Source organism: Juglans microcarpa x Juglans regia, chromosome 5D (genome assembly GCF_004785595.1).
Source record: "Juglans microcarpa x Juglans regia isolate MS1-56 chromosome 5D, Jm3101_v1.0, whole genome shotgun sequence".
Classification (NCBI taxonomy): Eukaryota; Viridiplantae; Streptophyta; class Magnoliopsida; order Fagales; family Juglandaceae; genus Juglans; species Juglans microcarpa x Juglans regia.
Window position 1 is genome coordinate 19,786,343 of NC_054602.1, and position 72,089 is coordinate 19,858,431.

The window sequence follows — 72,089 nt, forward strand, 5'->3', positions numbered from 1 at the left end:
AACTTTGGGTCGTATACCATGTTTAACTCTCGTGGTAGGTTTATAAACCACCATTATACCCGTGGTAGGAGCCGTATGCAATTATTATACCCATAGTGGGGTCATATACTATATTTAATCTCTGTGGTAGGATTATAAACCACCATTATACCTGTGGTGGGGTTGTATACCATTTTTAACCCCCGTAGTAGGGTTATAAACCACCATTACACCTGTGGCAAAGCCGTATGTCACTATTATACCCATGGTGGGGCCATATATCATGTTTAACCCCTGTAGTAGGTTTACAAACCATCATTATACCCGTGGCAAGGCCGTATGCCACTATACCCATGGTTGGGTTTTAACTGAGACAGAACAGAGGCAACATTGGAACAATATCATAATCAGATACAAAATCAGAAATCCATGCCAAGGTTTTCAAATGCTACATCATATCAAAACATAGTACTGAACATAATCAGATCATTTCACATATTCAAAAATAGCTTCGAAACATTTTCGCATCACATGCACAAATTTTTAGAAATTTCATATTCACTCTTTTTGCATATTTCATGAAATAAAATGTCAAAAAATTTGCTCATGTCTACCCCAATCATGAATACAATACTTTTCTCTTTCATATAGATTTCATGAGTAATGAAGAACAAATAACTAAGGTTGTTTCAAATTTCTTTTCATAATAAAACATGCAAAATTTCTAAAATCAATCTCAATTCATTTTCTTTTATGCAAAGTCTAGTATAAGAACCCCGCTTACCTATAAGATTGCCATGTAACTTCCATAAATATCCAAAAGTAACACATTTTTCAATACTTAAACCTGAAACGCTAAGTAACCTAGTTTTTAAAAAATCTAAATTTCTTAAAATTCTAAAATGTCGTCACCTCCCAAATTCATCGACATCCACTTGATAAGACAAACTCAGCTTATTGTAATACAATTTATTACAGTAAACATCAAAGCTTTATTTGATAAAAAATAAATAAAAAAAATCATATCTCAAGCATTAAAAGAAAATAAAATTAAACACTTACTACTGAAATTCATTTATAAAAATTATGATACCAAATAATATAATAATAAGTAATATACTTTAAAACCCTAACTATCTTCTTTAATAATAATTATACTTAAAACAAAGTCTTCACAGAGTAAATTAAAAATGGGGCCCGTGTAACCCATGGTATTTTTTAGAATTGACCATAAATATGAATGGGTTCTTTGGTACGGCTGGAACCTAAAAGGCAATTCATAGACACCCAAACTACACCGTGTAATAGATAGGAGTCCATATTCACCAAGAGGGAAGGAGAGACACGACAGGGCAGTGCTAGGTGGAGCTCGCAGGCGGTCAGTGCGGCGGCACAGTGTCGAGAGAAAGAGAGAAAGTGATGAGAGAGAGAGTGTGTGTGGCGTGAAGGGAAAGGAATCTCACCGTGAGACAGGGGGAGGCGTGCAACGGTCTGAGGTGACAAAAAGTTTTTGGCGGCAATTTTTGTTGGGTTTCCGACATGGTTGGGCTTTCGGTGGTGGTGGTGGTAGTTTGCAATGGCTCACGGTGAAGAGTGGATGCTCTGTGTTTTGGTACAGGAATCAGAGGCTTTCGATGGTGGTTCTTGGTTTCTGGACTAGGTCCTTACTCTATGGGTTTACAACAGTGCAATTGGCTACAGTGGTGCTCCGGTGAGGGGCAGCGACTGGGGTGAATTATGAGAGAGCCATGCTCTGTTTTGAATGAGTAAAAACATAGGCTTTTTGGTTGTTTCCGATGTGTCGTGTGCTGTGAAGGAGCAAAGGTGGTGGTGGTGATGTGGGTGCGTGGGTTGTTACGATTTATGGGGGGGGGGGGGAGTTAAAGTGGTTGCCGGCATGGAATTTTTGCAGTGGCTAACACACGGTGACTGTGCAAGGGGCACTATGGTGGGGGTGAGTTTCTGTTTGGGTTGCTGCTACGAGATGGTGGTTGGACAGTGGGCTAGTGTCTTCCGTTGTGCAGGGAGACTTGTCGTGTGGGGTTGCGAAGTGAAAGAGTTTGGCAATGGGACTGCCCTTCAGTGGTTGTTGTGCAGGGACGACTGGTGGTGGCAGTGTATGAAAAAATAACTAGTTGTTGTTATGATTGTTGTGTTTCCTGGATGTGGAGGAGTGGAGATGTTGGTAGCGGTTTAGGGCTATTTCTATGGTGGAAAGAAGCGTGGAGTAGGAATAGGAGGGACAATTTCTATATTCAGTAGAGGCATACATGTATATATATATAGAGGTGATGGTAAAACCCTAGAGAAAAATGAAAGGAATAAACGTGCATGGGAGACGTGCACGGGCGTGGGACTGATCCCTGTGTTCTCAGGGGCTTGGGTTTCTTGGGCCCATTTCAAAATTTTTGGCCCATGTTTTGTAGTGAACAAAAATTTTAATAAATGAGCTCTTCTCTAAGTTTTGGGTCTCGATTCATCCTTAAAAAAATGATACTTGCTCTATAAATTTCTCGACCCATAAAAAGATTTTCCATCTGACCCATACACATTTAAGGAAAATACTAAAATAGCAAGCCCATTAATAAAAATTCGATATCCGGCAAAGTACAATTTGGACCCACAATCAATATAAAAATATAATACTCGAAAATTAACTGAGCTCTTCATATGTAAAAATTCAAAAAAAATAATAATTTGAAAGCGGCATGGTGGGTGTTGAACCTGGGTGTTATAGAACCCAGTCTGATTCAACCTGTTTTTTGATTTTTTTTTTACACCTATTGGTGTAGCATTAACCTTTATATCATTTAGAAAAATTCTATTCATCTTTCTTATACTACACACCACACATAATTTTTTTTTTATATTTATTATTTTTTCTCTTATCAAATGTGTGGTATATGGACGATGAATAGAAGAATTTTATTTGTTTAGGAAGAATAAAACTAAAAACAATTAAAATAAGTTAAAATAAACTTGATTTGTAGTATGTAAGAATGATGAATAACAAAATTCTATAATTAGAAATTTTTAAAAAAGAAAAAAAGAAAAAGAGAAGATGGATCCATTTATTTAAAAAGAAAAAAAAAAAGAAAAAGAAAAAGTTAAAAGTGTGGGTACCGGATGAGTCCACATCCAGGCTCCGTCAGTACATTTGAAAGTTTTTTTTTAAAATTTTTTTACATAATTATTTTTTACACTTTTAAATATTTTAATAAAAAGAAAAAATTAGTAATACTATTAAAAAATATTTTCGTAATTACTTAATAAAACAATATTAAAAAAAAAAAAAAAATTAGAGAGGGAGATCCAGCGGGATGCTAGCTTCTTCCGTACCTTAAAACTCTTTGCGGGCCCATTTATTTAAACCGCCTGCTCTTTATTGAACTTTTTTCATTTTAATATTGTTCTCTCGGACATATTTATATTGAACTTTGGAGCGACACCGCTCGTTAATACCGCTGCTTACATTTTATTTTTTTATTTTTTATTTTCCTTTTCATATTTTTTTAATATATTTAAATAATTTTAAAAAATAAGAAAAATATATCAATGCATTTAAAATCGTTTCCTTAATCACTAAATAAAAATATATATAAATTTTTTTTTTCCACATCAATACACTGTAACGGTATATTTTGGACGGCATACAAGCTTTTTTCTTAAATTTTATTTAAACTGCCTGCAGTTTATTCCAGATTTAAATAGTGAATTTTTTTTTTATTTCATCTCATTTTATTTCATAATTATAATTTTTTTAAAATTTTTATATAAAATATAATAAATAATTTAACTTTTTTAAATTTTAAAACAATAATAATATTAAGAAATAATATTCTAATAATATTTTGTTTAATTTTTAATTTTCATTTCAAATTATCTCATCTTATTTTACTATTTAAACCGTATTTTACGAATGTTTTAAACAAGAGTAATGTCTATGTATATCTCTTATATCTTAAAAGCGTCTATCCTGATATGAACAGTAAGATGAACAGTAATAAATAATGTTTTCTTTGGACACTTTTTATTCTGCATATACCCCTATATAACTGACTATTATTACAATTGTGTCCTTTTAGGTCTACAAAAAAGTACATAAATAGCTTACTATAATTACAAAAATTGTCATTAAAAATCCTTAGTCGTGTAGTATCTTCGAAGAGTAATTCTACATACAACCGTAAAGTGTGTAAACGTCGCGTAATCGTTTTGAAAAAGAGTGGGGTTCACTATTAAAAAATTATTTTTTTTTCATGTAGGTCCTATGTTTTATTCACTTTTTTCAAAATGATTACGCGACGGTTGCATAATTTACAGTTGCAAATATATTTTCTCATCTTCTAAAGGTTTTGAACTCTTTTAGTGTATTGACAAAAAATGACCCTGACTTTTTTAGATGGGTTGGCATGCGTGCAATATGACATAGTCACATAAGCTCATACGTATATATATACTAAGTAGGCACAATTATTTTTGAAAAATGTTAGTCTTCCTGTTACCTCCCTCTAGAATTTTTTTTATATTTATTTTTATTTGGTAATTAAAGAAATATTTTTTAATAATATTGTCTATTTAAAAAAAAATATTTAAAAATGTTAAAAAAATACATGTGAAAAAAAGCAAAAAAATACATGAAATACACTAACGGGAGCCCTCAACAAAGCAGCGGTGGCTGTAGAGCCATTTTTTTTTTTTGAAAATTGCTACAAGTGAAAAAGTAAAAAAACAAAAAACTCATGAAATACACTAGCGGGAGCCCTCAACAAAGCAGCGGTGGCTGTGGAGCAATTTTTTTTTTTTTTTTGAAAATTGTAGCCAGTAAATAGTATGTCTTGTTAAGAATAATGCTAGCCATGTTATCATATATATGTTTATGGAGAAAAGTCTAAATTAAATTAGAAAAAGCTAGTTAGTTAGCATATAATTATGTATATCATGTGGTAACGATCAAATCATGTAGCTAACTAGCTCGCATGCACGTAATTGGTGAGTGAAACCAAATCATTTATTTTATATTACATTATTACTTGATCTTTATCTTATTTACGTTTTTATCCTTTCTCCATGTCCTGTAGATCGCCATTTACAGGGTCGATCGGTTTATTAATCTAACCTATACTATACGACTCACTAATATTATTTCTATCCGACTCTTTTATTGAACAAACAAATTTAGATTCGTCGACTTTTAATTACTACATACCGTACGACATTATACGCATGCTGCCATGCATATATTGGACAATTATATTTGATTGTAACTTCAACATGCATTATTATTATTATTATTATTATGATTATTATGTTGCTTATAAACTTGATAATATTTATTTAAAAAATTGTATTTATAAACTTGGTGATTTTAAATATGCAACTCTCATGAACTTGTCAATTAAATGTTGATTTTGTATGTTGGCCTATTTAAATAAATAATAGTATTTTTAATTCGGTGTTCAGAATCTACTTTTAAATAACTTTTATTTAATTAATAAATTGTTACTATTGTATGCTTTTGTAAAGAGAATTTTTTCTTTTTGTATAGATTTTTTTTTTCTATCCAACTGGATGCTACGTATAATTGGCATACATGCTCTGCAGGTAGCCTCCTTAATAGTATATAATATATATATATATATATATATATATAAGTTTTCCATATGTTTTTGTTAAATATGATAGTAAATTTTTTTAATGTAAATTCTAACTTTATCTAGTTTTTTTTTTTTTTTTTTTAAAAAACGCAAAACTTATTGACAGTTTACTGCGTATATCATTTTCCTTTCGACGAAAGAGAATATCATTTTTATTTGAGAAATTATATTTACAATCGTAAAGTATTTAAGTGTTACATAATTCTTTTAAAAAAAATAAATATAAAATTTACATAAAGAAATAATTGTTAATAATAAATCTAATTCTTTGTCAAAATAATTATATATCACTTGTGCATTTCACAAATATTCGTGGTATTACCATCTCCCCCAAGATGAAGATCTGCCGTTAGAATGACAGTATATTTTTTACATGTGCACTCATGATTGTTCTTGATGTCGCACGTGGCACGAGAACATTTCCATGTCGACTTTTGTTGTCGATAAATTAGTGAGATTGAACAAAAGGATCACTTTGAAATACGATTTATAACATAGGCTTTTGTTTTTTTCTAAATTAGACTATACATATAATAAATAATTTAATTTTTTTAAAATTTAAAATAATAATAATATTAAAAATAATATTCTAACAATATTTTATTTAATTAATTTAAAATTATCTTATATCATTTCATCTCAAGGAACCTATTTTATTTAGTAAAATAACTTACTTTTTAATATGAAACCAGCTTAAATATATTAATATTTTGGGCCAAAAACAGAAAATCAAAATTTTAAATAAAAGATGTCGCAGAGAGAAGAGAAAGAGAAAGAGAAAGAGAAAGAGGTTTATAATTATCCAATAACACAGCCGCCAACGAAGCGTGGACTCCACCTAATAGCCAGACCAAAACGGCAAAGCATACGAAAGTAACGAAACAACTGCCAACCTCGGCCTCGCCTGGCGTACAAGTACAACATCGAAGTAGTTCTTGTTCTTTCGGTTCAGGACCCGATCCTTTCACCTAACCAACAAAAACGACATATAAAGGATTGAAAAGAGAGCCCACGTTGAAAGTGGACGACTGAATCCAGAAAATGGACCAACCTGAGAGCCTGCCCATCCTCTCCGACCCGGTCCTCGTCAACGGTGGCGTTACGCCGTTGACCCTCACCGCGGATGGCAGGCTGAGGTGGACGGAGAGAAGTCAACGGTCTTTGAAGGTGGAGAAGGAGGTTCTCGGTTTCTCTGCTGAGGGCCCGAAGATCAGGATCAGAGCAATTGTGGAGGGTGGAGGCGGAATCTTCTGCATTGGGAGCGCCGGAAATCTGGTGAGGAAAGACTTCGTGTTTCAGCCGTTGTCTGAGGATTCGCTGGTGCTCTGGTGCCAGAGACTCCGTGAATACATTGACTCGCTCGGTAAATTTCGCTTCTTTTTTTTTTTTTTCCCATTTTGTTCCGGCTTGTGTTCTGTTTCAGTGATGGGAAAACGCAGGAAATGGAAGGATAAATCCGTGATGTGACGTCTTTTTCTAGTGTTTCAGGATTTAAATTTCCTTTACTTTCCCTCCAATTTTGGTAGGAACCTAATTGAGAATTGTTTAATTCCGGTAATTCAGCCTGTTTAATTCAGCTATGCTTAAGGTGGGGTGATCTTTGGTTTTCAGCTTAGATAGTTTTCTTAATTTCCTTTTCTTTTGGAGATTGATGGTTTTGTTGAGTTCTTATTTTATCCGTGGACTTCAAATGATGAAATAAAACTTGAATATCATCGGAAATGTATTGTTTAATACAATTGTTTTTAAACTTCATTTAAGTCAACTTGTGTTCATTTTGATTAGAAGCAGTGAGGATTATCGGTACGGTTGACCAGTTGGAAGAACTGAAACGAAATTAAAAAATATTCTGCGGAAACTATAACCCAAACCTGTTAGATTCCAAATTTCCTTCATTTTGTGCAGATAAACTGGAGCTTAATGTCACCTATTTTATTGTTGAACTTCTTGTAGGTTGTTTGGCCATATTCCAATTTCACAATTATCTTCTCAATAGCATAATCTGTTTCTTTTTAAAACAGGACGGCCTAAACATCTATTTGTTTTGTTGAACCCATTTGGTGGAAAAAAATCTGCATCCAAGATTTTTGTGGATCACGTGAAAACGCTTTTTGAAGATGCTGATATCCAAATTACGTTGCAAGGTTTGGATTGTTCTTATAACTATGCAAATTGATAGTTTTTATCTGTCTGTGCTTTAGGATTATTTATCATGCTTTTTTTGTTCTTTTCCTTTCTTCAATTCAATCTCTCAGAAACTCAATATCGGCTTCATGCAAAAGAAGTTGCTAATTCACTTGATCTTTCCAAGTATGATGGCATTGTTTGTGTTAGTGGGGATGGAATCTTGGTTGAGGTAGGTTAACTTTTCTTAGTTGCTAGAATATGCATTATGTGTTCTAGTAGTGAAAATGATCAATCTTTTACCTATAAAAAAAAAGTGGTGAAAATGATAAATACATTGAATGCCATTAAATGGAAACTACCCCAAAAGAATGAATTATGATGGTGCCCACATCACTTCCCAAAGGTAATTTTAAGATCCAAGTCTAGGTTAGAGCTACCAGTTGACAGCTAGTGTGTGACTTCATCAAAGCACTCGCAGTTTGAAGGGCGATGTGTCATATTTAATTTTGTCCTGCCTTATTTATCTGGAGCCCAATCTGTAATCTCAAAAAATCGATTGACGTGGTTCTTTTCCCTCCTTTTTGAGTATGGTTATATATTCATCTGCTATAATTACACGCATTCCAAAACTTTTTTAATTTAAGGACTTTCATTTTCCAAATTTCTGCTATTCCTGTCAGTGGAGTTCTGCTATTAAGGATTGTGCTCCTGGACTAGGGTGATGTTTCACTAAGCCACATTGAAATTTCTATATACTTGGCCAGCAGTTCTATACTTTTCCTACCTTAATTATATGCAGATATATTAATATAAGATTGTAGTTATTCATATTGGCCTAACTTTGTATTTTTGGTTACTGTTGGGGGTTTGACCTTTTAGGGCTCGTTTGTTTTCGCAGATGAGATGAGATTAAAGTTAAAAAGTTGAATAAAGTATTGTTAGAATATATTTTTTAATATTATTTTTATTTTGAGATTTGAAAAAGTTGAATTGTTTATTTTATTTTGTATTGGAAGTTGGAAAAGTTGTAATGATTAGATGAGATGAGATGAGGTGAGATGTTTTCTAAAAAAAAATGAGGCCTTAATGTTAGGTAATTCCCACAAAGCCTAAATGCATGTCTAAATGTAGTGCTAGAATTAAATCACAAAGTCTATATTTGAGTAATCATTTTTGCTTCAGTGAAAGCTATGACAATTGTGGTGTAAATGCACAATCAATAAAGGCCACAGTTATTTTACTGCAATCATGTTTACTTCCTAGCACTTCTAGCACAACTTAATTCTCTAATTCCCCAATGCTACCATCTTTTTACCTCTATTCCTTTTCTTGCTGTGACAAGCATTGGCCTATTTAGTAGGTAGTTAATGGGCTGCTCGGAAGAGAGGATTGGGATGCTGCGATAAAGATGCCTATTGGAGTAATTCCTGCAGGTTTGTTACTATGTGTTGTTATCATCACCTTCATTATTTCTGATACTTGAATTATGGTAGTTAAGTGTGACTAGATGAAGTTATCATTTGAGTAATGGAATAATATATACATGATAAGGCTCCTTTTTGGCCCCTCCTCTTCTTTAGGTTAAATTTTAATGGCACTCATGTATCACTAGACATTCCAATGATGTGCAATTACGATAACCTACTCGTGGAAAATTATGGAACTTGCTTATTGGTACGATATGATTAGAAATTTGCTCTACGTTAGAGATAGTTCACATAGTACAGAAGATATAGTCTATTTGATTGAATAGCTTCTAATGCCAATTAATTTTTATCATGTGCTGAGGCCTATTAAGTTATTAACACAATAAACTTTTATATTCCCTCCTTGTCATGGACTTTTTGGTGACACAAATCTACATTTGTCAAGATTCTCATGTGGGCTAATAATGATAATGGAACGTTTTAGTTTCAAATTTTCTTTTCCTATTACGAAGATGAGTATTTCTAACTTGTTCTGCGATCTGTACATTCATCATTTCCACAGTACGTTGAAGGGAAATTTTATTTTGCTATTAGCACAGTTATAAATAAGCAGTAGCCATGGAGAGTTGCATGTTTATACCAAATTATTCTCCCACTGCACTTTCATTATTATTCAAGGTGAAGGAGAGCCTTGTGGTTGTTTGTTTAATGAAGTGAAAATTATTAATGACTAGATTTTATTATTTTATCTGACATATTTCCCTTGCAGGTACAGGAAATGGCATGGCAAAATCCCTTCTGGATTCAGTTGGTGCTCCCTGTGCAGCACCTAATGCTGTTCTAGCCATTATTCGAGGTTATAAGTGTCTTTGCCCATATTTTGATTTGTGTTTGCTTTTATCATTATTCCAGTAGTGGCTTATTTCAATTCTCAAGTTTTCTGCTGTTTGCTTAAATTGTTAATAGGCCACAAGTGCTCAGTGGATGTAGCTACAATTGTCCAGGGAGAGGCGAAGTTTTTTAGTATTTTGATGCTTGCATGGGGTAGGCGGAAATATCAATACCTGATGCTTGTTATGTTTGGAGTTTTAATATGATCTTTCTAAATTTGCTCTCTTCTTCTTCTTCTTCTTTTTTTCTTTTTTTTTTCTTTTTTTTCTTTTTTTTTTTTAATTTTAAATTAATTAATTATATATATATTTTTTCTTTTATTGAAAATTGTCTGGTTTTGGCCAAGACTACTGCCACCTTTAATATTTCCAAAAGTTTCTCTAAGGAAATCTTATTTTATTCAGGTCTGGTGGCGGATATTGACATTGAATCTGAAAAGTTTAGGTGCTTGGGAAGTGCTCGTCTAGATTTCTATGTATGTTTTCAATTGTGTCTCATTTGTTGTTTTTATATAGTACTTCTGGTTATTTTGTGTGTCTGTGCATGTATATTTCTACATAACTTGTCATCAAACTATTTCCTCACTGTGCTTAATCTTATGTTGTAACCAAAACTTACAAGTAGATTGAACAAAATAAATCTTTTGAATAAATGTTTTATTTTGAATTAGTTGCATTACAGTTCTAGGAACCTGATAGTATCTGCAAGCATATTATAAAAACATTTCTACAGTTACTACGATCTTGATAGTTGTTATGACACAGCAGTATTATCAAAGTTTTGATAATAGATTGGCCTATGAAAAATTATTTTTTTATCATTAATTGATGATTATTATTATTTAAGTTGGGTAGATTGTAAAAATTGATCTTTCGCTTTAGAATGCTGATTCTATTTGATTTTTTGTCCCCTTTCTTGTAGTTGTAACTGATTTGAAAGATGTCTTGGTTGTATTTACACTATGTTGTTTTAATAGTGGTCAGCATCAAGGCAGTAATGCTAGTCGTTTCTTTTATATAGGCACTTCAACGAATTTTACATTTGAGGCAATACAATGGATGCATTTCTTTTGTGCCTGTACCTGGCTTCGAAGCTTATGGAGAGCCAACTAATTTCCATGGAAAATCTACCAGCGAACAAAATAGCCACATTCCAAGTGAAGAGGACCCTGCTAAGGCTCAACAGCATGGTTACCAGGGACCTTATATTGACTTGGAGGATTTAGATTGGAGAACTATTAATGGACCATTTGTCTCAGTGTGGCTTCATAACGTACCTTGGGGGGGTGAAGACACCATGGCAGCCCCTGATGCCAAGGTAAAATCATTAGATCACTGGCTCTATTATTTGTTCCTTTTGGCCTTTTTAGTTTTGCTGCGTTGCAAGCTTTTATCCCTACCAAACCAAATTAGCACATTGCATATGCTTCCCCTCCCGGTTTACTCTACATTGGATCAACTCTCAACAATTTACTCCTGGTTTGCCCTTGCAAGTTGATGCAAAAACATTTGAGAAAAGTTAATTTTTGTATTCACCTGTATGATTTTAATACCATTACCAAGTGAACATAAGCTTAGTAGAAAAAGAAAAAAGAAAACCAGCCATTGAATATTTGATCCATGTGTACAAAACCAAATCCAGGAATTGCTTGAGTGGCCATGTGGAGATCGGCATGCAATGCCCTTTGTTTTCTTGGAAGAATTCAGGTGAAGGGATATCTTAAGAGAAGATTAGTTAGAGGTCCATCTTACTGGTTTCAGGGGATGCATCTGTGGGAATATAAAGTATTGAGAACCATGTTCTCACTTGCATGACTTTCTAGCTAATTTGAGATCCTTATGAACATCGTGCTTATTTTATCTTCCCTTTCTGTTTTATTGCAACTATAAATGCATGAACTGTGTCAGGCCATAGCGCTTTATGCTCAAGATGAAGAATGAGAGTTATCATGTGGTCTCATGCACAAAAACTGGTTGTTTTCTAGCCTAACAATTGCATTTTTTTTCTCTGGATCAAAGTTTTTGTGTCATTATGAGCATAAATGACCATTTGAGTTCTCTTTTGTCCGTTGATGTGCAGTTCTCAGATGGCTATCTGGACTTGATCCTTATTAGGGATTGCCCACAGTTACCCTTGCTATCGTTGATGACAGAATTGAAGAGTGGAAATCATGTCAAATCACCATATGTCATGTACCTTAAGGTGAGTCATCAAAATAGAATAGAGAGATCTTGTTTTCATTATATTTTCTTCTTGACCCTTTGGCCGCTGCTATAATATGTCAAAGAATTCTCCATTATTGCTTATTTTGTGGAGACGGAATGTTTTCGACAAAATATATTCAAGTTTTTTTTGTTTTTTGGGTTTTTTTGTTGTTAATTGCACGTTCTATATCTTTCAATGAACTATAGGTGAAGGCATTCATCTTGGAACCTGGTCCCCAAACTCAGGACCCAACAAAGGAAGGAATCATAGACTCCGACGGCGAGGTACTGGCCAGAGGGAAAGGAACGTACAAATGTGACCAGAAGACACTGATGGCCTATGATAAACTTCAAATAACTGTGGATCAAGGTTTAGCAACCCTATTTTCTCCCATAGAGGACTGAATTTTGGATTTCCTTTTTTCATGAACTTCATTTGATTGAGAGGTTCATGGTAAATAACCGCTAAAGCATGTGCATTGATGTTTATGAGAAGAATTTCATACGTAGTTTTATTTTATTCTCCCTGTACAGGACCACACAGTGGAAATAATGCAAATGAAAAGCTGAAAACGTTTTTTTTTTTTTTTACAAGACATTTTGCTCTTTTGGATTGAAATTATCTCCAAACGGACTCTTCCAGCTTGCGGAAGGCGTTCATAAGGAGACCTCATTTCATCTTTTTTATTCGTATCGGATTCAAATATCATCTCACATGTTTTAGTAAAGGAATTAGAGCAAGCCTAAAATCTTAATAAATTAAGTCGAGTCTTTACATGGGGCCCATTAATATCACATTTACAAATTTGCATGTGACTTTATCATATCTGAGAAAAGCAACTAAATAGGAGTTTGAAGCAATCATGAGATGCATGAACCAACGCATGATGAAGCAGTCGGTACAAAGGATTAATCAATGAAAAACCACTCCATAGTTGAGTGGTAAAACAAACCAAATACAATTAAGCAAGTCCAAACATCCATTCAAAATCGAGTATTGTTACATCCACAAAAGAATTTCACAAAAATTGACGTGACTTTATTTGATCTATTAAATCTATTTTATAATATAAATAATTTTACAATCTGACGAATCATATTAAATCACATCAGTTTATAGAATTACTTTTGTATAATTTTTTTGTGGCTAAAATATTTATCTTCAAAATTTTAATGCATGACAACTTCAATTATAAAGCTTTAGTCGGATAATTTAGTTGGAACCTTTGCAAGCCTCAACCTAGGTTTTGTCATGATCACTTGCTCGATCGCCACTATATGCTTGTCCACTGTATCATTTTTCAGAGTACGCTAACAACCACTCGAGTCATGGCTTTGTATATGTACGTGTACTCAAGCCTAGAGACCTCCTTATTCCATTTCAAGGTACGGTCCCGTTTTGGTTTCATAAAATGTTTTATCTGGTATCATTTTATTATTATAATTTTTTAAAATTTCGGTATAAAATATAATAAATAATTTAATTTTTTTAAATTTTAAAATAATAATAATATTAAAAATAATATTCTAACAATATATTTTTTTTAATTTTAATTTAAAATCATTTCATCTTTAAATTCAAATCAACCTTAATATCGAGTTGTAATGATAAATTAGAAAACATCTGGAAACATCCTTGGGCACGTTAATCTAAGCCTAAAAACCACCCACACGAACTCTCAAACAATGTTTTCAAAAGTCTCATAACTCATTCTCTCGAACCCAAAACAATGGATTGAGCCTCGTATTCATTCGATCAACTTTTAGGTAGTCCTATTGTAATGGGCTTGCTTTTTTCATCTGTAAATAAAATTTTATACTCTATCATTGTCATCGTTATTATCACCATCATTATTCTAATTTATAATAAACTCTTGACTTGGGAACATTTTTTGTTTAGAAAAATTCAACACAACCCCTACTATTTATACAACCTTCACACACCACACTTTTTTTTTTTAATTTTTATTATTTTTTTCTTTTATCAAATATTTAATATATGAATAATGAATAGATGAATTGAATTAGTTTAAAAAGAATAAACTCAAAAAAATATATATTAAAAAAAATTAAAAAATATAATGTCTGGAGGTTGAGAAGGTTGTGTAGCATTACTCGTTTATTTAATTTTTCATATCGGGTTGTGAGCAGTAACATAGGTAGAAACTTAGCTATATCTCATTATGCATTGCATGCAATCAAAGGAGTCAACCAATCACCTAGTATGAACCACATGAATATGTCAGTCAATATTGTAGGGAAGCAATTCACCCCCTTAATCACGATTCTAAATGAGTGTAGGAGTATACTCATAGTGGTCAGCACTTATTTTGTGATGAACCTCACGAAAAAGTTTTTGTACATATGAAAACTACTGATTTCGATTCTCTTTTTCACTAGATTTCTCATTCCATAGGATGTCTTAAACGTGTGCCATGTGATTGGTGTGCGATGGTACATGTTGATGCCAAAAATTGGACCACGGGTTGGAACAGAAGAAAGAGTCATCCCAACCCATGATGATGATTCAGGCATCGATACGGATTAACGTGATTCGGCGTAAAAACCTACATGCATCCACTGATTGTTTAGAGCAAAATGCACTATAATGGACGATTTTACAATCTCTCATAGCTTCATGTATCTCTCAATACCATTGAAGGATTTAGGATTTTGGAAGGTTGAAGATGATGTCTCCCTTGAGAGAGATCATTTGGAGTCACTGTGCGTGGTGGAGTTTGTGCATGAGAAGTCGTTGAGAGGCGTCCAGATTTGTAGAGATCTCCTCCTTTTATAGAGATTTCTTTTCTTCATTGGAGTGATTTAGTCCTACTTGTCTTACGATGCTCTTTCTTTTTAGGAGTTTGAGTCAACTTGCATTATTACTTCTTGCCTTGTCTCTTACCTTATTATTAGTGATAGGTTCTCAATAGATTGGACCTAGTCGAATTTATCCCTAACAATACATATAATTTAGAGGAAACATAGCCTCCTCTAAAGGAAGGCGGAAGGGATTTTTATGCATTTTATTTTACTTTGTTGTGTGTGGGTGTGCTGTAATTTGAGAAGGAAAAAGGTACATGTTTCTTTTTTAAAAAATCACACAAACTACTAATCCAATTTCAAACATGAGCTAGGATATATACCATTTCTTATTTCATTTCTATTACGTTGGGTTGATATGACGTTTGTAAGATCCTGCTCCTCATGGTTAAAAATAAAGTCATTTTAATGAAATCTCGAGGAACCGGAGTGCTACTACTAGCCTTGACATAAAAACTTTCTTATTCAAAGTGCTAGATACAAAAAAGATTCCATGCAATAAATAAAATCATTATTTATTAGAAATACTGAAAATATAAAAGAGACTATGCTGAAACACTTCTTAAAATTTCTCAAACTTTGTACTTTCAAAACTATCTGTGCATGATCTAAGCCTTAGCTTTATCTCCCTGGGCCAAGTCTTGTCCTGCAGCTCTGTTTCATAAATATTCTAATCTAAGGTGGTTTAAAACATAAAACAAATTAAAATGAATCGATGACTTAGTAAAAAACCTATCATAACGTAAACATACTAGATATAAGGTTTTTCATAAAAATTTTCACACTGAGAATTTGAAATCATGACTAATCATACATATGCTTATGACATGCATGACTTGTCTTGAATTATCTGATTTATATGGTTGATCTGAATTTTCTATTTGATCTGACTGACCAATACACTTAACCCTATATGCAAGGTTATGCACCGGTCTCACATCATGTGGTCACAAGGGGAACAACTGATCTAATATGATAATAATACTATGGTGAGTCCTTGAGTTCGTGGTTTGCGCATCTACCTTGATTGTATTGGTACAATACATCTGGTGAGTCCTTGAGTACTATGGTGAGTCCTTAGTTCGTGAGTCCTTGAGTACTATTGATTGTATTGGTACTATGGTGAGTCCTTGAGTTCGTGGTTTGCGCATCTACCTTGATTGTATTGGTACAATACATCTGAATGGTCATCTGATTAATCTTAATCTATATCTTACACTTGGTCTTATAAAAACTTACTTGTCTTATGCAATGTGTAATGCATGACATGCATAATGCATACATAACTATAATATATGGAATGAAACATGATAATGAATTATGATGAATGACATGCTTGCAGATTTCATGATATGCATTGTACAAAATCATTGGCTTCAAAAGAACTGGCTTTAACAATAATATACATAACTAGCTAATGTATGCTAATCATAATTTATGATCAAGCTACTTACCTCATGGTGCTACTTCCGAATCTCACTTCGTAACTGGTTCCCTTTACGAAATACTATCTGTCACTAATTATGATTTACTACTGAAATTTGATTGTAAAAATTATAATTTAAAATCCTATAATATTTATAGTGAAGGTGTAAATTTTTGAACTAAATGTCATCCCCTTAGAAGAGACTCCAAAATAACACAAGTCGAATGTAAAAGCTTAAAGACACTAACTTTTTTTCAATTTAAGGGCATGAATGTAATAATATTTAAAAAGAACTTCATGACACCTTTTTAAAAAGCGCTACACGGCGGGATGAATGGCATTATAGTAATATATAACAGAAAATGAATTGTTTAAAGAGCTGCAGTACTTTTCTTCACAAAAAGTAGTGAATTAATCTTTTCTTGTCAAAACTAGGGTGACCTCGGTCCGGTCTGTCTGGTCTTAGGCCGTCTGATCTTAGGCCTTTTTATGGACCGGACAGGACCTATTCGATTAAGAGATTTTCCATCCTGGATCGGACCGAGTAATGTATAGGACGGGACTGGTCCAGTCCATTTCTGTCCGATCGGTCCATTCGGTTTGGACTATGCCCAAAATGGGCCATTCAGCCCATCTAAATCTAGTTTTTATTTTTGTCCAATTTCAATTATTTTCGGCCCACTTCAAATTTTGTACATTTTTTAGCTAAAAGTACTAAAGAAAAAACTTGATCTTGAAAAATACAATGATAAAAGAAAACTAATCTATGTAAAAAACTAGGAAAAAAACCAACTAATAATAATATAAAAGTTATTACAAATTATAAATTACAAATTACAATCCAAAACTTAACAACTTAACATATAATGGGTACATGGCATGAAGACCATATTTTCCAACAATATGAAGATGTTTCTGCATAGAAAGAGAGAGATTTAGCACGTCATAAGATCTGTTCTGCAGCTCGTGAATGCAAGTAGGAGCACCTAAAAAATTAGATTATGTTGCTACAAAATGTTTTAAAAATGTATCTCATGGATTTTAAATTTTAACTGTCGCTTCTAACTAAGTTTTGCCAATCCTGTTAGGGGTGCAAAGTACTAGCATCTCAGTACGAAACATGTAAAGATCGAGTTGCAAATTTTGACTTCTCATGTACATTATAGAAGCCCAAAACATCACTCACATGAGCATTTGAGTGAGTGCACAAAACCATTAAGCAAGTTTAAGTACTATGTCGAAAAGCAAGTATTTTGGCCAACTTCTTACTCAGATTGGGCAAGCCATCACTCACCATATTCGCTCCCCCACCCACCAAATAATTGCTACAAACAACGTTCATCCAAAGCATAACGATCAACATACGAAGCAACACAGAAAGAGAGAGAGAGAGTATAGAGGAATCAGTCGTAATGAAACTCCATGTTCATCCATTCATTTGTTTTCTTAAAAACCCAAGTCTTTTCATAATTATACTATCACATCATATTAAAATAAAATGAAAAAGAAGTAAACATCACGATTTGTTATGGTATATAAACTCATAGTACTCGCCACTTCTATTGTAAAGATTCAAAGAATTTATAATGAAGGTATATCAAACTATATGTGGTTTCATTACAATCAAAGGGAAAGTGTAAACAATAATTCATAATTGATCATAAAAATACTGAATTATTTATTCTTTACTTCATTTTTCGTGTGCAATCTAACCAACAATCTTCTCACATCTTTTGTCTTTAATCAACATTCGGTGCAGAGCCAGTAGGCATTGAATTTGACGCTTCCACAGACTCAGCAAAGTTCAGGCCTCCAACAAGGTTTATCCATAAAAATTTAAAACAAAACAAGTTAAAATGTTAAATAAAGTTACATAACATAAAAAATAAAACAAAATAAACCACAAAAAATATCAAAGGTAATTTTATTTCATACCCATATCTAGTTACTTCTCAAATTCCTCCACTTTATCCATTAAAGTCCTAAGGCTTATTGGAGTAGAAAAAGAACGAAACCAGTTTTGTGCACATATGAGACCCTCAACACTCATTGGATTTAAACTATGTAAATTTGTAATATGATTAATTTATAATATGAACGAAGCCAGTTTTGTATATGTAAATTTGTAATACGATTAATAAATCATTATATTAGGTATATCATTATATGATTAATAAATCATCTATAAGCCTATTAGGTATATATAGTTATAACTTCTAACTTATAGTGGATATTAATACTATACTATTATAAATATATTATGCTATAATATTATAACTTTTATAATATGCTATTAATACTATAACTCTTATATGAGTATAGTTATTATAACTTATAATAGTTATATAGTTAATATAATATAAGTAAACTATATACTATACCAATACTAATACTAATACTAATACTATATAATATACTAATAGTGATATTAATATTATATATAGTTATAGATTTTTTTTTTTTTGAAGATAAAGTCTCATGTATTCACTTAAAATAGTGATTGTATACAAGTTGGGATAGTACCAACAGACCAGATACTATCTCTAATACTAAGTGCATCTCGACTTAAAACATGAGCTACAACATTACCAGCTCTAAGAATATGCCTCACGTCTAAGATGTGAAAGAGTTCAAAACAGACTTAGTGTCCCTAATCATTGTGCTCACATAAGAATCATTGACTTCACTAGTCTTGAGATAGTTGACAACTTGTAAAGAGTCCCCTTCCAAGATAAGTCCCTTCCAGCCTAGTGATTTGCAGAAAATGGATGCTTGCAGGAGAGCATAGGCTTCTGCCAACAGGGGGTCAGGGTAGAGATCATGCTTCATTCTCATAGTGGCCTTAACTGTTCCTTCCCAATCTCGAATAACCGCTCCAACACCCACCTTGCAGTTGTTTTTGTCAAGGCAGCATCCCAATTCAACTTTAGCTGGCCACGTGGAGGAGTTTCCCATTGAGATGACCTCGCCAGATCAATTGTTGGAGTCTTGGCAGCATGTTGAAGTTGACTAAGCTCCTCAATGAAAACCTTGGCTTGTTGAATGAGGGAGTTAGGATGTGTGAAAGTTTTGTTAAACACTAGTTCATTCCTTCTTTTCCATATCATCCAAGTTGTGATAGCAAACTTAATCATCACCTCATCTTCTAGGAACTCAAACAAACTTTCTACCAGTTGTTTGAAGGCCTGTGATTGCAAGCTTGTTTTCTGAAGCTTCCTACTGCTTTGACCCTAGACATCTTGGGCAGATGAGCATTCCCACAATGTGCTCAATGGTTTTTGGATATAAGTGATAGATGGGGCAGGAAGCATCTTTAGTAACTTTTCTCTGGAATAGATTTGTTTTTTAGGGAAGAGCATTTAGGTAGGCCCTCCATAGAAAGGACTTTGTAGCATTTGGAATCTGCAGATGCCATACTTTAGTCTAGGGTTCAAACACCCTCTCGAGCTCATAGGCTTGACCTACCTCTCTTTTATCCAACTCATCCTTTAAGTAGTAAGCACTCTTGACTGAGAATGTGCCAGTAGGGGTGCATCTCCATATCATCTTGTCTGGCTTCTGGTATGGACTGAGGGGTATCCTCTTGATGATTCCAGCTTCTGTGCTGTTAAAAAGTGCTCCTAGCATGGGAAGATTCCATTGGTTTGTAGAATGGTCGATGAGCATAGCAATTTTAGTGTCTCCTGGCAGGAACCTGGTTGAACTTTGAGGTCTGAAAGTGGATTTTTGAAGGATCCACTTGTCATTCTAGATGGTCACAAAATTCCCATCCCCAATACGCCAAATTAAACCTTCCTTAAGGAGTGGTTTAGCACAGATAAAACTCTGTCATAGGAAGGATGAGTTGTAGCCCACTTTTGCTGTAAGGAAGTGCTTTCCTTCGAAATATTTCTCTTGAAGTACCCTGGCAGCAAGTGAGTGTGGAAAAGAAAGAATCCGCCAGCATTGCTTGGCTAGAAGGGCAGCATTAAAATTTTCAAAGTCTCTAAGGCCCAGCCCTCCTGACTTCTTAGACTTGCTCATCTGTTTTTATGCTACCCAATGTATCTTGTGGTCTTGGGACTGCTGCCCCGACCAGAAGGATCTGATCAATTTGTTGAGATCATGAAGTAATTGTTTTGGTAGCTTGAAAATTCCCATGCAATAGGTGGGAATTGACTGGATCACAGCCTTTACAAGGATCTCCTTCCCTGCTTGTGATAACAGTTTGGTTTTCCAGCTACTTAGTTTGGCCTGCACTTTAGCTAATACCCCTTTGAGAGAGTACGTTCTGGATCTGCTGATGAGGGCTGGTAAACCCAAGTATTTCTCACATGAATTTGTCCCTTTAATTCCAGCAATGCTTGTTACTATCTCTTTAGTTTCCTCTCTAGTATTCCTGCTAAAAAAGATTGAGGTTTTTTCCTTGTTTAGTCTTAGCCTAATGCTTTCTCATATGTGTCCAACAAGTGGTAAAGATGACTCCATTCAATCAAGTTGGCCTTACAGAAAAGTAGAGAGTCATCTGTAAAAAACAGATGATTAATGTGCAAATAGTTCTGTCTAATAGGTAAGCTTGTGATGAAACCATTACATTCTGCCCTATTAAGGAGGCAGCTGAGAGCTTCACCACACAAGATGAAAAGGTAAGGGGATAGAGGATCCCCTTGCCTAAGGCCTCGAGAGGGGCAGAAAAAAGGTTGGGACACCCTATTTACTAGGAGAGAATAAGTAACTGAGGTAACACATTTCATGATTAAACCAATCCAAGAGGCTGAAAAGCCCATCTTGTGCATAACAGAAGCCAAGAATTCCCACTCAATCCCGTCGTAAGCTTTACTCATGTTGAGTTTTAAGGCCATAAAACCATCCTTGCCCTTCAACTTGGCTTTCATGGTGTGCAGGGATTCAAAAGCCACAATGATGTTATCGGTTATAAGCCTCCCTAGTACAAAAGCTGTTTGTGTAGGGAAAATTATCTCAGTCAAGATAGTTTTGAGTCTATTTGCAATGGTCTTAGCAATGATTTTGTAGAATACATTACACAGACTTATTGGCCTGAAGTCTATGACTTGAGTTGGGTTAGTCTTCTTTGGGATAAGTGCTATGAAAGTCTCATTTAGTTTGCCTTCCCACTTGCCTCCATTTAGTGCTTCCAAAGCTGCCTCACATACTCGAGTGCCTATTGTATCCCAGTATTCCTGGAAAAACTTTGCTGGAAAACCATCAGGCCCAAGAGAGCCTAATGGATTCATACTGAATATGGTTGCTTTAATCTCTTCAGCTGTAAAAGGTTTGGATAGGGTCAAGTTCATGTCCTCTGTGACTACCTATTCCATTGCTGCAAGACAATCCCTTATACCCACTGGTTGAGAGGTTGAATATAAGTTAGAGAAAAACTGTTGGAAGACATTGCATATTTCCTGAGGATCACTTGTTTCTTGAATTGAGCTGGATTGAATCCTGCTTATGGTATTGGTTTGTTTCCTCTGACTTGCACACTTATGAAAGAACTTGGTGTTTCGATCCCCTTCCTTTAGTCAGGCCTGTTTAGCTCTTTGTTGCCACTTGAGAATTTCTGCATCCATAATACCATTCACCTCTTTCTGCACCAACTTTATTTCAGCACTTAAGTGACCTTGATTCATGTTCTTCAGGTGGTTTAACTCCTCAGTTTTAGCTCTGAGATACTGCCCTTTATCCTTATGATTGTTTCTGTTCCATAGTTTTCAATCCTCCTGACAGAACCTGAGCCCTTGAAGAGTTTTTTGAATGGCCCCTGGTTTATGAGCTGAGGATTCCCAGACCCTTTTGATAATGCTCTCACAGTCCTCCAAGCTACTCCATGCTACTTCATACCTGAAGATCTTGTTTCTTTTTTGAATAGTATCTTGTCCCTTTGATTGAATCAAGATTGGTTTGTGGTCTGATTGGGTACTTTCTAAATGGGATACTGCATGGGTGGCAAATTTTTCTATCCAAAAATTGTTGCCACAAGCCCTATCAAGTCTTTCCTTAGTGTATTGGTCCCCCTCCCTATTGTTTGCGCAAGTAAATCTGTCACCATGGAAACCCAAATCATACAGGCCACAAGAAGACAATGCTTCCCTAAAGTTAGCCATCTGTCTATGAGGTCTAAGGGAGGCCCTAGCTTTTTCTTTTTGATGGGTGATCTCGTTAAAATCTCCAAAATAAAGCTAAGGAGTATTATCACCAGGTTTTAGAGCCTTTAACAGGTTCCAACTCTCATGTCTTTTTGTAGTCATGGGATGGCCATAGAAGCCAGTAATTAGCCACTTAGAATTTTCTGAGATGGGCTTTAACATGGCAGAAATATGCCAGTTAGTGTATGTGAGGAGGTCAACTTCGATAGATGAGTTCCAAAGTAAGGCCAGACCACCACTCCTTCCTCTACTGTCCACACAAAAGCAGCTATCAAATCCTAGTCTAATTCGTAACTTTTCCATTCTATCACGGGTGACTTAGTTTCCAGAAGAAAAATCAAGTTGGAGTACTTTGTTTTCATCAAGAGGTGAAGTTCCAGAACTATTCGAGGGTTCTCAAGTCCTCGACAGTTCCAACTTAAGCAGTTCAATTGGATTGGTGGGGCTGCAAAGCAGCCTGTACCAAACTGTTCTGAGTTTTGCTCCTTGCAAACATGAGCCTTCGCTTAGGTTTCTTATTTACTTGCTTACTACATTCATGGGCCATTTCCTTAGCATTCCTCTTGGTGTGAGTTACACGAGCATAGGCAGTGGGTTTGTTTGTGACATCTATGAGGGCAATTAGTTGCCCTCTTGCCCTATTAGTTTATTATACATATATTATGCTATAATTCTTATAATATATTAATATATACTAATACTATATATTATACTATTATAGTGTTACTGTTACTACTACATATAGACTTATAGTGTGTGTGTGTGTGTATATATATATATATATATTATATTGATATAGTGATACTAATACTATATATTATATAATAATACATTAATACTATAGACTCATAGTGATTAGTTATTATGAATCATGATTAGTATAACTATATAATAGTATTAGACTATTAGTAATATAGTATAGCTATATATTAGTAATATACTAATATTAGTTATAGTGATTTAGTATAAGTTATAACTATACTAGTATAAGTATAACTATAGTCTATATTAGACTATTAGTATTTTTTTTATACCATATTAGAGTCTAGAGTCTAGACTATTAATATAATACTTGTATTAGTATAAAATTATAAATATTAGTATTAGTTAATAATTACTTAACGATGAATTAGTGATAGGATTAGGTTAATTGGTTAAATGAAAATTATATAATTAATATATATAAATTATAATTTTTTTTTTAATTTTCATTCGGTCCAGTCCGGTTTGGTCTGAAAAACCCCTAGATCGAGACCGACCGGGACCATTCCTGGTTCGGTCTGGTCCAGTCAATTTTTCCAGTTTGGACTGCCCCTAATCAAAACAAATGAAAAGCAAACCGTACCACATATTGTCGAGAGTAAGCAAATTTACATACCACCAAAAGCTACAATTCGAGGGACAAAAACGTAGTATACTCGAAAGAGCTTACCCCTCTGTCTGCATCGGGGCTTAGAACCACTTTCAGCATTGAAAAAAAAAAACAGGTAGAACAAGGGGCCGCGCGTCTTCTACCATTTGGGGGCAATAACAAAGAGTAGGGAAGAGATATTATATATAGGGAAAATGGGAGAGGGTGCTGTAGAGTTCAATTTGGACATGGGTAGTGCTCAACCAATAAGAGAGTTTGGAATAATGATACAATTTAATAGTTCATTTAACGTAAGGTTGAGAGTGATTGAGATTGTGTAGGAGACTTCAATAAAAATAATTTTAAATTGAGAAAAATTCTAGACTGAAGATGTAATTAACTTTATGTTTTAGTAAATATATTAATAATAATAATCCGAATTAAAATTTATATAATAATATTCAAATTAATTAAGAATAAATAGACTAAAATTACTTTTAAGTCCTAATTTTCTCGATAGAACTTATTCTTGAACTTGATCATCTTCTATATGAGTTATGACGATGAGTTTGAGGTTGTTTGTGCTTGGTTGTGATAGAAGAATAATTGATGTAAAAAAAAAAAAGAAAAGAAAGTGGAACTACATCACGTCGTGATTTTGGTTGACACCGTAATACCATCCGACATAATTCTTTGTAAGGCCAACAAAACCTTCTTTGCAACAATGTTGTTGAACTATGATATCTACCTACTATTTTTTAAGAAAGTTTTGTCTGGGTCATGGATTTTTTCTTCGCATTCATTTTGCAATATTAGCTCATGATCCATGTTTTTCTATAAGAGCATTCACATTCAATTTCCTATAAAATTTCCTATAATTTAGCTAAAAAGTATATTTTCTAATTTTTTTTTTTAAACTTTACTCATCTTTCAAAAATCTCATACATCTCATTCTCTATACTTTTTCTATTCTATTAAAATAATATTTCTCTATTCTTTTTTTATTACTTTTTTTTTCTCACTTCTATTTACGAACTTAACTAAATATTTTTTCTTATATTTTGAACTATTACTCTAGTGAATATTTTAAACAGAAATTTAAATGATTTTTTTGTGGATATGATAATATTTTTAAAATTAATTTTTTATATTTTGGTAATTAATTAAATTATTTTTAAAATTATTATTTAAAACTATAATAAATATGAGTATGAGAGAAAGTGTAGATGATTAGAAAAATAATTTATTTTAAAATTCTTCAAAACAAAGAAATTTCATCAAAGATTTCATCTTTCAAATCAATAATGGCACCACTATGAGGGTTTGGATAGGCCCCTGGGTCCCAACCAAAAACTCCTTAAAACCACAACCAAACCCGAATAATCCACCAGTTGATCTTGATATGAAGGTTTTGAGCTAACTCTTGAAAAACCTAGACGTTGGAACTCTCTTCTGCTTCAAGCCCTTTACACACCAGAATCAGTGACAGCCATCATGAAAATCCCACTTTCGATTATTAATTTCAGAACACACAGTGATAAAACTAAGTGGATCCATCACTCTTCTAGCAACTTTTCTGTTAAATCAGCATATGGAGCCCTTCAAAGACCAAATGAATCCACTCAAATTCAACAATCATGCACAATCTAGAAAAAACTTTGGCAAGTTAAACTTCAAGACAGACTGAAATTATTTCTTTGGAAGGTAATGCACAACATTCTTCCCACAAGATCCCTTCTTAAAAGCACTCTTCGCTTAGATGAAAGCCATACTAATTGTCCTCTTTGCACCATGGAGGAAGAAACCCTTCCTCATCTCTTTCTAAACTGTGCTTTCTCTAGGATTCTATGGAGACATTCTAAATGGCCAATCAACATTTCCCAATTTGCAAATCAGCCCATTTCCAACTGGATTTCAATCATTCTAAATCCGTGTAATGGTCTGAACATTCTTGAGAAAGAAGTATAATCTTTTCAACTGTTTGCTACAATAGCTATGGATAGCTTATGGTATGCAAGAAATCAGGTCATCTACAAAGAATTATCCCCATCTCCAGTTTGGTTTGTCTCTAAGGTCACAGAGTTATTCAATGAACATAACAAAGCCTGGATCACAAAAAAAATTCCTCAGGAGCAAAAATGGCAGCCACCACCCTAAGGAACATTCTCTCTCTCTTTTGATGTAGCTGTTAGACCAAATGAGAGTACAATTGCATCATTATGTAGAAACAGCCAGGGGGAATCTATCTTTATACAAACAGACTTCATCAATAGCACAAACCCAAATGTAGGGGAAGCAATGGCAGCTCTAATGGCAATACAATTGGCAATCAAAAGGAAGATTCCAAAAGTTATAAGCAAGTCATACAAGCAATATCCAACTCATCAAGGACAGCAGATTGGACCATGCAACCCACCATTAGAGATATCAAGTACTTACTCAGACACTTTGAAGAATGGAGGGTGCAAAAATACATCGTTCTCAGAATCGGTGCGCGCACAATCTTGCTCAATGGGCAGCTTCCAAACTAGCTTATGGAAGCATACCCCAGGACTGGATCCCACCTAGCCTTCTCAACTTTTACAGTGGAAAGGATCCCCCTTCTATTGTATAATATTGTATTGTATAATTAATAATTTGGTCATGTACTATTATTAAGTTTCATAATCAATATATTACTGCTTGCCGGGAAAAAAAAAAAGAAGAAGAATTTATTTCATGTATTAGAATAAAATATTGATAAAAAAATAGTTTAGGGGATGAATAGTGATTCCCTATATTTAGGGAATTACTGTTCATCCTCTAAACATTTTTTCTAAAATCGAGATTGTGATGTGAGGAATATTTTAATCAAAATCCTAAAATAAATCTCAAATTATAGGGAAAGTAGTGTTTTAGGGCATGGGATATGAATGCTCTAAGAAACATTTTGTAACATAAATTGCCAAACCAATTTCTTTTGTTTTTTAGTATAACATAATTCAGCATGGCATTTTAAATTTCTTTTCTCCATGAAATGCATTTTCTTCATTTTGCATAATGAGATTTCACATTTATAACACACATGTATACATGAATATATATTTAAAAAAAGAAAATAAAGTAGAGAAGAATATATAATCGCAGTCATAATTTAAACAAGTACATATCAATCTGTAAAACACAATGGTTTTCACTACAACAAATTTGCATTTTTTCCGCGATTGATGTTACCACAATTAGACAAAAACCTTGTTGAAAATGACATTTTTCTAGCACATTCGTTTGGATTCATATATGAGTTGAGCTAAGTTGAGATGGTTTTAGATGAGCTGAATAAAATATTGTTAAAATATTATTTTTAATATTATTATTGTTTTGAGATTTAAAAAAGTTGAATTGTTTATTATATTTTGTTTGAGAATTTAGAAAAGTTGTAATGAAGAGATAAGATAAATTGAGGTGAGTTTTGAATCTAAACAGGACTAGTCGTATGCCGCTCCCCGAAAATAAGTGGCAACAAAAATTACTATTACTTCTTATTTGCATCTTTGTTGGAAATACTACTAATTGCGATAGCAGTTGATCGTCGGAAATATACAAAATATATCGTGGAAAACAACTCCCACCATTGTAGTCTCTCGCTAGAAAAGTTTATTGCCGCTAATAATATAGCCGGAAAATCCCATTTGTGATAGTATATATATCTGGAAATTCTTTTTTCCTGCATAGATAAATCATTAGTGAAAGGTTTTTACTGCATACTTATCTCACCGGAAAAAGTTTTTGTGACTAGAGATGTGCCCGCAAGATCTTTTCTGGAATAATGGTTTGCTACCGAGAATACTCGTTACCTGTATCAATATATATATGCCATCAGAAATGATGTTTTGTGAAAAACAGTATTGCCACACATTAAGTTTTTCCACATTGCATTTTAATCGTTAAAATTCCTAAGCCGCATTTACTAAGCACCGATTATAAGTATTTATGACTAAAATGTTTCATCGCAATTTATTCTTTCTTGCTTGACGTTTTGACCTGGAAAAATGTATTTGTTGTAATTTGCAAGGTTCTGCCGCAAAAAATGTTATTTGAAGTTTATTCGCTCTTCATGTAAAATGTGTTATTAGCCACATTAATGTTAGCCACAAACTAATAATATTTAGGAGTGTAAAAAAACCAATTAGCCTGTTGAACCGACCAGACCGAACCGGTGTATTTAGTCTGGTTAGTAACCAATCCGGTCTGTAACTGTTTTTTAAAAATCAAAATTGATTCTAAATCGGTACGATATCAATTTGTATATTTTAGAAGCCAGTTTGAACTAAACTTTACCAGTATATATATTTTTAATTTATATATATATTATATATAAAATATTATTTATATTATAGTATATTATATATATGCTAAATTTTTAATTAATATAACATGAAACTTTAATATTATTATTCATGGCTAAAAAATTCAATGTTTGACATCCAACTTTTTTATTCTTACTTCTACAATCGGGTTCTATTTGGATATAGAAACGGTTTCATCTTATCTTATTTCTTCTAATCGTTCTAACTTTATCAAATTTTCACACAAAATATAATAAACAATTTAATTTTTTCAAATTCTAAAACAATAATAATATTAAAAAATAATATTCTAACAATATTTTATTCAACTTTTAACTTTTATCTAAAACTATCTCATCTCATCTCACTATCCAAATGGAGCAATATCCCAATAGCCCGATCAAAAGCACAAAAGCCCATACCAAATCTTCATAAAGCAACATACATAAATTGATATTAATAGTCATTAATATAGGTACGTACATGCATATACTTCCATTGAAACATAGTTCGACTATCTTGCATGTACTTGGAAAACAAGAGACATGTACTAATTAAGACGACTTTAGCAAGTTCATACATATAGTTTAGCAGTTCCTTGTTCTACTGGATGGAGAATTCTTCTTAAAGCTGCACGAGGGCTTGAAAAAATTCTATTCATCGTCCCCACACACTACACACCACGCACCACACTTATTTTTATTTTTTCTCTTATCAAATATAAAAGAATTCAATTAGTTTAAGAAAGAACTCATCAATTAAAAAATTAGAGTATACTACTAATTAAAATTACATGTATAGAAAAGAAACACAAGCATATAAATTAGTTGCAGAACACGTCCATTCAATGACTCACACTATAGTATTTATCTCTACATAATTGGCTTCAGTTTCCACGCACATTTTCCACTAGGAGCATGTTCAAATTTAGAGGGCCTACATGATAGATAGTGTATGACAATGAATCTCTTTTCCAGTAAAATGATGAGCAACGTTTCTTATTAATACAAGTCGAATATTAACTCAGATCGAATTTATCAAAATATTATATTTACAAAGTACTAATATCATCAGCAATTACACTATATAACCGGCCCTAAGATAATAGAAACATATTTTAGTATTATCCCAAGGTCAACAGGACATTTCAAAATGTCCTCAAAGGTCTATGCATTTCTATATTAAGATATAATATCAATTAGTAAAAAAGAGGAAAGATAGAAATTGTTGAGTTGTCAGGAACCAGCTAGTTTTACTCCCACCTCCATCATGTCTCATAAAAAAACACAGCGTCAGCTTACACAACTGTATAAACTACCTGAACCTAATTAATTTTATATTGTTTTGGTTATTTTCATTTCTAACCAAGTCCTCACAATAGACCCCAATCTACTCAACAAAAGGATACATACTTGCTTATACTTTTACTAGCTGATCAAAATGCATCATACGTTCAGAAAACTACTACCAGCATAGAAAAGGATGCCTAGGCATCTCCTAGAGTCTCTCTATGAGACTCCCTCTGGGAATCTAATTCTGTCACGCGAGTGTGGAGCTGCTTCACACATTCTTCAAAATGGACCCTCACAGTGAGGACATTAGTTCTTGAAGCACTTCACATTATTCTTGTTCTTCTCATTCATCTCACTAACACGTTAAAAGTTCCTATTGGACAACAATGATGGAGATGATTTAGATATAGCTAAGTAGTCTGACCTTTGGCATAGTCTGATCAATGTCCTAAAACCTCCTTGAATACAACATTCACTGTATCATTATTGTTAGCTTCTTGTTTTCTCTCATTCAATCTCTCAACCGTCATATTTTGCATTATATCAAGCATAACAAAATTAGCCATGCACCATGAAAAGAATATAATTTCAAAAGAGCAATGTTGTTTTTACTCACGTAATTGTGCTAAGCTATTTCAACAATAAATCTCCCATATAGACCAATGCAGCTCTTTATAAAAAGTAGTCAAATTTGAAGTTTTCTCCCGCTTCAATGAATTAGCAAACCTTGTTAGACATTCTATTCAATGACTAAAAAATTAAACCTAGTTTTTTGTTTAAATTGTAGTATTTACCTTTTCCTCCATAAGCCTAACTATGGGTGACAATATGTGATACGACCCGTTAACCCAACACGAACACGAACACGACACGACAAAAGCGAGTTTGAGTTTAACCTTAACAAGTTTGGATCAAAACAGGATAACTCGTTAAGACACGATTGCTTAACGGGTCACTAACGGGTCAACCAGTTATAACCCGATATGACCCGTTAAGAAAGTTAAATTTACATTTTACCCTTATACCTAAGATCTAAAAAACCATACTCCCGTTGCACTCTAACTCAAACTCCCTCACAATCTCACATTCATCTTCATATTTTTTGAGTCTCTCACTTAGTTCTCAGTTGAGTCAATTCTCAGGAGTCACGACAGCCTCCCACACTTTTTATGAATTGTAATTTTAGTGTTTTTAATGTTTGAATTGTAATTTTAGACTTATGTAGTTAGTTTTATATTTTTAGGAGATATTGTGATTTTAAATTTTATGTAAAATTATGTTGATAGGTCAAATGGATTATTTGGATCAATTTAACTCATTTATATAAACAGATTGAAACAGGTCAAAACAGGTTGTGCCGTGTCGATATTTTTTTAATTAATTCATAACGAGTCAAAACAGGTCGTGTCGTGTCAATCCGTTATTTAAATGTGTTATGTTAGAGTTTGGAAATCTAACCTATTAAGCTTAAAGGGTCATGTTCGGGTTGATCCATATCGTATAATAAATACGACTTGGCACGACACGAACATGACTCGTTAACACGATTTGTCACCCCTAAGCCTAACAAGTGACTTCTTGTCATCCGTGTGATTAATCTGCTGATTTCTCATAATATTTTTGTTCCCATTGACATAGTTCTAGAATTTAACGTGTCATAGTTAAATATTATTGTTGTAGGAAATGATAAATACTTAATTGATATGTATGATTACTAATGAAATCAAAAAATAAACTCCATTGAATGTGCCAATATTGTTACCTTGACAATCACCCATCTCTCACATAACCATTCTCAAATGAGTTTCTACAGTATCCCACCATAAACAAGTTTTTCATGTGTATCATATCTAAGTACTTGCAGTGTAGTAGGTAGTGAAAATTATTGTACTTTTGAGAAAATGTCATTGTCATTGTATCTTGATGGTTGCTTTTAGTTCAAGTCAAGACAAAATCAACCTAAGCACAAGTGGTTAGAGTTTACATAGTTTAAAAATGAATGTATAAATAATTGTATTCATGAAATTAACAAAATGTACCCAGACATGATCCGTTAGTTCATCCTTATCCTTTTTATCTACACGAGTCTAGCTTGCATGCCTCATGTCTCCGTATAGTCTGACAATTCATGTCACTTATATCGTAAAGACCGCACATTGTCACATGATCTCCTCTTTGTCAATCCATAATATCCAAAGGAATGTTGCCAAATTTTCGAAAGCAGTTAAATTGTGTGCACTTTGCTGATCTCCGACCACATTTTCGAGTAAGTAGAGCTATAGAACAAGATCACAATATTAATAAGTAGATTATTAACAAGAAGACATCTAGGCATTGCGTTTAAAATCACCAGCAGCAACATTAAACACATCATGATATATTTTACCTGCAATATCCATACTAATATGAGCCTCATTGACCAACAATGTCGACTCCTCTAGGCCAACACTCGGTGCTTGAGTGAAGTTATATCAAGATGTGCCAATTTTGTCTCATAGAGTACGTACTCAAGGTTGTGCTTCTTGGGCTTTACCCGAAGATGATGCTAGATGAGCAGTATGTCGGTCTTGTTCTTTCTTTCTTTCTCACATAGGCTGGAATATTATTCTCAATTCGTACGAAATGTAATATCTTCCTAGGAAGAAAAATGGTATAAGATTATGTATGTACATATACCATGAATAAAAACTCCATATAGTTTAAAAATGACCAAATTGTGCATTAATGAATCTAGTGATATCTGCATATACTATTATACATAAGCAATATAATTTTGTCCAATGTTTGCTCAAAAATTTCAACTGAAAATTTTAGACATATTACTAAAAGTGTGGCAGACTTGTTATAAAATTGTACATAACTTGAATAAAATGTGCATAGATATATATAAAAAAGTAGTGGAATCTAGGTCATTAAATGAACAGAACATCATGACTTTGCTTTAGATCACCCATAAAGTAGTGTCGAAAATATCAGACCTTACTTGCAATCCTCTATGTATCTCGCCAGGCAAATGATAGACCCAATTGCTCTCCACTATATATTAATGCAAAGCTTTTCTATACAGGATTAGGAATTCATGTTTTATAATTGTTTGCAAATGTAACTAAAATAACCTAAGAATGGTTAGCTATGTACGATAGAGTTGGATATGTTGTGAAATACTATGCAAAGCACACACACCAATGATGACAAATAAAGTAAAAACAACACAATCAAGAACACAACACACAATATACGTGGTTCGGCAAATTGCCTACGTCCACAGGAGCTGCAGAAATCTTATTAACCAGAGGAGATTACAATCACTTAATCTCAACTCACACTCTCTAGGGCTTTTTGCTCTCTCACACAATATGCACTCACTAGACGATTGTTCTTTCTCAAAATATGCTTGAGATCGTCCAACACAAGTCTAATCTGGCAAAATTTGCGTACTTCGCTCAAGCGGAGTGTCGAGCGCGACTCGAGCGAACAGCCAAATGAACATTGGCTCGAGTGGAGTGTCGAGCGACGGTCAAGCGAACACTAGGGTTTGCGTATCGCTCGAGCGGAGTGTCGAGCGCGAATCGAGCAAACTTCTCTGACTTGTCTTTGCTCGAGCGGTCTGTCGAGCGAACTTGGCTCGAGCCAACTGTCGAGCCAACTTTCAGCAAACACTTTTCCAGCTCCAAAACTAGTCTCCACATACACCCCAACAATCTCCCACTTGGAGACTGGGTCTCCACATGCCAGCCACTGTTTCCAGCCAAGCCCTATCATCTCTGCAGCTCACAGCTCCTGTCTTCAAGCTAGAAGACGCACTGAAGTCAAGCCCGACTTCAGTCTTCCACATACATTGCCCTTAGGGCTACTCACAACTCCCACTGCACTAGGAGCATCCGGTCTCGAACCGATCTTGGCAACCTTAGCCAACTTTCCCAGACTTTCATGAGGAACGACAAAGCTGATTCCCTTTGGCTTCCTCACATGTTTCGCGCGATCAAGCCTGCATTTTTACACTCTTGTATTTTCCTGCACATCACTGGACCCTGATGTTAAATACAAAGAGTTAGATCTCTTACCATGCGCTAGGACCAGCGCACCCTTAGTGATCTTCCAAGCTCCTCTAGAGAACGCTACTGCAAAATCGCTGTCATCAAGCTGTCCCACAGAGATCAGGTTTTTCTTCAGATTTGGAATATGTCTGACTTATTGTAAAGTCCACACGCTCCTGTTTGGAAGTGTGATATGCACAATACCCACTCCCACTACATCCAATGCCTCTCCATCAGCCGCATACATCTTGCTAAAATCACCAGCAACATAATTCTGCATGATTTCTCGATGTGAAGTGCTATGGAATGAAGACCCTGAATCTAACACCCAATCATCAATCGGACTGTGCACTGCAAGAAGTAAGGCATCATGAATTTCTTCTACCACTACATTCACAGCATCATCATCAAAACTTTCTTGATTCCTGCAGTTTCTCTTGATGTGGCCCGGCTTGCCACAACTTTAACACGTGATCTGCTGCCCAGATCTCATCTTGCTATTTCCCCTACTTTTGGAGCTTGACCTGCCATGTCCTCTGCCTCTATTGTCAACAATCAAGACAGATCCTGAACCCGAGGACTCACCAAAGTCTCTCCTACGTACTTCTTCAACAAGTACCATGTCACGTATGTCATCATAGTTCAGTTTTGACTTGCCGGCTGAACTACTCACAGCCATCCTCATGGCCTCCCAACTATTTGGCAACGATGCCAATAAAATCAATGCTCTGATCTCATTGTCAAACTCAATCTCTACAGAAGACAGTTGATTTGTGATCGTATTGAATTCATTCAAGTGTTGGGCTACAGACATACCTTCAGACATCTTCAGATTGAACAATTTCTTCATCAAGTGCACCTTATTGTTTGTAGACGGCTTTTCATACATACCAGACAAAGTCGCCATGAGATCCACCGTGGTTCTCTCCTTACTGACATTGTGTGCCACTGTTCTGGACAAGGTCAGCCGAACAAGACCTAGAACCTGTCGATCTAACAGGGTCCACTCACTATCAGTCATGCTCTCCGGCTTCTTTCCCAACAGTGGAAGGTGGAGCCTCTTCCCATAGAGATAATCCTCAATCTGCATCTTCCAGTATCCAAAATCAGTGCCGTCAAACTTCTCAATCTCGGGTGCATTCACTTTATCTCCAGCCATCATTCTCCTTCAGATCCGACCTTGGCTCTGATACCAGTTGTTGTGAAATACTATGCAAAGCACACACACCAACGATGACAAATAAAGTAAAAGCAACACAATCAAGAACACAACACACGATATACGTGGTTCGACAAATTGCCTACGTCCACAGGAGCTGCAGAAATCTTATTAACCAGAGGAGATTACAATCACTCAATCTCAACTCACACTCTCTAGGGCTTTTTGCTCTCTCACATAATATGCACTCACTAGACGATTGTTCTCTCTCAAAATATGCTTGAGGCCGTCCAACACAAGTCTAATATGATGAATATATAGTGAGTGGCGTTGGAAACCTAATCTGGCGAAATCTGCATACTTAGCTCGAGCAGAGTGTCGAGCGCGACTCGAGCGAACAACTAAATGAACATTGGCTCGAGTGGAGTGTCGAGCGACGGTCAAGCGAACACTAGGGTTTGCATATCGCTCGAGCGGAGTGTCGAGCACGACTCGAGCGAACTTCTCTGACTTGCCTTTGCTCGAGTGGTCTGTCGAGCGACGTCGAGCGAACTTGGCTCGAGCCAACTTTCAGCAAACACTTTTCCAGCTCCAAAATCAGTCTCCACATACACCCCAACAGGATAAGTATGAAAGATGCATACAACAATATTTTGGACCTACTAATCTTTGAGGATAGAACCAATTTTTGAGTTTCCCATGTCAAAACAAGTGTTTGCCACACACATGCTTTCAATTATATTTTGTAAAGATGTCTTGGGTTTTATCTAGAACTTTGGACTATCAATTTTTATTATTTCTTTCTTTTTCTTTATATTTCTCACATTTACATTTCTATTTATAAAACATGAATAAATTATACCGTTATTAGAATAATTTATTTTAATAAAAAAATACTCATGATAAAAAAATTTCAAAGCATTAAAAAAAAAGTTTACAAAAAATAGGATAATGAGGTTTTTCCATTTATATTATATTTTTTTTTATTTTTTATTTGGTTATTAATATCATTTTGGCAATAGAGAGATATTGCAATTACATTGATATACGATAAATATTGAAAGACTGAAGAATATTACAAAGTTTACTGTAGTTAGAGAAAACATTTAAAATGTATAATGAAATAAGAAAGAAAGAATATTTAAATCTTATAAATATTGTGCATTGTAAAAGACTTCGGTCAAAATAGAAAAAGTGGAATTAAAAAAAAAGGTAAAAAAATTTAGATATGTCATTACCTATAACGACCTGACCCAATAATTTTAAGGTCAAAATATTGATAATTTTTTATTGGACCTAGATTATATTTAATGGGCCAAAAAGCCCAAATTGTGAGATCTTGTATCAGACTCCACGTTCTACACGATTCACGTCCATTGTTTTTCACTATGTGCACAGCTTCATCGCTTCCGCTTCCTCCGTATGCACGTTTGTTCCTTCGCATGCATGTCTAGCCTTCTTACTCGATACACGTCTCGTTCCCTAGGGTTTATCTTTTTGGACGTTCTCTATCACCTATATATATTGTATATATATATATGTATACGGTTAGATCTCTTGCATGAAGAAACCTCATGCCGCACCACTTTAAGATAAATCCATTCTAAGCACAGACCGAGAACCATTTTGAGCCGCTGCCTAGCCCACACTCAGCCCTTTTGCCACAAGCACACAGCCTCCCTCCACCATAAACCACCAAAGATATCCTCGTTGCCAAGTTGGTTCACGTCGTTTACTTCGCACACAACACCATTTGCTTTTGATGTTTCTCAAACCACTTTCCTCAGCTGTCTAGCAAACCACCCACACAGCAACCACTAGGCATGTTCCGTAGCCTTGCCACCCTGAAGCCAAGCCAACCACGTCGCAGTTCCCTCTTTGACCACGTCGTTGCCCAGCTAGCGGAGACACTACGCGACTGCCCTTGGAGAGCCAACAAGCCGCTACCATCCTCCCCTATTTTTAGCCCCTCAAAACAGAGCATGTACATTCCCAATGTGAGCCATTGCACTCCACCCTCATCGAGAGTTCATGCAAGTAGAGACCTCACAGAAACCACTGCCAAGGGCTGTTCAGCACCCCCAGTACGTCACAAGCTTCTCACGGCCTCACGGTGGGTCCTATCTCTCCCTCATGCCCTGCGTTCTTCCCTCCCAAAATCTCTCTCTCTCATCAGATTGCCTCTCTCTCTCTCTCTCTCATCACTTTATTTCAGTTGTATAGTCGCCCAGCTCGCAGGAGTTGCCACCGCGCTTTCCCCCATCGAGTGCAATCCAGCCTCACGTTGCACTGCCTAGCTCACGGTAAGTCCACTGCCTCTTACGTAAGTCCAATCCTGAATGCATGCAACCTGTAACATAAATTTTAGGTTGATTAGTTAAATTACCAAAACGCCCTTTTCTTTTTAGGATTAACAACTGATAAGAATAATTTAGTATTAAGAAGATTTTAGGTTTAGGAAATATATGATATTTTAGTAGTTTAGATTTTAAATAAAATCACATGTTTAATTAGAAATTTATACAAATTATGTGTTTATTTTTATAGGTGACCAATTATGTGCCAGAAATATTGGATTAGGATCCTCACAATTCAGCTTATATAGATTATTATTAGCGCCAGTTCTTTGACAACCATTTTTATGTACCACTCATGCAAACATGCCATCCAACATAGCATACATTCATGTCATTCCGTATCATGTTCAGATTCAGAAATTATAATTATGTATGTATTATGTTATGCATCTCATGTGCATAAGACATGTAAGCTATCTTAAGTTCAAGTATCAGATCAATTAATCAGTTAGTCATTTAGATGCATGGTACCAATGCAGTTTAGATCAGGGTGGATGTGCAAGCCACGCACTAAAGCATGGTCCACCATAGTATGCCAAAATACTATCAGCAGCTCCCTTTGTAGCCGCGTGACGTGAGACGATACACAATTTCGCACACAGGTTTAAGTGTGTTGGCCAGTTAGATCAGTCAATTAATTCAGATAAATCAGTCATGCATAACATAAGCATCAGTATGGACAGTTATGAATTTATGCTTTCAAGATGAAAACTTTTATGAAAACCTTATGTTTATTATGTTTACGAATCTTGCTGAGTTTTCGACTCATTTTTGTATATATTTTTTTTTATGTTTTTTAACCACCCCAGGTGATGATCTTTATGAGGATGAAACTGCAAGACCAGACTTGACCCCATGAGGCGAGGCAGAGGCCTAGACAGATTATGCTATGATTAGTTTTATGATTTAATGTTTAAATAAATTATTTTGATAAGCACATGAGACTTATGACTCGTTTGTTTTCGAAGATGAGATGAGATGAGATTAAAATTAAAAAGTTGAATAAAATATTGTTAAAATATAATTTTTAATATTATTTTTGTTTTGAGATTTGAAAAAGTTGAATTGTTTATTTTATTTTGTATTGGAAGTTGGGAAAGTTGTAACGATTAGATGATATGATATGTGTATTTTCTTTTAAGTGCTTCCGTAGATTCTATTTTAGATTTTAAGTATTTAATAAAATTTATTTTATTTATGGAATCTTTCACATCTGGCACGTTGTTAAGAAGAAGAAGTTTTTAAGTTCAATTTTAGTAGCACACCGGTTTCCGAAAATTCTAAAAATGTCTTTACAGGGGAACAGGGTGTTACATTACCATTGCTATTAGGAATACTCTAAATAAATCAAGATGCTAAGCTTAAATTGTACCATGGTCATTGTCTTGAACACATAAGTTAAGTATTGAGAAACTAGTATCGGAGAAATATATCAATTAATCACGTATAATTAATAAGTGTTAAGTTCAATCCAAACCAATGTTTTAAAACAATAAAAAGTCTTGAAGGAATCAATAAATCAATCTGTGTCATTTTGGCTACAATATCACAACTTATGAATGTCCATATCCACATAAATATTTAATAGACCGACTTAATCTTTTGCCAACTTAACCACTTGAAAGTGGCATAATCCAAACCTCCGCTTTCGAGACAATGCTTCCATTATATGTACTAAACATATAAATCTATAATTAAATCTTTTGTTTTTTAATCTCTTCTCCAATGTTGTTGAACAAACGCGAGTATAGCGATTTTAATCCCTTTCAATATTACCAATTTATTGTCCAGCACAATTCATTAACATATACATGATTAGGTCAAGATATAAAAATTTGAAATGTATCAACATAGCCTATAAAATAGATAACAAAAGTCTTTCAGATGATTATAGAACCAATCACCATTCGAGGGATCTCGGGCTTATTGATAGAAAACATGCACCTTTTTCAAGCACTTGGAGTCATTTACAAGAAATACAGTATTTAATTAAATTGTACTCAAATTTGGGCTATAAATTTTAATGCCCATGTAAAAGTAATTAAGTCAACAAACCTATGTAGCTAATAAATGCAACATGTTAGCAAAGTATTCATAATTATTTACCATAAAAGTCATACTTTTAGGTAATGACACTCATATGCACTTAAATTTACATAGATATAAATAAAATGTAAGTACATATTGTAGATATATATTCACCATTGCACCTTCTATATATTTTCTACCCTTAAGACGCATTCGAACTTATGAGCCTAGTATTGGCTTATTCATGGAATTAATGTGTACTCAAAATTTTGGTCATGATAACATAAAAGTATGCTATATGAATTCATGGAATGTGCCTAGATGTTAGCAACTTTTAGGACCTTGATGTAGGAAATGGCAAAATAGTACAGTATAAATATGACATTTTTTAATTCTTTAGAATGACAAAATTTTGCAGAACCTAATAAGATATTGTTATGGGTATTGTTCCCTACACAATAATGCTAGTTTAAACCTCTTACACAAACAACCAAGTTTCAGGTAAAAACTCTATGATAAAAGTATAACAATTTTTTATGATTTTAATGATGCAAGCTGAGTTTTAGTCATAAAAACTTGCAATAGTTAGAGTTTGTTTTTGTATTTGATTGAAGGCCTTCCCCATTGCTATTATGCTGGTCATTAATGGGATCATCCTTTAATTCGCCACTATGGCCATTATCGTCCATAAAGAATGGTTGGCATCATCGGACATGCACGTTGTAATATAGTTAACTCATAAACTGCATAAGGTTGTTCATCCTCTTGATGCAACTTATTCACCAAGCCATTATCATTTTGATTAACTGGACAATAAAAGTTGACATCGTCTTTCTCTTGATATACATCACCATTAATAGAGGCCTCATCATCGTCCTTAATTATTGAGATTGGTAGAAAGTAGTATACATTCTTATTGGTTATCTTTTGTACCACTTACCAATTTCCTACCAAAATCAGGTCTTTTAAGTAAAACACGTGTGAGCACTGACATGCAAGGGCAAAAGGCTTGTCCTGATACCATTTTTTAGATGTATTCACACTTGTCAAATGGTTGCCTACACGTATACCTTATTTATGATAACCAAAATCCCACAAATCACATTTAAACAAGTATACAAAATGTTATTCCATGAAGTATAATTCTAAAATATCAATTAATATACTGTAGAACTCAAGAGACTTCAACTAATGTTCTCCGTTAACAACAAACCTGCTATTTTGAATGTGTCAGTGTTGTCTACGATCCTTTGTGTGGAACCTAATTCCATTTATTATGTAGCAGCTGTATGACCCAACCCATAGATCTGGTCTACATGTTAGAGCATAAACATCATTAGTAACTTTACCCGAATTCAAGGAACTCAATTCTCGAATCTGTTGAAAGCATCGGACAAAACTTTTAGGTTTGAAATGATATTTATATTATGTACAAAAAAATGTGACAATTCAGGTTCGTACTAAAATAACTTACATGGCCCTTGAACCAGTTGTGGAATTCAATTTGGTGCCTACGATCAACGTTTTTGGTGCTTTCTTCTCTAATCTTGTTATAATGCCAACTACATCTTTTTATTATAATAAGCGACTATCCAGCTGCGACAGGAATAAACAATAAATTCATTGTCCTTGTGTTCTGTCTGTGTATATTTCTCACTCTTTTATTTTATTTCATTTACAGTCTGTGCAAGTCAATTTGTTTTATTTTTTTTTATGCGTGTTTTGGCTTGTGTCAGTCCTTGTTTTATTTTTTTATGGCTTGTGTCAGTCAGGTTTTTGATTATGAGTGATGGATTGTGTCAGTGCAGAAGTGTGTTTCCCGGTCGGGTGTGTGAGTGGTGGGTTGTGTCAGTGATTTAATTTCTGTGATTTTTTGTTGGTTGCATCAGTGCATGCGTATAGATGATGGCAGTTCACCAGGCATGCATACAGGTAATTGTGCCGATTTACATATTTAAATATTTAAAAAAGAATTGTAAAAAAAATAGTGCTCACTATGGAAAAAGGAAAAAAAAAGATGCATGTCTCATCTAAAAAAATACAAATATTTAAAAATAAAAATATAAAAAACAAATAAAAAATCACAAAAAAATTAAAAAATATTCTTAATTAGTGGGTAAAAAAAATCAATCAAAATCTAAAAAACAAATAAAAATTCATAAAAACCATTAAAAAAATATTCTTAATCAGTGGGTATAAAAAATCTTCCTTATTACTGAAAAAAATAAAATAAAATCTATGCATGTCTTTTGCCTGTTCATGGTCCTGTTATTGGGTTAGTCTTCTGCCAACACTTTATTTATCTGATACTCCAAATTGCATTTTCCTACAAAGTAAAATAAAATACATGTCAGAGAGATTTTTAAGAAGAATACATCTAAGTGGGTAAAAAAAAACTGTACTCATTACCGCAGTAATGAAACAAAAGAAATCATACATGTTAATAAAAAACTGTGCTCGTTACTGAGCAAAAAAAAAAAAAAATGCATGCAGGATTTCGCCAGTTTTTTCCCATATCTGGTTTGGAAGTTTTTCTTTTCCCATGTCTGGTTTGATTGGTTTTGCAGTGTTTTGATTGGTTTTGTAGTGGTCTGATGGGTGATAGGACGCTTGGGAGGAGAGTTCAAGGGACACTGCACGTTAAAAAGGTATTTGAAGGTTATTTTCCTTTGCCTGCTTATTTTGTTTGGTGATTTCTTTCAAACCTCCAGATTTCCTCACATTTCTTTCTTGGGTTATTTTTCTTCCCGTACTAACTTTTCTTTTTCTTTTTACCATTATTTACTGCTAGTTTTTACTGGTGATTTCTTTTCAGGTCTTCTTGGTTGGGGACTTTCAAAGTTCAAAATTTCTAGTTTTTATCCTTCTAAGTGTTCTGGTTTCTTTTCATTTTCTGTTGTTCAGATATATGTTGTTTTCTGGTTTGGTCCATGCTGGTTTATGCTTGTATATAAGAAGGTTCAAAATATGGAAAGATCTAAAAAATAGTGTGCTGTGTTGTATTTGTTTTCTAGATTCTTTTCATTTTTTGGTGTAATTTATTTTGTTATCTTCCTCTTTTGGATTCCTTTCATTTGTTGTTGTTCAAATTTATACTGTTTTCTGGCTTGGTTGATGTTGTATTTAAAGATACTGCTATGTTCAAATAGACTATATAATGTAAGAATGTACATTATCTATCCAAAGATCTAAAAATAAAAATGTGTTCCAATATATATACTGTTTGTAGATCTAAAAAATATGTTCAAACCTCTATTGTTGTTGTTCAATTTTATGTTATTTTTGGTTTGGTCCATGCTAGTTTATGCTTGTATATAAAAAGGTTCAAAATATGAAAAAATCTAAAAAGATAATGTGTTGTGTTGTATTTGTTTTCTCGATTCTTTCCATTTTTTTGGTGTAATTTATTTTGTTATCTTCCTTGTTTCGATTCCTTTCATTTGTTACTGTTCAGATTTATGTTGTTTTCTGACTTGGTTGATGTTGTATTTAGGGATACTACTGTGTTCAAACAGACTATATAATATAAAAGAATGTACATTAAATATTCAAAGATCTAAAAATAAAAATGTGTTACAATATATATACTGTTTTCAGATCTAAAAAATATGTTCAAACCTCTAAAAAAAATTATTTAGATTTATGTTGTTTTCTGGCTTGGTCGATGTAGTATTTAAGGATACTATTGTGTTCAAACACTGAAAAAATAAAGAAGACCATGATATATTTTCAACCACATGAGCTAATCACAGTCAAACCAGATGATGTAATCACAGTCAAACCAGATCACACAATAAAAAACTAAGTAAATAAAGTTTGAGTCAGTGTTTTGAACACAAAGAGGACAAGAATAAAGCGTCCAGAACATCTTTCATTGATAATTGTGTACCATCATGGTTTTGATACACTGAAAACATAATGGAGACCATGATATATTTTCAACTACATGAACTAATCACAGTCAAACCAGATGAACTAATTACAGTCAAACCAGATCAAGTAATCACAGTCAAACCAGATCAAGTAATCATTGTCAAACCAGATCAAGTAATCACTGTCAAACCACTAAATCACAACACAACATGCTCAATTTATAGGAGAAGTACACATAAACCCACAACTCTAGAAATTAAATAAATATTTATATAATTCATAGAGCCAAACAGTGATAAGAAGAAGCAAAACATATCTGAGACTCGGGCTTGTGTTTTTCGACCCTCTGATACATATCCATGGTTGATGCCAAAATTGCCGATTTTTTTTATGAGAAGCCCTAGCCCTACAAAAAACAAACTAATAAGTTAAAAAAAAAAAAAAAAAACCACAAGGTGAATCACAAAATGTTTCACTTTCTGTTGTCTTTTCATTTATCCTCTAAATTTTTTCAGTTTATTGGGTAATATTACAATGTTAAGATGTTCACGTCCTTATAATTGGAATCACAACAAGAACCCTTCATAAGCTTCAAAACAGAACAAACAAAGTAGGCACACATAGACAGAATTAAATAAATTCTTAAAACATTTGTAGTGATGGAGCACAAAATCATAAATAACCAAAAATAAATCACAAGGTGAATCGCAAGGTGAATCACAAAAGGTTTCACTTTTTGTTATCTCTTTACTTATCCTCTAATTTCCTTCAGTTTGATATTACAGTGTTAAGATGTTCACATCCTTATAATTGGAATCACAACAAGAACCCTTCATAAGCTCCAGAACAGAACAAACATAGCAGGCACACAGACAATTAAATAAATTCTTAAAACTTTTGTAGTGATGGAGCACAAAATCATAAGTAACAAAAAACAAATCACCACATGAAAAACTCAAAAACAAATAAAACCTAATTCCTATAGCCAAACAATAAAAAGAAGAAAAACATAGCATAAATAACTAAACAAGCAACCACAAAAACTGAGCAAAAAAAAAAAAAAAAGGAAGCAAGTACCTGGAGAAAGCTGATACCCCAAACATTTTTTTAAACAAGAAAAAAAAGAGACATAAACTCCACATCATGGAAAATTTCGAGTCCTAAACTCTGGCTACTGAGACCAAGCAGCTAAATAAAATAATATCAATAATTATAAAACAAACAACAAAGTGGATATTTATACATGAGCACCATTTAAGGAGCTTAGATCGTGACCAGATTGAAGAAAAGGGGGAGCTTTCGATCTGCTTGGCTACTATCTTTCTCTATCAAAGAATAGAGTTTTTAGAGAGAGAAAGCTTTCTTTTTTTTTCTTTTAGATAGAGAGGAAGGGAGAGAGACCCAGTTAAGAAATCTTCACACAAACAAACGACCTTCCTTGCTTTTGTTTTAGATATTAAAATATATAAAACCCAAGGCATTAACAATTTAGAGTATCATTTTAGTCTAGATTTGTTGGTGTTTGCGAAGAACAAAAAATAACGTTTTCTTCATAGCTAAGGGGTAAAAATCGTAGATCTAAAAAATATATACACAAAAGAGGAAAAATATGAAGCGAGTTGAACCAAAGAAAATATTGTATCTGCTATCTTCTAAAACAAACAGACATGAGAGAGAGAGATACACACTAACACTTAGTTAAAGCCATCTTCATGTTGTTTGTTCGAGGACAAAAAGCATGAAGGTCAAACTGAAAATCGAGATCAACGGAGCCATTTTTATTGGATTTTCGACCGAGAGAGGGTTAGGATTGGATTGTCTGTTTTGGTTCAAGAGAGAAATGGGGGTTCGTGAAGGAGAGGAAGAGGAAAGAAGATGCTAAGGTTTAGGATTCTCAGGAGATGGTGAAGATGTTAGGGTTCTTGAAGGAGAGGGAATGGAGCAGGGGTGGATCCGAGAGAGGTGAAGAAGGGAGTAAAATGGGAAATGCGTGTGAGGCGCCGGGGGTGGGGGGGGGGGGGGGGGAGGAGAAGAAAAAGATAGGGTTTTTACCCTTAATTCAAAACGACAGCGTTTAGGGAGAAGGGCTAGGTCCCCCTTTGGCACACAGGCTGGGTCCTTCACACACACTTTCTGCCCAACAATATTAAAACTCACCCAAACACTACACACAACCGACTAGTACAAAAGGCCCAATCCAAAAAACTAAAATAAAATATAAAAAAACACCTTAACACAAAATACACAACAACTTTTGCAATAGTAAAATAAAATAATGAAAACCATTATAATAATAATAAAAATAAATTGAAATTAAAGAGCCAATAATAATAAAAAATATTATTAGAAAATTGAAGTTTATATAATATATTATTGTGACAAAACAAGATAAGTGTACAAAAAATTCTTGTGTCCGCACTGGGTTTAGGATTAATGAGAAAGTTTTGAATAAAATACTAGAAACAAGCTTTAAGAGTAGTTTAAATTTTTTTGCGTCGTTCCAAAATGTTTGCAAAAAACATATTTGAACAATCTTTTTGTACTTATTCTAAGTAAGTATAAAAAAATTCAAACCTTGCTTATAATATTTCTTCTTTATTTTTTCTTATCTTTGTCTTTAATCCATTTCTCTTTGAGTACATAATAAACATTTTAGCCTTTCAACTTTCCATTTCATTGTAGTAGTATAATTATGGCTTTTTGCAAAGAATGTTTTTTTTTTTTTTTTTGAATTTGTTAATTTGATACATTACTAGAAAAAACAAAATTTATATATAATGATAAAACCAAAAACACTTGGGACATTCTTCCTTTTCAAGAAAAGAGAATATAATTTAACATATTTTATTCAAAAAATTTTTTATCTCTTTTTCTTTGTAAGGGAGGAATGTTATAAAAAATGTAATAAATATGGAAAATTCTAAATCCTTTTTTCCTAAGTATTTTAGTAAAATAAAATAATGGAAGCCATAATAATAATAATAAATTGGAATTAAAGAGCCAATAATAATATAAAATGTTATTAAAAATTGAAGGATATATGATTTAGAATTTCTATTTCATTCTTTATATAAAAAATATATATAATTATGTGATTGTGGCAAAATAGGAGAAGTGTAATAAAATTTCTTGTGTACCCATTGGGGTTGGGATCAATGAGAAATATTTGAATAAAATAATAGAAAACAATTTTAAAAGTAGTTTAAATTTTTTTGCATTATTCCAAAATGTTTGCAAAAAAATAATTGAACAACCTTTTTATACTTATTCTAAATAAGTATAAAAAAAAAATCGAACCAAGCTTATAATGTTTTTTCTTTATTTTTTCTTATTGTTGTCATTGATCTCCTCCTCTTTAAGTACATAAGAAACGTTTTACACTTTTGCCTTTCTTCATTTTCGATTCAGTAATATAATTATCATTATTTTCAAAAAATGGTTTAATAAATATTTTAAATCATAAAATTAGTTAGTTACTAGCATATCTTTGAAATTCTAACCGATCAAATGTTCTAATTGTGATTACTTGATTGATAGGAACTTTTGTTATATATATATATATATATATATATATATATATATATTTATATACACACACAATAATCTAGAAGAGATCGGATCTCCAAATAAAACGAAACTGGATATAGAAAAACTATAAAAAAAAAATGACTAAATTAAAATAATAAATTTAGTTGTGAGAAAAAAAAAATTGTTTATGAATATAAAGATTAGAGCACATATGGTATTTACAACCAGCAGATTTGTCATTTGAATTATACAATCTATATTTTTTTTAAATTATTTGTCATGGAAGAAAATGGTCTTTTTGAATTTTTAAATTTACTACATTATTAAAAAAACTAAAATTTATATTGTAATAATAAAACCAAAAACACTTAGGATGTTTTATTCAAATCTTTTTTTTTTTTTGTTATCTATTTTTCTATGCAAGAGAGGAATATTCTCAGTGTTTTAGAAATTGTTGTTATAATAAGTTTCGTTATTGCTAAAAAATGTAATAAATATGCCAAGTTTTAAATCTTTTTTCCTAAGTAGTTTAGAAAGATTTTGGTTTTTTTCCGTTGCTTAATTTATTACTAAAAAGTTAAAAACTTTAAGGTTAATTGTGTACAACAATATTTATTATAACATACATTTTTTTTTTTCTATGCATTAAATTATTGATTGAAATCAACTTTTTTATAAAAACACAAAGGAAGAAAAAAAAATTAATGAATTTCAACCATTTTTATATATATATATATATATATATATATGTGTGTGTGTACAATGCAATCAAAACTTACAATGTCTTTTGTGTCTAGATAGGAATTATCCTCCTTATCAAGAGATTTAAATATATAAAAGACTCTCAATTGTTCATTTCAAGACCTGTAAATGTCTTTATATATATATATATATTATATCTTTTTTTGCTGGTCTCTGCATGTAATTTTTAGTGGGTAATAGCTTTGAATAGCAAATTAATTTTGAGAAATATTTTATTTTAAGAATTTTGATATGTAATATCGATCTATGCCTTTTACACGTTTCCTTTTCATGGTATTGTTTTTTATTTCATGTGTTATTTTGTTATCTTTATTTCCTTGTTGATTTAATATTTATTTTCAACATATGAATCAACGAAATTGTTTATAGCATTTAAAATGCACCATGGAGGTGTGGATTTCGCATTAAGTAGTTGTTAATTATTCATTTAGTCTTGGTTGTGTGGAACAATATCCAACGTTTGAAAGAATTGTTTGCTTCATTAACATAATGAGAAGTGGTATGATTGTGTTAATGAGTTATGTAGCATTTGTTTTGAAATAGTAATATTAATTTTGTAAAAGTTAAGTTTGGAAACTATTTTATGAAGATCATGGAAAACAACCATAAAAGAAAATATCGTATAAAGATTTACCATAAGAGAAAAAAGAAGAACTCCGTAGAAAACAGAAAGAAAGATATGCTAAAAAAAAAGCATCTAGAAGCAATTCCATTTAGTTAAAAGATTCAGCTTCATTTGGTGGTAATTATATGACTACGTCAATTAATGAACCTTCAAATGATGATATTCAACATATAAACATCATTAAGGACTCTTTATTGTTCTATAAAAAGTGTCAAAGAGACAATGAATTTTCCACGCTGATGTTGATATCGATGGATTGGTTTGTCTCATGAAGTATGTATTCCTCCTGGTGTTAATGTTTGTGTAGTTGATTCAGAGGCAACTTCATCATTAAACAATGTGACGAATCGTTCTGATTATCCGAGTGATTCTATGGATTTCCTGACATGTAAATCAAGAAACACATACATAGATGAAACAACTGTCTTTAATCAGCTTTTGATTCAACAGGTGTTCCTGAAATTATTTTTTCATCTTTCTTATTGAAGCAGTCTTATATTCTTTTTCATTGAAATTTAGAAAAATCCTATTCAAATAGGCTTCATGTGTTGTTAGGGAAGAGTTAAACTTTGAAATAAGTATACGGCCACCTAGTAGTGGTAAGAAACAAGTATAATTATATTATTCGTTCTTATGATTCTATTATCAACTCTTGCCACTTTTCAAGTGGAGTCCTTAGTCAGATCATTCAAAGAATTCAATGAGTTTACGCCTATTGTCTTGTGTTCATTTTTTAACTCAATAGGTGAGGGGCATCACTGCTCTACTGAACTTAGACAATTATTATAAGTCGTGCCATCTGAAGTATATTCTTTGCCATTTGTGCTTTGTTGCAGACATTGTAAAGTAAAGAGATTCTATTATGAAACAAACAGATTTTGCTGTTCTGATGGGATAATTTCTTGGCCACAAATAATGTCCCTGATCAGTTTTATGATCTTTTTACTTTTGACATAGATGAAACCGAGCATTTTAAGACATATGTTCGGACTTATAATAACAAGTTTGTGTTTACATCTTTTGGAGTTAAATTAGCTAGAGATCTTTGCAGACGGAATAGAAGAATTTATACCTTTCGAATTCAAGGACAGATCTATCACTATATCAATGATTTAGTCCATTTAAATAGTCATCCTTCTTATCTCCAGTTGTATTTCTATAATACAGAGCATGAATTAGAAAATCGTATTTCTGATTCAAACAGAATGAATTCATCAAGTCTGATTCAAATAGAATGAATCCACCAATTATAACTCAACTCATCGATATTCTTCACATCAATCCATATTTCGTGTTTTTCCAGTCTCTTGGTGATTTGTCAAATTTGAAAAATCAAGTAATCCATATAAGATCAGATACTGGCCTAGATCAACATGTATTCAATGCTCCGACATCTTCACAAATTGCAGCAATATGGGTTGAAAATGAAGATGCAGATCAGTTAGGAGGACGGGACATTTGTGTCTTTAGTTATTCTGGTGGAATTCATATAGTTCAGTATTATTTTGGCTGCTATGATCCACTTCAATATCCGCTGTTAATTCCTTTTGGTGATACTGGTTGGCATCAAGGCATTTAAATGGGTCAATAGAGGAATCACATTAATATGTAATGAAACAACCCGATCAATAGATCCTCACCAATCAATATCAGCAGAAGAATTACTTACAAGAAAATAGCGAGGTTAGAGTGTAATCTTAATCTTCCTATTTTGTATTTTGTTTGTAGACGTCTAATTTTGTAATATTTTATTCCCTTTCAACTTTTATAGCATTAACCAGAAAAATGATGGATCCAATTGTTTCGTGCCAGGAATATTATTGCTACAAATTACAAATTAGAGAAAATGTCAGATCAATTTTATTGCTGTCTGGTTGTCTTGGAGAGGGCATCCCAACCGGTTAGCCCCTAAGGTGGACTGGGTCCTTACTTGTGACCAATGCATGTATGATTACCGAGAGGCCCAGCCTAGTACCAAGGGAACCCAGCCTATGGCCAATACCGACAGGATAACTATCTACTAGGTGGCAAAAGATAAAAGAGGTTACATTCAAATTTGCTAAAAGATGAATCCTCATCTCTAAATTTGAATTCACATAAAGGATAATCACAATCCGATAAGGGAACAAAGATAACTCATGAAACTTTATATAAAGGAAAAATTCAGGTAAGTAAAGGGATGAAATTATTGTTATTATTATTATCATCTTCAAATTATTGACTTAGACATCAGAGACGTTCCTTTGAATCCCTGTCTCTACTCTTTGGTTGTAGGTGATCGTAAGGTGGTGGCAGTAAAACATGTTCATAACACGTCTACTGCAACAATTTTTTGTTGATATATACGTTAAGATCGAGACGTCAAGATTAGATTATTTCCATAACAAACAACAACATATTCGATATGAGTTATATCAATGTATTGTTGATACCATTACAGTTGGAAAAACTAATGCTTCTAATGTTGGAAAACGGATTATTTTGCCTTCGTCGTTTATTGGGGTCCAAGAGACATGAAAAAAAGATATATGACAGCAATGACTTTAGTTTAGCGTTATAATAAACCAGACATTTTTTTAACAATGACCTGCAATCCGAACTAGCAAGAAATTTCAAATGAATTATGCTTGCATGAGGAGAGTCAAAATCGGCCTGATTTAGTTGCTTAGGTTGTTAGAAGAATTAAAGGATCGATTATTCAAGCGGCAAATATTTGGAAAAGTCTCATCATATGTTTATGTTATTAAGCACTAAAAAAGAGGGATTCCACATGTGCATTTTTTAATTATATTACAAAGGGATTAGAAACTCTATGCGCCTGAATCTTTTGATGAGATTATGTCGGCAGGAATATCTGATAAAAATATGAATTTGCACTTGCATAACGTTGTTGTCAAGCATATGATGCATGGACCATGTGGAGTGTTGAATCCAACAAATGTTTGCATGAAAAAAAAAATGGTTATTGCAAAAGCCATTATCCAAAAAACTTTGCATCAGGTATGACTATTGGAAATGATTGCTCCCCAATATATAGGTGTTCTGACAGTGGAATAACTGTCAAAGTCAGAGGTCATAATTTGGATAATCGTTGGGTCGTTCCATATAATCCGTATTTGCTTGCAACATTTGACTGTCACATTAACGTCGAGATTTGTTCTACGATAAAAGCAATCAAATATCTTTATAAGTACATTTACAAAGACCATGATCGTGTTGCTTTCAATTTGATTTATGAACAAAACAATCAACAAATTGACGAAATCTAACAATTTCAATTGGCCTGATGGATTACTCCGCCTGAAGCTATGTGGAGAATATATGACTTCATTGTTAATGAAATGTACCCAACAGTGTATAGCTTACATTTACATCTTGATGATCAACACCAAGTAACTTTTTGAGCAAATGAAGACTTAATCAATGTTCTCAACTCTGGTCGGTTTACAAAATTGATGTTAACAGAATTTTTTGCATTAAACCAGGTGGATGAGAATGCTAGGACATTGTTGTACAAAAAATTTCCAGAATTCTATGTTTGGAGCCAACAATATAAAGAGTGGACTTGTCGGAAAAAGAAAATTGTTATAGGTCGAATTGTTACATCAAATCCATTTGAATGTGAGAGGTATTATCTACATATATTGCTAAATCATGTAAGAGTACCTTTGTCGTTTGAAGATCTTAGGACAATTGATGGTGTTGTGGCTCCAACATTTCGTGAGGCAGCAACTATGCATGGTTTGCTATTGAGAGACAGTAACTTAGAAGATTGTTTACATGAAACATCTCTATATCAAACTAGTTGCAACTATATTGGTTTATTGTAATCCAATTAATCCGAGAGAGTTTTGGAAACGTTTTGAGCTAGATATGTTAGTTGATTTTAGGTCAACTAAAGATTCTATGTTTAATGTAAGAATGCAAGTTTTGCGCTCAATCTCTTTTACACTTGAATCAATGGGGAAATACATTAATTCATTCCATCTTCTTGATGACGACATTTGTTTTGATGAATACGAATTCAAATATAGGGAAATTGATGATGAATTGACTGTTGAAATTCTAGTAGAAGATATTGCTGCATTAGAAGTCCTTAATAATGAACAACGACATGTCTATAATTCAGTTTCAAAAATATTTTTTCAAAGAGAACTGCTATATTCTTTGTTGATGGCACTGGTGGGACAAGAATTCCTGTACAATGCACTTCTCGCCGCAGTAAGATCTAGAAAATCAGTGGCACTTGCAAGTTGTAATTGCTCCATCTAGTGTTGCTGCATCTATCCTTCCTGGAGATCGAACAACACACTCGCGCTTTAAGATTCCACTAGATACTGATGAACATAACATATGTTTTGTTAGTAAACCAAGTGCCCTTACAAAGCTACTACGTGTAGCAAGGTTAATTATATGGGATGAGACCCCTATGTCAAGAAAACAACATATCGAAGCATTAGATACAATGCTACGAGACATTAATGATTCAAAGTTAACATTCGGTGGAAAAGTTTTCGTTTTTTGTGAAAATTTCTCCAGGTTTTACCTATGGTTCGTAAAGGAATAAGACAAAAATAGGTTGACGCCAATTTGGTTTCTTCCTATTTGTGGTCTACATTGATCAATCTTCGTTTGACTGAAAATATGCAAGCAAGATTGAATCTAGTTTTTTCAGAATATGTGTAAGAATTAGGCAACGGAATGCCACCAATTACAGTTGATGAAACTATAAAAATTTCTGATGGCATGCTTGTTTCCTATGAAGATGATTGTACTTCTTTGGATCATTTAATAGATATTTTTTTCCATGATATTCATGAATATTCAATAAATATTTTAGCTATGATGAATCGGACCATATTAACACCAAAGAACAGTTATGTTGATGAAATAAATACATTACTAATTCATAGGTTTCCTTGTGAGCTTAGGCAATATTATAGTTTTGATGAAGTAGGAGATGCATTTGAACAATCAGTTATGGAGGATCTTTTAAATATTCTAACCCAAATGGACTTTCTCCTCATAAATTGTTACTGAAGATAAATTGTCTCATCATGCTGCTTAGAAACATTAATCCTTCAGAATGACTATGCAACAAAATACGTCTAATTTGTCAGGCTTTTGAATAAAATGTCATTGATGTAGAAATCACAGTTGGGCACCATAGCGATAAAAGAGTCTTTATTCCAAGGATCTCATTCTTACCAAATGTTGATAAAAGTAGTGGCTTCTTATTCTAACGAACCCAGTTCCCTATCAGATCAAGTTTTGCACTGACTATAAATAAGTCAAAACAGCAAACATTGGATTTTGTTGGGATATATTTACATCAACTTGTTTTCTCACATGATCAATTATATGTGGCTTTATCAAGGGCTAAGACTGCATCTACATTAAGGGTTTTAATACGGCCAGTGTCAACTGAACATTCATAAAAGAACTGCACAAAGAATATTGTGTATACAAAATTATTAAGATTAACATGTTTCGATTAATTTTATATGGGTAATGATTCAATTGTATGATTTGAGTTTAACTACTTAAACAAAATTTTCCATTTAATGGAATTATCTTTTTTGTATGTTTAGTATTGTGTTCTTTAATTGTCTTTGCAATTTTTATTTTTTTAGTATTTAGTATTGGGTTTACTATACTTACACATTTAATATCTTTGTATATGAATAACTTTAAGGATGCGGACAGTTTATACATCGATAAAAGATATCACTCCAACTACAAAGAATTGAAAAATTAAAATGATCATGACAGATAAGTCACCAAACGAACAGGTCAACGCTCACCAATGAAGTATAAAAACCTAACATTGATTGATTCAGATGTATAGTATTTATTTCTATCTATTGTCTTTTATTTTTTTGTTTTTTGTATACTAAAAACTGGTAAATGATTTTGTTATTTTTGCATCCTATCTATTAAGCTTTGTTTTTTTTTTTTTTTTACTATTGATTTGTAAGGTCTTTGATGTTTTATTTTTTAAATATTTTCATATTATATAAATGTCGATGATGTTCCATTCATTTAGTTCTCTTCTTATAATACATTTAAAAAAATATTATTTTTTTAAAACCCAAAAACAATTTAAAATCAAACAAAATTATTATACTCAATTATTCATTACAATTTATTTTTGTAAATTATTTGTTACAATTTTTTATACTATGTAGGGAAATCGAGTGCAAGTTACAATGTTTAATAAATATATTGACTCACGAGATGATACTGTGCACATTTTCTGGTCATATTACATCAGCAATGCATATGTGAGGCCATTGGATCCAAAGTATAAAATTGAAACATATAAATATCAATGGATCTTAAATTTTAAAACGATAATTAAAGAAGTTCCAAAGGATGAAGAACAATTGGAGCCACCAAAATACCAACTCATTCTGTTCGATGAATTAGACGTGTACAAAGACTCAATTGCAGAAATAGGTAATTCACTCTTTATTTTAGAATATTTAATTTTCAATACATTAAAAATTTAAATCTTATTTGTCAGATGTTTTAGCTGTTGCAATCCATATCAAGCCATGTTGAGAGATAACTTCAGCGAATGGACCAACAACTATTTAAGAAATATATGTTATTGATCAAAGGTAAAAATATTTTTTGGATAGTTCACTCTTTTAGAATTATGTTTCAGTCTTTATTTCTTGCATATTCTGTTAATTTTTTTATTCCAATTTTGTAGCTCAAACCCCATATGTTTAACTATGTGGGGTCGATTTGTGCAAGATGAATACAAAAAAATCTCAAAAATAATTGGAAAAAAGCTAGTTATACTTGGATCAAGGATAAGAGTTGGGTCTTATAATGGTATTTTTAATAATTAACAATCTTATATTTTCTTTTATATTGTATATGCTTGCATTAATCATGATCTCTATTTCCAATGAAGGATTGTCTCTTTCATCGTGCCTGAAAAATAAATTTATGATCAATCCTGTTGTTCCTGAGTTAACTTCAATGCAAGAGTAGTAATCGTCACAAATAAGTTATTATTTGTTTCATGCCAGTTGAATATTGAAATCTCCATATTTTATTTCTTATGTTGCATTTGTTTTATGAATTTTGTGAGAAAACAGAAAAACCTCTTACTACATGGTCTTCACCTACATCAACATTTTGTTATTGTCGATTAAATGTTGTCTCAATTTCATAGATAATCATTTAGCAAAATGTAAGGCACTCAACATGGATATAGGCTTCACAGCAAATGAGCCTTCCGGATGAGCCTTATCTGGGACATAATGCTTGAACTTTTCTAAATATTTCTCAAAAAAATATATCCACCTATATTGTACTAGTCTCACTAGCAATGACTCTTTTGAAAATTGAATGCTGAGATGTAATATTATATCAAATAAAGTAGGTGGGAATATCAGTTTTAGCTTACAAAGAATAATGGAGATTTCAGTTTAAAGCGGATGTAGGACATCAATGTTTAATGCTCGTGCACACAATTCTGTGAAGAAAGTACTTAATTCAATCAATGTTTGTCGAACATCAAGTGTAAAGTATCCATCAATCACAACTGGGTGCAATTTTTGCATGAAAATATGGCAATCATGATTTTTCATACCTAGGATTTTGGTTTTACTAATATTAACACATATACCAATGATTAAGGTGAAACCATAAGGGAACTTAACAATTGATAACCACTCACAGAAAGATCTCTTCTCATGTTGATTTAACATGTAACATGCAAACTTCATGGAATAATGATCATCATCATATTGTAAATATAATTCTTTCTTTATGCCAAGGTAGGCCAAATCCCTACATGCATTGGTTGTGCCTTTATTTTTTCCATTAATATTCATCAAAGTTCCTAAGATGCTATCACATATATTCTTCTCAATATGCATGACGTCTAGCTTATGTTTCAATCCCACCAATAAGGTAGCTAAAAAAATATACTCTTTTTGGTCCAATTCAATTCATTGGTTGTGCGCTTTCTCTTCCTTGAGGTTTTACCAAACTATACATTTGTCACTTCTTTCAATTGTTTCATAATACACTGTCTTGAAAAATGTGTAGGTGGCTCCCGATGGTTTTCTTTACCATTAAAAACACCATTTATTGTTCTCCACCTTTGACCTGACAACAACTATCAACGATGACCCATATAACAATGCTTTCACCCATAGACCAACTATATTGAATCTATATCAACATTGCATGTAGGACATGTCATCTTTCCTTTTGTGCTCCACCCATAAAGATTAGCATACGTTAGAAAGTCATTGATAGTCCAAAGTAATGTTGCATGTAACCGAATTAATGTAATGTGTATGCATCGTATGTATCAACATTATTTCCCCGCATGTATCAACACAAATAGACGTCAATATCATTACCTTATGCTTTTAGGTCAGGAATTAGCAAAGATAGCATGAAATATGAATCTTTTCTGCATAATCAATGGGGCAAGTTGTAAGGCACGAGTGTTACTAGCCATATGATATAAGTAGGATTGTGCAAATCCTTTGCCAGCTGTGACTCCGGCTGACCTTCGCTCTAATTCCGACTCCGACGGAGTCGGAGTCGTCAAAATTCGGAGTCGAAATTGAAGTTTTTCCAAATTGTACGTTGGAGTCTGGAGCTGTAACATATGGGTCCTAGACTAAGATTTAGAATTTAGAACTTTTATTATTTTTTTCTATTATTATTAGTAAGGTTATTATTTTTAAGATATATTTGGAGATAGAGTCTATGTATTTTTGGGATTCTTCCACCCTTCAAGCTCGTATGCATCGGTGTTTATCCCCTAATTTGAATAGTTTCCTAATGGAAAACCAAGTCACGTAAAAAATCATTCTATAAATCCCTTTCTCCTCCTCACCATATTCCCAACAACAACCCCACGACATCCTACGGCCAGAACCTCCCCATAGGAAATCAAGTTCTCCTACACGTCAAACTAGAACTATATAGCAAAAGAATCGGGAAACCCTTTCACAAAAAACTACCGTAGCACCTTCTACCACTAGATTCACCGTTGTGCGATCAAGCTCCTCTCTCAGTAAGCCACTCCTCTTTACACGCTGCTTCTCGGTTTTTCTTGGTTCCTCCAAAGGAGGCCATGTTTCTCAATGAAATAAAAGAAAATTGGCCTTAAGGCTTTTAGCCCCTATTAGTTGTACTCTTGGGTAGGTCTTAGTAATTACATAAATTGCCACTAAAGGCTGGCCGTGTAACCCATGAAAAAGTTTTAAACTTTTTACAAAAAAAAAGTAACCATAATTCTTTTGGATGGGCTGACTCGCATGGCCTTGTTTCAATTGGGTTAATTAAGTCTGTCATCTCTTAGTTTAATTATTTATTTTGGCTTTTTTAATATTATATGAAACTAATTCTTATAGAAAACATCCAAGGGATTTAAAGTATATTTAAAGTATGCCGATGAATATATTTTTAAGCTAATGTTACCATTGTCGATTTAATTAGATTTTAATTACTATGTCATACTTTAAATAGAAAATCACTGAATATGTTATGAGTTTTGAATGATATAATTATGTATTAACTTTAGCATAATTGAATATGTATTAAATTACTTCTATGGTATGATTTTAAGTAATTAAAAAGGTTACTACACGTTTTCTAGAAAGGTTAGTGACGATTATTGCCTCGTATAGGTCATGAGCTACGACGTGAGATTGTGGAAGCAATGTTGAGAGGTAAGTAGCATGATCATACCCTTACACGCATGTACGATAAATTATATGTCTTTTATAAAAATATTATGCATGTACGCCCTTCGTTGGAAACCCTTTTTTATGTACCCAAGTCATGATAAAATTAGGAAAATCCATATTTTTTGTGAAGAATTATGCATTAAATTATTTATGATAATTTATATTTTATGAAAGGAGTTATGCATCAAAAGATTTATGAAAAGACATGATTATATGTGAGACTTATGCATTAAAATATTTATGAAAAGTCATGCATGATTTTATATTAGGATTTATGCATAAAAATATTTATGAAAAATCTTGATTTTATGTGAGGAAACATGTATCACGGAAATTTATGAAAGAATGTGATTTCATTTGAAATCTATGATATGATATGACAAGATATGGCAAGTATACATGCGATTTCTTTTGAAATCTATAATATGACAATTATGCAAATATGATTATGATGAAATATGAATGATAAGTTATGTAACGGCCTATGTTATGGGCATATTGCATTGTCAGGTCGTATATGTTGGCGGAGCACCCAATATGTCTTCCTTATGTATGGATTCCACAACCCGCGGCCACGGGCAGAATCGGAATCTACTTAGATTCGCTAACCCTAACTCACGGGGTCAACAGTGGGTATCGACTTATGATAAGTGAAAGATAAGTTCATATTCATGTTATTTACGTATATATTTATGAGTATGCATGTTTTTCAAGAAACCTTATGTTTACTATGTTTACTATATGATGTGTTGCTTACTGAGTATTCGATACATTTTTGTACATTTTTATATTTTTAAACCACCCCAAGTGATGACATTTATGAGGATGAGACTGCAGTATAGAACTTGACATAGGGAGAGGCCTAGATAGTTTATGTCATGTTCAGTTTATGATTTAAGATTTAAATAAATTATTTTGATAATCACATAATATTTTAGTATTTGTTTTAAATAAGTGCTTCCGCAAACTCTATGTTGAATTTTAAGTAATTAATAAAATTTGTTTTATTTATGGAGTCTTTCGCATCTGGTGCGTCATTAAAAGAAAAGTTTTTAGTCAAGTTTAGTAGTACACTAGCTCTCCGAAAATTCTAAAAATATCTTTATTGGGGAGCAGGGTGTTACAGGAGCCTAGATGAGCTCCGAACTCCAACTTTTAAAAAAAAAAACCTAACTATCAAGTGATAACTATCAGATTCTAAAAAACTTTAGGTTTTTTCCCCAATATCGATTTTGTGTATAATGGCCATGCTTCATTGCATATTGAAAGTTGATTTACAAATAATAGCCCATTTTCTTCGATTTAATTCTAGTTTAGATTTTTAAATTTTTTGGTTTTGTGGTGGGTTAGTGCATCTGTGATTTTGTAGATTAAATTTATCGTGGGGTAGTGCATCTGTGATTCTATAGATTAGTGCACACTTTAATATTTGCGATTCAGTATATGGAAATGCAAAAACTAATAAATAGTTACGGTTCTATATATCCTCCAACTGCATCTATGCATCATCTGTGTAGCATGTGCAGTGCATGTTCAACAAAGCGTGCATGCAATTAAGCATATCAATTAAAAGCACACACATATATATATACATATATATAATCTAGCTATAACATTAATGCCTGTGTGGAAAGAAAGTAGGGTCCAATTAGGTTAATTACCAATAGAGACTGAGCATTCATTATATATATATGTATTCGTATGAGTCATTGATCCACTATAAATCTAGGTGGCTGGCCAACTTTATGAATCATAGAAGGAATATTTCTACTTCACAATAGTAATTACAAGAATATGAGCATTCATTATATATATATATATATATATATGTATATATGTTTGTTAGTAATATATAAGGAGTAATATATTAACGTTGATTTGTAGAATTTTGGTACAATCCATATTGTATGATTAAGTAATGAAAGTCCTTTCATTATTCACAGTAGCAATTAACAAAGACCTTTATTTATCAGCTCTAGAAGAGTACACGCCAAACACATTTTTCTTCCTTTTTTTTAACCATAAACTTCAATGTATTTAAATAAAGATGTAACAATCGACTCGCATTGTGGATCATTTGGGTTATTCCCTTATTTCTTAACAAGTTACACTGAGTCAACCGCGTGTATTATTGGTATTGCTGGAATAATAAATTACAGTTTGTTCCAGGACTGAGTGAGGGGAGTCAAGGAAAAAATGGCCTTAAATAGTCAATAAATAGTATAAGACATCCAATTTTAATCCATAAATAATTGCATGTAGCACACCCATTATGAACCAACAATTTTGGGGCCAGGGGCTTGGACATGAACCATCATCAGGTGGTTCACATTTAAGATAGTTAATCTATTTGTTAGCAAGGTTCAAAATCATTATATTTCTAAATGATAACTGATCATGATATATATGTATGTTTGTACTTATAATGATCATAGAAAGAATAATATTGCTCATTATAAATAGTTTGTACTTGTATGTTCATTATACATAGTATTGCTCTTTTGTATCTATCTATGTATGCTTGCGCAATATATTAATATATTATATATCTAGCAGAGAAGTTAAACATACATAACATGATGCACATATAGTTTTTTTCTTCTAATTTATTTTTTCTGCAGAGTTGATATAGATATAGATGCTACACCTACTGGGGACGTTCTTTCACAAGGGGATGCCACACCCACAGTTCCTACACCGACAAGTACTTCCACCCCTAGACACACATTTAGAGTATCTACTTCTTGTGCAAGTAGTCAAGTCACAATAGATGTAGAAGATGAGAATATGCTTAATGAGGATGAAAATATGCAAATTGAGCACAATCGACTACCACGACCTAGTAAAAAAAGGTCATGGACATTGAAATATTTTACCAAAATTTTCTATGATCATGAGAACCCGCATGAAAGATGCCACCACTATAGGCAACTTTGTGGTTGTCATTCGAAAAAGTAAGACACTTCTATGTTAATAGCACATCGTAATGGTTGCCAGCAGTATAAGATACACAAGAGGTTGGTGGCTATTAATTAGACCAAACTCAATTACGAAACTTCTATGGCCACTGATAATATGCAAATTGAGAAATTATCAATCCCCCAATATAGTGAGAAGATGTTAGGGAATTGGTTGCGGAGATGATCATCTGTGGTGAGATGCATTTTACCATGGTTGACAAAAAAGCTTCCATAAATTTGTGCACACTCTTGAGCCACGATTTCCCATGTCTTCACGGTATACGATAATACGAGATTATTTGAAGATGCATGCAAAGGAGAAGGCAAAGATGAGGGAGATGTTTACTATTACTGGCTAGAGAGTGTCATTTATGACTGATACATGAGCGTCCATACAAAATGTCAGCTACATGTGTATCATAACCTATCTTATTGACAGTGAGTAGACGTTGCACAAGTGGATTATTGGTTTTAAAAAAATTATTGATTATAAAGGATTTATTCATTGGGACAGAGATGAATGACTGTATAAAGGATTGAAGGATTAGAAAAGTGTTTTGTATCACAGTTTACAATGCTAGTGCCAATGACACTGCAATTAACTGGTTCAGGCAGAATACGACGGTAAAAGAGGATATCATTCGTGAGCACGAGTTTATCCATGTTTGATGCTGTGCTCATATCATCAACCTCATAATTGTTGAGAGGTTGAATGAGGTTGATGATTCCATTGCCAAAGTCCACAATTTTGTGAGATATGTGCGAGCGTCCCCCTAAAGGCTTGGCAAGTTTAAGGCAATAGTTGAACAACTTGAGATCCCATGTTCTAGTATGTTGTGCTTGGACGTTCTAACTCGATGAAACTCTACATACATGATATCGGATGTGGCAAAGAAGTACCAAAGCATTTTTGAGCGAATGGAGTTCGAGGATGGGGGCCTAATGTATGCTTTACTGGAGTCAGTAGGGGGAGAAAGGGGCTCGGTGTGCCGCACATAGTTGATTGGGTCAATGTCAGATATTTTGTTCAAATTTTTAAGTTATTTTATAACATAACTCTGTGGATATTTGGTTCCAAATATACTATTGTAAACTTGTACTTCAATGAGCTCTTGAAGCTTTATGACCACTTGCAATAAAGTTGTGCTAACACTGTGGAATTGTTGAATGTCATGGCTATGATGATGAAATCCAAATATGATAAATATTGGAGGAATGTTGAGAAAATAAATAGATTATTATTTGTGGTTGTGATCCTTGACCCCCGATATAAGTTGATTATTATAGAATTTTAGATTAGGGACATTCTCAGGTAAGAGAAGGCTAATGAGTTTATTAGAGAATTGAAAAGTGATATTGATAACTTATATAGCCACTACAACAATAGTGGTTAGTTTTCAACCGAATGTGGTAGTTCCTCATGCTCGACCAGCTCGACATCTTCCTTTGATGACACACATGCGCAAATTTCATCTATTTTGGCGTGATAGTATCATCAAATCTGTGTATTGGGGAATATTATGTAGTACGAATAATGGGAAACAAGGTGGGCCTACTTTTAAAGATCCTTTACAAATTTCAGATGGGTCAATTACAAGATCAAGGGCCAAGAAGATCAAGGAAGCAATACACGGATTGGTGTAATCCACTTGGGATGAAGCTAGCAAGAGCCCAACACTTAAGATGAGCTTGAAAGAATGAGAACCAGTTTTGATCCACTTGATTCAAGTTGTGGAAGACTTGACTTAGAAATCAGGCCTATTGTTATTCGAGGTTTCCAATTTGGTTAAATGATTTATTTTATTAGTTTAGAATAAGTGGACTTGAATATGCTTGGCCCAGGCGTCTTATTTTTAATGAACTAGAGTTTTCGAGAAGGTGTTGTATTTTGGCCAAGGGTTTATTTAGAAAGTTACTTTTTAGGAACTAGGGTTTCAAGAGGTTACTGTAGCGTTACTGTAGCCGCGACACTGTTCATCCAAGGGTATTTTGGGTAAAATGGGCTTTATTTTGGTTAGGGTTTTAATTAGGTTTGGTTTAAATACTCTTTGTAGCCTCATTTTAAGGGTCAGACAATATTGAATTTTATTTGTGAGTTGAGTTTTCTCCTCTTGTTCTTGATTGGACTTTTGAACTTATCAAAGGTAAATCACAACCTTTGTGGCGTTCCTTCTTTGTAATCTGGGTTCTTGAGACGGGTTCTTCAACGGGTCTAGATTTTAATATAATCTAGGTTCTTGAAACGAGTTCTCATCGGGTATAGGTTCTCCATCCATTGACTTAATTTTGACTTTCTTGGAGAGTTTTCAAATTGATAGTGGGTTCAAAGGATTTTATTTCCTGCGGGTTCATATCATTTGGTATTCAGAGCAAGGTTTCCAATCAGGTCTGATTCTATCTTTTATTTCTGGCATATTTAAATTCTAGGGCTTCCTTGTTCTAGGATTGATTACAAAAAAAAAAAAAAAAAAATAGAGATGGCTGACGGATTTCTTCACTTTCGTTAGGTTTGCTGAATTTCATTGTTCTAGGGTTTGTGTTGGCTGAAATCTCTTGTTCTAGGGGCTGCCGTATATCACTTGTCTTAGGGTTTTTGAGTTATTGTTTGGGTTTTCTCAATTACTTATTCTTGATTGTGATCAAATTAGTTGGTGAAAAGACAAGAAAAAAAAAAATCGTCCAAAAAAAAAATCGTCCAGAAAATAAAAATAAAAAATCCGAAATTTTTTCTTCAGCCTTTTCATCAAAGGGGCTGTATACATTATTATTCTAGTTGGTATATTGTCTTATATTTACTGTTTCATTCCTATAATTTTCTTGATTCACGTGTCATTTTTATTCCTTCTGTGTTTCTCTTGTTCTTGTTTTTTGAACCTAATTACTAGTTGGGATAAAACAAGGTTGCTTTGTCTTGATTGAGTTCAATTAGTTCTTAATGAACTTGAGTGGGAAAACTCTTGAGGTAAAAGGCAAGAGAGTGTGAGACTATTATCGGGAAAAAGCCAATTAGGAGTGAAACACGAGTAGAGTGCCATTATTCAAGTATAAACACATAAGGGAGTGTGTGGGGTTTTCTTTTTTGCCACTAACATTCTTTTATGCAGCACCTTATAATGTCTCATCGGAGTAGTGCATCACCAAGGGGGAGAGCAGATAACTCATCCTATATGTTGCAAGCCATGCAACAATAGTTTGAGCGGTTGAACTTTGTGTTGGGTGAAGTGAGGGATATGATGGATCATCAAGAAGAAGCGATTAGAAATCTGCAAGGTGGGAGAGATAAGAGACGACATGAGCATAGAGTTGAAAATGAGTATGAGAATGAAGGAGATGGTGAAGATGAGGAAGACTTAGCATCTAAAGTTGGATCGGGTAGACATGGAAGAGTTAGGCGTGAAGGACCACTTGAGGGGAATCTTAGGGATCAGGATGGTATAGATAGAGATCTTGGGAGCATCAAAATGAAAATACCATATTTCCAAGGTAGAGCTAACCTGAGGTTTATCAACAGGCCACCATGACTAGATTTTTTAGTGGTTTGAATAGGGACATAATCAATGTAATTGAATTGTAGCATTATGTGGAGATAGAGGACATGGTGCACATGGTTATGAAGGTGGAGAGGTAGTTAAAGAGAAAATGGACAGCAAGGTACACTTCAGTTTCTAGCACTACTTGGAAATCAAAGTGGGATAGGAATGATCCAGCTGAAGTAAAGAGAAAGACCGAACCATCTAAGGAAAAAGATGAGAGAACTAGCAACAAACCCAATGTAGAATCCCAACCTTCACGGAATAGAGATATTAAATGTTTTAAGTGTTTGGGTTCAGGGCACATTGCTTCTCAATGTCCAAATATGAGGGTGATGATTATGCGTGACATTGAGGAGGTGATGACTGAGAGTGAGGATGATAGTGATGAGGTGCCCGAGTTGGTTGATGTTAATGATGATGATGGAGTGGTATACCCCTCGACAGGTGAGTCTCTTGTTGCCAGGCATGCTCTCAATGCACACATTAAGGTGGATGATGCAGAGCAACAGAGAGAGAACATTTTCCATACTAGATGCTATGTTAACAATAAGGTATGTAGTATGATCATTGATGGGGAGTCGTACTAATGTGACTAGCACTACTTTAGTTGAGAAATTGAATTTACCAACCTTAAAACACTCTAGACCATACAAATTGCAGTGGTTGAATGATTGTGGGGAGGTTAGGGTGGACAAACAAGTGTTCGTTACTTTTTCTATTGGGAAGTATCAGGATGAGGTGCTTCGTGATGTTGTGCCTATGCATGCTGGCCATATTTTGTTGGGGAGACCGTGGCAGTATGATAGGAGGGTGACACATGATGGGTTCAAGAATATGTACAGTTTTGAAAAGGAGGGCAAAACAATCAAGCTTGCTTATTTAACTCCTAGCCAGGTCTATGACGACTAACTAAAATTGAAAAGTGAGGTTGCTCAAAAAAGAAAGAGTGAAAATGAGAGTGATCAAAAGAGAAATAGTGAAAATGAGAGTGATAAAAAAGAAAGAGTGAAAAAGTGATTGAGCAAAAAAGAAAGAGTGGGAGTGAAAATGAGCATAAAAGAAAGAGTGAAAAAGAAAGGAGAGGTGGTTGAGAGTAAAGAAAAAAGAGTGGAGCCATGAGAGAAAAAAGAAAGAAAGTCTGCAGAGAGAAAAGGAATGGCAAAAGTGAGTTTCTATGCAAGAGAGAGTGAGGTTAAGAGGGCTTTCTTCGCAGATCGCCCTATGATTCTTCTTGTCTATAAAGAGTCTTATCTTACTCTTGATGAAACTAACCAGTCTCTTCCTAGTTTGACTGTTTCTTTGTTGCAGGAGTTTGATGATGTATTCCTTGAGGAGATACCAAATGAGTTGCCACCCATTAGAGGCATTGAGCACCAGATTAATTTTGTGCCCAGGGATGCTATTCCAAACCGACCAACCTATAGGAGTAATCCAGAGGAGACAAAGGAGCTTCAGAGGCAAGTTGAGGATTTGAGGAGCAAGAGGTACATGAGGGAGAGCATGAGCCCTTGTGCAGTACCAGTGCTACTAGTGCTAAAGAAGGATGGGACATGGAGGATTTGCGTTGATTGCAGGGCGGTCAACAAAATCACAGTAAAGTATCGCCATCCCATTCCTAGATTGGATTATATGCTTGATGAATTGCATGGCTCATGTACTTTCAGTAAAATTGATCTTAAAAGTGGGTACCATCAAATTAGAATGAAAGAGGGTGATGAATGGAAAACTGATTTTAAGACTAAGTATGGGCTTTATGAATGGTTGGTTATGCTATTTGGACTTACAAATGCGCCCAGTATTTTCATGAGATTAATGAACCATGTCCTACGTGTATTTATAGGCAAGTTTGTGGTTGTGTACTTTGATGATATCTTAGTGTACAACAAGGACTTAAATGAACATATTGAGCATTTCAGTTATGTGTTTGATGTGTTGAGATGTGAGAAGTTGTATGCTAATTTCAAGAAATGTGCCTTTTGAGGTGGATGAAGAGAAAATCAAGGCCATCAAGGAGTGGCCAACGCCAAAAAGCATCATTGAGGTAAGAAGCTTTCATGGCTTAACTAGCTTTTATCGGCGTTTTGTTAAAGACTTTAGCACTATTGTTACACCACTCACTTAGGTAGTTAAAAAGAATGTTGAGTTTCATTGGGGGCTAATCAAGAGAATGCTTTTGCCACTATTAAAGAAATGTTGTGCTCTGCACCTGTGTTAGCATTATCTGATTTTAACAAAGCTTTTGAGATTAAATGTGATGCCTCAAGAATATTGGAGCCGTTTTGATACAGGATAGGCGGCTCATAGCCTTCTTCAGTGAAAAGCTAAGTGGGGCATCCCTGAAGTACCCTACTTATGACAAAGAGTTTGATGCTCTTGTTCGTGCATTAGAGACTTGGCAGCACTACCTATGGCCAAGGGAATTTGTGATCCACACCGATCATGAGTCATTGAAGCATCTCAAGGGTTAAGGTAAGTTGAATAAAAGGCATGCTAGATGGATGAAATACATTGAGACATTTTCCTATGTCATCTGTTACAAGGAAGGTAAGGAGAACATTGTTGCTGATGCTCTATCCCGGAGGTATGTACTTCTTACTTCTATGAGTGCTAAAATGCTTGGATTTGAATATGTGAAAGAAATGTATGCCGATGACGATGACTTTTCTGATGTGTATATGACATGTGATAAGGCGGCATTTGGTAAGTTTTACAAGGATGATAGTTATTTGTTTAAAGAAATCAAACTTTGTGTGCTAAGTTGTTCTATGCGTGAGTTATTGGTGCATGAGGCACGTGGTGGGGGATTAATGGGACACTTTGGTGTCAAGAAAACTTTAGATATTTTGCATGAATATTTCTTTTGGCCTAAGATAAAGAGAGATGTTAATCATTTTTGTGGAAGGTGCATTACATGTAAAAAGGCCAAATCTAATGTTTTGCCACATGGGTTGTATACACCCTTACTCGTTCCTAGTGAGCCATGGGTAGACATATCTATAGACTTTGTTTTGGGGCTGCCTAGGACAAAAAGGGGTAGAGATTCTATTTTTGTGATTGTGGATAGATTTAGTAAGATGTCACATTTCATTCCATGCCATAAAACAGATGATGCCACAAACATAGCTGACTTGTTTTTTAGGGAGATAGTGCGACTCCATGGTGTACCTAGGAGTGTTGTTTCTGATAGAGATGTTAAATTCCTTAGCTACTTTTGGAAGGTGTTATGGGGAAAATTGGGTACTAAGCTCTTATTTTTCACTACTTGTCATCCACAGACTGATGGTCAGACTGAAGTAGTTAATAGGACTTCAACTCAGCTTTCACGCACTGTTGTTCATAAGAATTTAAAAACTTGGGAGGATTGTTTGCCATTTATAGAGTTTGCATATAATAGGACCATGCATACTACTACTTCATATTTTCCTTTTGAAATTTTTTATGGATTTAATCCACTTACTCCTTTGGATTTGATGCCTTTACCTGTTGATGGCAGGAGTAGCTTGGATGGACAAAAGAAGGCGGAGTTGGTGAAGTCACTTCATGAGAGGGTATGGCTTCAAATTGCCCAAAAGAATGAAAGGGTTGCTTCCCAAGCCAATAAAGGGCGACGACGTGTCATCTTTGAACCAGAAGATTGGGTTTGGGTTCACATGCGCAAAGAAAGATTCTCAGCCCAAAGAAGGACTAAGTTGAATCCTCGAGGAGATTGACCTTTCCAAATTCTTGAGGAAATTAATGACAATGCATATAAAGTGGATCTTCCAGGTGAGTATAATGTTTCTGCTACTTTCAATGTTTCTAATCTTTCTCCTTTTGATGTAGGTGAAGATTCGAGGTCGAATCTTTTTGAGGAGAGGGGGAATGATGGGAACCAAGGTAGGCCTACTCTTAAAGATCCTTTACAAATTCCAGATGGGCCAATTACAAGATCAAGGGCGAAGAAAATCAAAGAAGCAATGCACGGATTGGTGCAATCCACTTGGGATGAAGCTAGCAAGAGCTCAACACTTAAGATGTGCTTGAAAGAAGGAGAACCAGTTTTGATCCACTTGATTCAAGTTGTGGAAGAAATGACTTAGAGATCGGGTCTATTGTTATTCGAGGCTTCCAATTTGGTTAAATGATTTATTTTATTAGTTTAGAATAAGTGGGCTTGAAGATACTTGGCCCACACGTCTTATTTTTAATGAATTATGATTTTCGGGAATGCCTTGTATTTTGACCAATGGCTTATTTGGAAAGTTACTTTTAGGAACTAGGGTTTCAAGAGGTTACTGTAGCGTTACTGTAGCCGCGATACTATTCATCCAGGGGTATTTTGGGTAAAATGGGCTTTATTTTGGCTTGGGTTTTAATTAAGTTTGGTTTAAATGCTCTTCGTAGCCTCATTTGAAGAGTTAGACAATATTGAATTTTATTTGTGAGTTGAGTTTTCTCCTCTTGTTCTTGATTGGACTTTTGAACTTATCAAAGGTAAATCACAACCTTTGTGGCGTTCCTTCTTTGTAATCTGGGTTCTTGAGACGGGTTCTTCAACGGGTCTAGATTTTAATATAATCTAGGTTCTTGAAACGAGTTCTCATTGAATCTAGGTTCTCGATCCATTAACTTGATTTTGGCTTTCTTGGAGAGTTTTCAAATTGATTGTGGGTTCAAGGGATTCTATTTCCCGCGGGTTCATATCAACATGTTTGAGGTTGAACGTTATTTTATGGAAGATATCAAGGCACCTAATGATGCATTTCATTTATTCAATTGGTGGAAGGTTACTTCCACCAAGTTTTCAGCCCTTTCTCATCCTTTCTCGAATAGCCCGAGATGTGCTAGTTGATGCATTTCATTTATTAAATTGGTGAAGTTGCTAGTTGGTTAGGGTTGGTACTTGGTTGTGATTGTGATTGTGGTGGAGGGGTGGTTGTTTCGTGCTGATTGTGGTTCAGATTGTCATTGTGGTGGTTGGCATGTTGTGAACTTGTGATTGTGGAGGTTGTTTTTTAATGTGTGGTTGTGATTGTGCTGGTTGTTTGGGGGCTCCTTTGCATTTTTTATTTATATTATGTTTGTGATTATGCATTTATTTCTCTTTGGTTTTGTAATGTATGTAATTTAATCATTGTATTTAAGTTTTGTAATTATTTTTTATAGCATTTTTTGGAAATGGGAAGCTCACTAAGGTGTTAGTATAATTTACAGTGTTCGGGTAAGCCATTTATAAATGCATTTCAATTGAAAACAAAGTTACTTATCTCTTTATGACTTTCACATTTTGCCTACGCTTAGGGTGACTTCGTATTGGATTGAGAATTGAAGAATCATCGGTTGACAGTTTGGAAATAGCTGCATAAGTGATTCAACGCCTTCCACCATGAGTTGCACAAGAGGTTTTTGGCGTATGGCCACCATGAAGAAGCATTGGCTTTAGGGACTAGCTTGGTTGAACCTTTGGCTTGGGTTAAGCTATGTGAGAGATGGAGAAGTGATGCCTTGAAGGTATTAGTTGTTCAATAAAAATGTTAGGTGTAATTACATTTAGACATAATAGAAACGTTATTATTTTCGTGTATATGGTTAACTTTGGGTTATCATGGTGGAAAATCTCAAACCAAAATAGCAAGAATTGTAAAAGGCTCAACAGTAATCATACAGCTGATTCCTAGTAATCCTAGAGTAGAAGGTAAAACTGGACCATCAATAGTTGTGGAGTCCAGTTCAAAATTTATGTAGTCTAATTCCTAGTGTCGAACAAGCATAGTTTGTGTTTTTACTTTGAATATATGTTCATTATGCACATCTACCTAACAACATTTCACACACATATAGCGTTCCACTAGACCAAACTTGATGGAGTTCTACAAAGATGTTCGCTGGTCTAGGAAGAAGGATCAATTCGTCACATCCATTACAAAAAAAACCTTTATGTGAGAGTAACATTGTTGGCCAAGATAATTTATGTTAGCTGGTTCTATTTTTCAGTACTCTTCTTAGAAATGGCATAAACAACACATTAAAACTAGTAACTGGTTTTCTGTGTCTGTGCAGAAGGAGATGATTGGTAAGATGGATGATTTAGAACCTGAGAAACGTACTGAGGAGGCAGCAGAGTCTATCTTTAGGGAGGTACTGGGTCATAAACCAGGGTATACTAGAGGCCTAGTAGAGATGGTCATACCGGAGCCTACAAGACAACATGAGCGTGAACTAGATAAAGAATATGAAACCTTAGTGGAAAGACATAAGAAAGATGCTAACTATTACAAGAGTCAATTAGAAGATTTGAGGGGAGATATGAGAGTACTTTTGGAGAGACAACTTGAGATTGACAAGTTGTTGAAGATCTATATCTCAGAAAGGCAGTCCCAACTCGAGTCTCCCTATAAGACTTAGAGAGTTGCTTAGAACTTAAAATCTAACCTTCTATTTTGTTTTTTGTGTTTTTTGTTAGTAAGATGCTGGCCACATTTTGTTAATGGGTGTGGGAGGTTTCCATTTATTTTGTGGGAGGTAACTGGGTTGGGATGCACTACCTTTGCATTCACATTGGTGATCATGGTTATTTTTGTATATGTTATATGAAGTGTATGGCTCATCTCTAGGAACATGATAGGGGGCAACTTGGGTTATAAAATTATCAAGTATTGGTAGGATATAATGTAAGTACCCTGCAACTATTTTTTGCATTGAATATAATGTATTGGCATGCACCCTAACTGGATTGTTTACTTACAGGTAGAGCTAAACTCACTTGTTCTTGGTCTCATAGCATTGCTTGGATAACTGGTGACATGGATGTTGAAATCAAAAAATTGGTAGATGCAGCCAAGCTGTGGAGACAAGGTGATGGTCTTAAGTTGGTAATGTGCAAAGCATGATTGTCTATTGGATTGGATTTTTGGTTGTTTAAGTTACCTTATCTTCAAGCTTGGGGATTTTATGTTCATTATAGTTGTATTAGAAAGTTCACCCAGATCTGTGTACTTGGTGGGAAGTTGGCTTTATCATGCATGGTATTCTTGGTTGGTATTTAGATCAATAGTAGGAAAAAGCAGTTGGGGAAGCAAAATCATTTGTTTGCCTTGCTTTTCTATAAACTTCCCTTTTTTCCACTTTAATAGATTGTTATCAACTAAATATGTACGTTGGGTGTAGAAAATACTGTGTTGGACTAATATACTCACCATGAGTGTGAGTAGGTGCACATTTAGATTGCTGAAATTGTGATTGTGATAGTTTCCACCTTATACGTACTTGGATGGCCTCCTTTTATGGGCATGAAGTTATGGGCTATTTCTCAAAATGCCTGTGGATGTGTAGATAGGAGGGGTATATGACTATTTTGCATTAACATGATTTTTGGCAGTTACTTATATACATTAAACTGTAACTTGATTGTTAGCAGCTATTTGCATAGTTATTTTTTTTTTCCTTATTGGTTGCTTTATATTGATGCATGGAGCTTTAGGCATTCAAAAATAACACTTCCTTTTGTTTGATGTCTCACAGAGGCAGTAGTGGATGATGTGGTTGTATATAAACACTCTTTCATGGTGGGTTGAAAAGCAGCATGTCAAAAACAAGAGTTGTTGGGCTGAAATGCAGGGACTAAGATTGATGCTAGTAGATAAAGAGTTCATCTTGGTCGCAGTGATGATTTGAAGATAATTCCCATTTTCTTGCCAGAAAGCATGTCATTGTTGCTGCCTATAATTTGCTTAAAGTTTACCCCATATTCGGTGTGAAGTACATCTTTCGGTTGGGCTATAATGTGTAAGAGATATTTCATGTGTCTTGACACTTCCCTCCAGATATGTATAGTATATAATATGTATACGTTACTGCATGTATAACTAATGG

The 72,089-nt window shown here is 33.9% G+C and overlaps 1 protein-coding gene across 3 annotated transcripts; it reads left to right on the forward strand.

Annotated features, from left to right (window-relative positions):
* Positions 1-6,458: 6,458 nt before the first annotated feature.
* LOC121266116 (sphingosine kinase 1) lies at positions 6,459-29,993 on the forward strand. Of its 3 annotated transcripts, XR_005940742.1 has the most exons (12): positions 6,459-6,999; positions 7,658-7,780; positions 7,892-7,992; positions 9,124-9,196; positions 9,960-10,046; positions 10,157-10,234; positions 10,486-10,556; positions 11,102-11,398; positions 12,161-12,283; positions 12,493-12,739; positions 19,549-19,555; positions 29,978-29,993. XR_005940742.1 is itself a non-coding variant. In XM_041169843.1 (10 exons), the coding sequence occupies exons 1-10, from the start codon at positions 6,678-6,680 to the stop codon at positions 12,688-12,690; spliced, it is 1,473 nt and encodes a 490-aa protein (XP_041025777.1). In that variant the 5' UTR covers positions 6,459-6,677; the 3' UTR covers positions 12,691-12,871. The 3 variants fall into 3 exon arrangements, 2 of the variants coding, with proteins under 2 accessions (XP_041025777.1, XP_041025778.1); XM_041169843.1 differs by lacking the exons at positions 19,549-19,555; positions 29,978-29,993 and having other exon boundaries at positions 12,493-12,871; XM_041169844.1 differs by lacking the exons at positions 6,459-6,999; positions 7,658-7,780; positions 19,549-19,555; positions 29,978-29,993 and having other exon boundaries at positions 9,121-9,196; positions 12,493-12,871.
* Positions 29,994-72,089: the final 42,096 nt, after the last annotated feature.

What these genes read in the sequence shown, in the direction of transcription:
- LOC121266116 (XM_041169843.1), top strand. Translation starts at nt 6,678, where the DNA reads ATGGACCAACCTGAGAGCCTGCCCATCCTCTCCGACCCGGTCCTCGTC. An exon ending in GGGATGGAATCTTGGTTGAG is followed by an intron (nt 7,993 to 9,123) that starts GTAGGTTAACTT and finishes CCTATTTAGTAG; the next exon opens with GTAGTTAATGGGCTGCTCGG. An exon ending in TATTTTGATGCTTGCATGGG is followed by an intron (nt 10,235 to 10,485) that starts GTAGGCGGAAAT and finishes TATTTTATTCAG; the next exon opens with GTCTGGTGGCGGATATTGAC.